This window comes from Acanthochromis polyacanthus, chromosome 2, assembly GCF_021347895.1.
Source record: "Acanthochromis polyacanthus isolate Apoly-LR-REF ecotype Palm Island chromosome 2, KAUST_Apoly_ChrSc, whole genome shotgun sequence".
NCBI classification, from domain to species: domain Eukaryota; kingdom Metazoa; phylum Chordata; class Actinopteri; family Pomacentridae; genus Acanthochromis; species Acanthochromis polyacanthus.
In genome coordinates, this window is record NC_067114.1 from 29,049,699 (window position 1) to 29,121,787 (window position 72,089).

Sequence of the window (72,089 nt, forward strand, 5' to 3'; positions counted from 1 at the left end):
ACCAAAACAGATGTAAATAAGGACTAGGAGAAACTTTGAGGGAGAGAACAAAAAGGAAAAAAAATGACCAAAATGACAAAAAAAGACCTAAAGGAGACAAAAAAAATAGGCAAAAAAGACCAAAAAGAGCAATAAAGAAAACAGAAAATGCCCACATGGAAATAAAACAGACAAAGGCACCTAAAAAGGAAGAGTTGTGGCTGATTTAGAGCTAAATTCAGAGGAAAGACTCCTACAAACAGCCGGAGGCAACAAACTCAACTTCAGCTCCTACTAGTCAAAACCAACAACTTCAAAATATTTTTAATGAGCAAAACATTATGAAAAAAATCACATTAAACTGACTCCAGAGTAAATATCCCCTTCACCATGAAACACTAGCGTCTTTGTGAAGAAGCTTTGATCATCATCGGCTAAAGAATCCCCACAAAGACGACGTCGGTGTGAGCTGATTTCAAACAGTAATCCTGGGGAGGAGGACTTCCTTCTCCACACAGTGGTTCGCCTCAACATCTGTGCCACCCTGCAGACACACAACAAAGTCAGCTCAGAAGAAGCAACAGCACAACGAAGCTACACATGCTACAGTTTTATACCTCATCAGAGATTAGACGATGTTGTTCTAACACCAATCCAGCTGTTGGTTACAACCACAGCTACCAATGCATCCCTACTGATATGTTTACTGCAGGATTTCTACCTTCTTCCAGTTGAGCAGAGTCTGAGTGCCCAAACATGTGAGGGTCAGGCAGACACTGAGCTGGAGGGCAGCCAGGATGTTTAATGTGTGAGACGTTATCTGACAGACCACAAATAAAGAAAGAAGTCAGTTTGACTCAAAGAGGATTTAGTCTTTTAAACTGCTAAAGTTTCAAAGCCTTTTATTTGATCTCAATATTTGGTTTGAATTGCCAAAAATACGCCATGAACAAGAGCAAGAAACTGAAAAAACAGAGAGAATATTCAAATTTCCAATTTACCACCAGTCCTTGAACGCATCAGGGAAATTGTCCCTCATAATGTTGTGGCCTGCACTGTAAAAAATGCTCCTCTCAAAACAAGAAAAAAAAATCTATTTCAAAGAACTTTTACCTTGAAATAAGTGAAAAAATCTGCCAATAGAACAAGTGAAAAATGGCTTGGTAAGATTTCTTGAAACAAGATATGATATTTAAAACATGGAGAGCTTAAAATTAGCTGGGAAAACTTATTTTAAGCTGTATTTTGCCAGGATTGTCAGGCTTAGGTGTCTTAACCCTCCTGTTGTCCTCATTTACCGAACCAAAAATATTGTTTCCTGGTCTGAAAAAGCCCAAAAATTCATCAAAAATTTCCCCAAATTTATAAAAAAAAATTGCAAAATCTATAGGAAGAAAATTCCTTAAAAGTTTCACAAAAAAAATGTTTTTTTTAAAATTCCCAAATTTGTCAAGAAATAAAAATTTTAAAAACATGAAAACTGTAAATATGTTTTAAAAAATGAATGAAAATCTCCCTGCAAAATAAATCCTAAAAAATATCTAAAGTTATTACATATATATAAGTAAAACTTCTAATATTTTCTTTAAGAACATTCAGAAAAAAATTGTTTTTTTCTGAATGTTCTTAAAGAAAATTTTTTTTCAACATTTCTTTTTTTCCCATCAAAAAATGTTCAAAAATTTCCCCCAAAATTTTGAAACTGGGGAAGTTTTCACTGTGAAAATTATAATTTTTTTCCCCCCACATTTCCGATCTTAAAATCGGGTCAATTTGACCTACAGGATGACACGAGGTAAACAAGATAATTTCAAGATTGTTTGACTTAAGATATTTCAGATGCGCTGTCTTAAAAAAAGTTCCTCCATTTTGCTGAAATGTCACTTTTATCTCAAATCAAGTGGAATGAGACATTCTGACTAAAAATAAGACAAATAGACTTGGTAAGATTTTGAGTTTTTGCAGTGTGGTATGGTGTATGTCATGAAAGCAGTGTTTTCCTTTAAAAGTCTGCTTACCGCCACATATCTGCAGTCACGGTTGGAACTATTCCAGCCACACCCCTTTTGGGCATTTGCCAGGTCCATATTATGCAACACAAAGCGAATAGCGGAATAGATAGAGCCGACGATGTTCATCAACACAGCGAAGCTCACCTGAGAAAAGACAGTCTGTTACTAATGTGACTGTCTCCAACGCTGCAGCTGCTCGTTCAGTTTTAGCCGCTACTTACCGAGCAACGAGACGGGCAGCAGCTGGCGAAGATGGACACAAGTAGTCCAAATTCGATGTACTGAAGGGAGACAGCGAAGAGATCATCAACATGGAACCATAAAACACTGGATGTCACTTGTCTGTTTTCTACAACTAGAAATGCTGCCATGAATTATTCCTCCTGCTTTCACACTCTACTTTTATCACTCCGATGGCATTATTTTACCCAAGTGCCCGGACCGGTCCAGCGGCCAAGATATGTGCCTGGTCTGTCTGGACTGAGTGCCATGTTCAACAGGCCCACTATGGTCTGCACGCTCTGTAAAAGAGTCACAGCAGTCACACCGTGTTCCACTTGGACAAAACAAGTTGTTTTAAAATGAGATGATCTCACCCCTAAAGCTACGATCTCAAAGGACCGCATCGACTCTCTGTTCACCGAGCTTCCCTCTGGTCTGGTAACAAGAGCGTCCAGGATCCGACGCAGAAACGTGCTCCTCATTTCAGTCATCGCTGCACTGAAGGTAACAGAAAGCAGATTTTAGGACAGATAGAGCACGAATGAATGATGCAAAATGACCACTGACAGACACACAACACCCACAAAAACATCATACACAACTGCAAATTCTTACAATACATGCAAAACAGTCACATAAAACAACAAAAAAATGACTACAGAGATATAAAATTACCACAAATAGACTCAAGACAACCCTGAATAGTTGCAAAACAACCACAAATTGACAGAAAATATGACGGACTGACACATAACGACCACAAAAACATTAGACACAGCTTCAAATATTCACAAAACACAAAAAAGGCTACTGAAACATCCTCAAAGGGATGCAAACTGACCACGAATAGACACAAAACAACCTCAGATAATTTCAAAATGAAGACAACCACAAAACATGAGACACAAATACAAATACTAACGAAACAAACAAAAAAAATGGCTGAATAGATAAAGTGTTAAAGAGATATAAAATGGCCACAAAATGTCAACAACTACTACAGGCAGGCACACAACAACAAAATATTAGAAACGAATACAAATCGGCATGAAACAAACTAAGAAAAAGACGCAAAATAACCTTAAAGAGATGCAAAATGACCACAAAGAGACACAAATTACTCCAGACTGACACACAAAGCAACCACAAAAACAAAGAGACAGAAATAGAAACCACAATCATGACAATAGCTAGATATAAGCACACAAAACAAACAAAAAGTGATGCAAAAACAACGTGGAAGAGACACAAAATGACCAAAAACGATCTTGGAGATACAAAATAGCAACACAGAAAGGCAAAATGACCACACAGAGTCTAAAAGTGATTACAAGAAGATGAAACAGCTACAATTACACAGAAAACAACCAGAAAGAGACACAAAACACAATTCCACCACCAGGCGCTTTATGGAGGTGTCTGATGTCTTTGATTAACTGATCTTTCAGCAGCAGGTGTAGCATTACTGTAATAAAAGTAAGAATTAAGCAGGTCAGCCATTCACAGACAGGTTTTGTCATTTGAGAGGACAAAGTTCAGATAATTCTTAGAAAGTTCTGCTCTTCTTTGTGTCTTTTTTTTGACTCAAATAAAAGGACGTGACCCAATAAAGACTCTCAAAAACAAGGAAGTGTTTTTTTTCCTCACAAGTCAACCAGTAATACACACATAAAAACAGTTTGAAAATATGGAAAATAACATATAAAAATGCAATGAATATAAAGAGGGTTAACTTTACGAAAGAGTCCGAGCACCTTCTATCCATTCCTGATTGTTCCGAGCAGGAAAACTTTAACTAAACATTCAACTCACTCAGTTCAGAGCTCAAGTAGAAGAAAGAAACGAGCAGATTAATTAACTGTAAACGTGTTTTCCGTGCGGAGAACGTACCTGATGGTCACCTTTCCTCAGATTCCCTCAGCTCTGACAGTCTGCCTCACTGATGGTGAGTTCAGGCAGCAGCGAAGTCAGAACACCTGTCCAGCACCTCTTCAAAATAAAGGTACCAAAGGCATCCTTACATTAATATGCACAAAAATAAATAATCAAAAGCAGCATCAGAATGTGAATGTATATAGTACATCCTGAGTAAGTGTAACCTAAAGAAGCGGAGGAAATATATTTCAAAAGACCGTTACAACTTCGCATAACACAACAAAAAATCCTGCAAAAAATTAATGAATATATTTAATTAAATTTTAAAAAATGAAAGAAGAAGCTGTGAAAATCTGGCAGCAAGAGTGCAAGGAAAAAATAAAATAAAATAAATATGTAAAAAAATGTTACAATACTGTGACACTGGAAACTTATAAACACACTGTAAAATAACATGTAGTAGTATCTATATTTATAAAAATGTTTGTTTTTTCATGCGGAAATCTGTGTGGTTTTATTCTGTTTTTAATTTATTTATTGATTTGTTTGTTTAGGTCAACATGTAAATAATACGTTTCTTTCTGTGTTTTTACCAGATATTATTTATAATTTAACAAAACAGGGAAAATCTGGAAAATAACAGTTAAAAAAAATTCCATCCTTAACATACAGAATTATATAGAATAGCAAATAGCTGTCCAATGGCAATAATCTTAACTGATTTGAATACATAAATCATACTATAATGTTATTGTCAAACTAATTATCATTTATAATAAGATAACATTTTGTTGTAGATTTTATTTACTGTCACAGACACATCATCGTTGACCTACCTTACACACAGATTTTTCCATTTTTGCTCGGATGTAGAGAAGATATTAAGCTTTTCTAAATATTTTTCCCATTTCCTTTATTGAATCCCCTCCATACATCACTCAGCAGTTCTACTAAACTTGATGGCTTTCTGACACTAAACTTTTTGAAGAACAGTCCACAGATTCTCGATGGAGTTTAATTTGGAACTTCCTCTGGCTTAAACGTAGCCTAATTTCCCCACATCTGCACTATTTTTGATGTCATCGACTTGTTGAAACACCCAACTGTGTTCAAGACCAAACCTTCTGGATGATGATTTTCGGCTTTCCTGGACTATCTGGAGATAATCATCCGTCATTATTCCATTTGCTTAGCGTAAAGCAGCAGTTCCAGAGCATACCGCCATGCTTGATGGTATATTCTTGGGGTTAAAGCCTCAGCTTCTCTCCTGCAAACATATTTCTGGTCACTGTGGCCAAATAGTTCCGTTTTTGTTTCATCCAACCACAAGGTGCCACTTCCTTCTCGCATGGCGTCCTCTCAGCCCATGGCAACGTGAAGTGCAGTAGACTGAGGACACTGACACCTGTATTCCATCGCAAACCTGCTTTTTGGTGATTCTTGGTTGACTGTTAACGATCCTGATCAACTGCTAGGACATGCGCATGGTGTACGCTTCCATCTGAAAGTTCAGGGTCACTTAGAAATGTCCTTATTTTTAAAAGAAAAGCAGTTTTTTTCAACCTTAAATAAATGATAAATCCAGTGCAGACATTGTTAATGTGGTAAATGAAGATTCTAGGAGTAAACAGCTGATTTTTAATGGAATATCTCCATAGGGGTACAGAGGAACATTTCCAGCAACCATCACTCCTGTGTTCTAATGCTACATTGTGTTAGCTAATGGTGCTGAAAGGTTCATTGATGATTAGAAAACCCTTGTGCAGTTATTTTAGCACATGGATAAAAGTGGGAGTTTCTATCGAAAACATAAAATTGCCCGGATGACCCCAAACTATTGAACAGTTGTGTATATTTATATGCTTTATAGTTTCACAGGACGGGGTCATGTGAGGTTTGAAGACTTTAAAAATTAATTTCGTCAATGACACCTTTCCTTTTTCCCTGTTTTCAAACATAGAGACAGATACTAAACAAGATGGAGCAGTGGTTGTGGTGTTGACCTTGTGCCCAACCATAACCACCAGGTCTATGTTTGACACTCTTTCTTTAACAACCAGCAGGGGGCAACTCTTTACAAAAAGAAATTAGATTGGTCCTACTTCTCACTTGATTTGTTATCTTAGAAAACATTTTCCTATTGAGTTTATGGTTTCAGTTTATGGAGTTTAAAATCTCCTTCAATAAAGCACGATGTTTGTTGTGGTCCCATTTGCGACAAAAAAGATTTTCAAAAAGCAGTGTAGGCTTTATGGTGTGGCTACTTTGGGACAGACAAGTAAGTAATTAATGTAACAACAGGAAAATGCAACTTAAATCAAGCTTTATTCTGCATGGGCTCAGCAAATCTGATAAAAACTGACTGAAATGTATTCAGGTTTCGATTTCAATGATGACATAATCGACCTAAAATGAGCCACACATGGAAACAAATAACCTGTAGTCGGTTTCTTTGACATTCAGGGAACTGCATATCATGAAAATTCACACTGCTTTAGCTGGTTTCAGGTCATGTCCACACTGTACAGGCCGCAATCACCTGGATAAGTTCTGGTTAAAGTCTGAATCCAACTGTTTTTTCTTTTTTCTATACATGTTTTCTGCCTCTGTTAAGTTCCACAGACATATTTGTTAAAATCACCACTTCAAGTTACTCATTTAAAAGCTATAAATTACTGACTTCAGTACCCAAGTTAAACAAAAGTTTAAATGTGTGCATTTTGGCAGGTGTCAGGGGAAAAATCCCCTGACACCTGCCAAAATGCACACACTTAACTGAACAAATATAGAAAGCAAATGAAAACTCCTTGAAATTAATTGCAATTTTGCAGAAAAGAGTGATTAAATAGCAAAATAAATTCAAGTATGACTGCAGGAGATCTCTTCAGCTTTCTTCTCCTGTTCTTCTTCTGGAACAAAGATCCTCCCATCAGGCTGCTTCCTCCATGACAGCTTCAGGTCTTCACTCAGGCTGAGGTCCTTCAGTTTCTGACTCATCTAAGAAACACAGACATTCTAGATCAGGGGTGTCCAACATGAGGCCCGTGGGCCAAAACCGGTCCTCCAGAGGGTCCAACATGAGGCCCGAGGGCCAAAACCGGTCCTCCAGAGGGTCCAATCTGGCCCTCAAAGTGGAAAACTTCCAGAGAAGACATTAACTGCAGATTGTAAACTAGATGAGCCCCCAGTAGAGGGCAGAACCACGCCCCTGCATGATACTCTGTATCAATTTTGATCATCGTACGTATATCCCTTCCTACTTGATCTGCTGACCTCTAACTCCACAACTGAGCAGGGGACCTTAGACTGATCTTCAGTGCCAAGTTTGATTATCCTGACTTCAGCACTTGCAGAGATATCTGACCGGACATAGCCACCCACCCACATACATACATACTTACCCAGCCAGCCAGATACCGAAGCGAATGCAGTAACCCCGCTGACGTACGTCAGGCGTGGTTAATTAGTAAAACTATAAATTTAAAATGATTTCTAGACCATGACAAGTTGTTTTGATCATAAAGTAAAATACTAGATTGTTCATTGTTTTTTTTTGTCGTTTTTGTGTCTCATTTTTGTAATATTTTGTCTCATTTTTGTTGTTTTTTTGTCTGACTTTTGTCATTTGTCTCATGTTTTTGTTCCTCGTTTTTGTGGTTTTATTTTTCCTTGTTGTCGCACTTGTGTTTTTGTCTTGTTTTTGTCATTCTGTTTCTTGCTTTTGTCATTTTTTGTCTTGTTTGTGTCATTTGTATAATTTTTGTCTCATTTTGTCGTTCATTTTTTGTCGCTTTGTAACTTTTTTGTTTAATTTTTAGTCTCTTTTTAGTTTTGTTTCATGTCGTCTGTCTCATGTTTTGTCTTTTTTCTTGCTTCTGTCGTTTTGTTGTTCATTTTTGTCATTTTTTGTTTTGCTTTATTCGTTGTTTTGTGCATTGTTTTTGTCGTTTTGTGTTTTTTATCCTGCTTATGTTGTTTGTCTATTTTTTTCACTTTTTTGTCTTATCTGTTGTCTCTTTTTTGTTTTGTTTCGTGTCGTGCGTCTCATATTTTGTCTTTTTTTCACTTTTGTCATTTTGTTGCTCATTTTGGTTATTTTGTGTTTCATTGTTGTCTCACTTGGGTTTTTTGTCCTATTTTTTTCATTCTGTTTCTTGCGTTTGTCATTTTTTGTCTTGCTTGTGTCACTTGTATCATTCTTTTGTCTCTTTTGTCATTTGTCGATTTTTTTTTTGGTCAAAAATCTGCACTTAATGTCTTCTCTGTAATTTTTACACTTTGAGGGCCGGATTGGACCCTCTGGAGGACCACTTTTGTCCCGCGGGGCGCATGTTGGACACCCCTGTTGTAAACTCATCGCTGTTACCTCCAGTAAAATGGCCTCTGCTGCATCCTCCAGGCTCCCAGAGGAATCCTTCTGAGTTGCTCTGATCTTCACCACCTGCTTCCTCACCGGATCTCCTGGTGTTTTAGGAGGAAATGAAAATTTGCTTTCGTTAACAAAACTGTCCCTGATGTGCTGCATTCACACACAATCTAATGAAATGTCTCAGAACCTTAGCTCAAAGCTTACCAAGGTAACACACAAAGAATAATGTGCGTGAACATATGCTGGCTTCCCATTTGCCTTGATGTGCCAGACTACAGGGAGAATTAACACCACCAGTTCTTTGAGGGTTCCACTGTCTGAAGGACATGGGTGTCCCATCTGACCACTTCCACTGTCCTCTGTAGAGACCAATCCAACACTGCTGGCCCTCTGTCATCGTCCAGATCTGATCGTTCTCAGCTTGGCTCCTCACACTGGCCAGGTCGGTGTAGTGCTGCCTGCAGTAGCTCTGAGCGTCTAGCCATGTCTTTAACTCCCTCACAAAGACAAAGCTGGAGGCTGTTGTTCCTGGAAACAGGATTCAGCAAAAGATGTTAGACGTCTAAAAAATGTAACTTTGAAAACTTGTTAGTTTCATAAGTGAGTCAATCTACAATTGAGGACCTTTTGAAGTCCATGGGATATATTTTGCATACATTTTTATTAAAAGTAAAAAAAAATGTTTTTATGTTCATTATGATCATGTCTTTACAAATTCCATAATTATTTATTATGGAAACAGTCACTTATTAATAAAAAATATTATAGACAGTTTTTGTTATGTTAATGTTATAGTTCTGGATTGTATTCGTATATATTTATATACAATCCAGGCCAAAAGATGGGAAGCCAGATCAAATTTTTGCAAAAAAAAAAATGTAATCATGGCTCCACTGGTACAGCAGGTGTCTGTACCTACGGGGGGTGGGGGTGGGTGGGGACCAGGCGTAAACTAACCGTGAAGTCACTCGTTGGTTTCAACGCCGAGAAAATGAAGCCCGGATTTTGCTACTTCCTGGTCACCGTTTTGGATTTTTTGGAGCCAGTGACATAAAAAGCGTCATCAAACAGACTGGACCGGAGAGCAACTAGGGGCAGGATTGGCTGAAGACTCTCTTATCCCGCCCACATTTTACCACAGAGGTTTCTGTTGCTGTCTATCAAGTATAGCCACGCCCCCTGGCTCCGCCAACTTTAACGATTTATTTAAAATTCAGTATTGATTTATTTTAAGATCGGCCACCTGATCTCTCATTTTGACCATGAAAACTAACGGGAAAAAAATCCTGAGCTGTAGAACATCAGTCTATCAAATTTTATTTTTTCCAAAAATGAATTGGGGTCTATGGAGAAAAAGCTTTTTGGAGCCAACCCTAGCGGACGGCGTGATATTGCAAGTTTTTGACACTTCCGGGTTGGCTTCAATTCTGGAGCCAGATGCTACGTCCACTTTATATACAGTCTATGGTGGGGACGCTGTGCCCACGCGGTGTCGCTCCGCACTGACACCTGCTGGCTCTTCAAATCATTACAGATAAAATTAAAATTTAATGAAATAATTTTTTAATTAATAGTAATAATAATAACAGTAAAAGAGCCAGCAAAAATGGTTGTCATCATTTTTCCCAGAACAGAATAGTGCAAAAAGAATAAAGTGACTGGTAAATGGAGGTTATTTAATGGTTCATTAGTTCATTGTGGGGAAGAAATGCTCTATAACTAGCCTGTACATGCTCAGATCTGCCTGAAACTTTACATCTGTGAACACACTCCAATCCTGATCACATCCATGGGTCAATATACACTCTCAGTCACAGCACCACCTGGTGGATGGACAGGAAGAGCCCTATAACTAGTCTGAACATGGTCCAATCTGCCTAAAATTTTACATGCGTGATCAGAGTCCAGCCCTCATCACATCCATAGGATGACATACACTCTTAGTCACAGCACCACCTGGTGGACATGCATGGATTCGCCGATCAGCAAGGATGCGAGGACCCGTCCAATGCTGCTTGCAGCTTTCATTATTATTAGAATGTGTTTTTCTTACCTGTGGAGCAGACAAACTGTCTTTCACCACTGCAAGGATGGTCCATCCAGAAGCCATTCTCCCACAGAGCTACACAGTCATAGTCCACCCGGTTGGCTTCTCCATACGGCCACATCCTGAACTCTTTCTCTCCTTCAGCATAGTAACTGTCGTCTTCCAGTGACCACTTCCAGGGAGTCATCTCATGATGCAGTCCGATCCATACGTGACCAGAAAGCCATGTTATTGCAACGTCCACCACAGCATCCATCTCTTCCTGGTTCTCAGCTGTGGCCAGGTCGGTGTACTTCTCCCTGCAGTAGCTCTGAGATTCAGACCAGGTCTTGGCCTTTTCAACAAGGAAGTATTTACGGGGAACACAGGCAGGCAGGAAACACAGTCCTGTAGAATTGAATAAAATTAAAATAAATTAATAAATTAAAATGGGGACGACACGAGGGTTAACTGCAGTTTTAAATGCGGAGGTATTATGTTGATTTTTTTTTTATTCTACTCATGACATGTTTTCTACAGATAAAGAACATCACAGTTTTACATGGTGGATTTCCACTGGAGGTTTGTTAACTTGTTTTCTCAAATCCGTTGACCTCAAAAACAAACATTTTTGATACTAACCTGATAAGACCGTGACGATGACAGTTCTCCCCTCCATGGCAACGACTGAGCCGCCTCCTTTCACTCTTCTTTCATTACACTGGAAGATAAATGATAAAAGCATAATTTGTGGCATTTATCTATTTTTTCCTCACTTGCCATAACTGAATGTCTTATGAATAATACATTGATATCAAGCAAATATTGGCTGAGCTGTTAGAATCAGGTTTTTACTCAGTAGACATGAGTAAAAAATATAGCAAAATGGAAATCAGGAAATGGAAAATGAAGCCATCCTTTCTGGGGTAAGATTCAAATAATAACAAAAATCAGTTTTGTTCTTGTTGTAAAAGACTAAAACTGTTGATTTAACTCTTACAGGCACACTGTAAAAAACACTCATAAAGTCAAACCATGACAGTAAAAATCTGTAAACTCTTCAACAGTTTGACACGGTTTATTGAACACTGAATCACCAAAAATAAGTTAATCAGCAGAAAACTGTATAATAAAAAAATGTTCTCTTGAAAAAATTACAGTTGCAGTTATTAATGGAAACATGCCGTAAAATACTGTAATTTTTAGTTATTTCTCAAAAAGAATTCCAGTGTTCACAGCTTCTACTGATAATGGAAACACACTGTAATATTTATAACAAGCAATGTGGCGATTTTCGCATTAATTCATGTAAAAAATACAGTTTGGATCTGTCAATTTGATGAACAGATACACCCCCTGTTAAAAGTTTTCAGACGGGTTCTAATTTATTTGAATGAGAAAGTGTCTCAAAACTTTCGACAGGGGGTGTATGTGCTTTAATATTTATGACCGCTATAACTGGAATGTTTGCTAAAAATACACATATTAAAAGTTAAATACAAAAACTGTTGTGCAGATAATGGAGAAATGCTGTGATATTTATAGCGGGTTGCACAAACTTTATTTTATAGGTGTTTTCATGTAAATTTTCATGTAAAACTAAAATTTCTTCAAAGTTTAAAACTTTTTTTTTACAGTAAAATATGGAATGAAGCACATTTTTTCACCTTAAAATCAACAATATCGAGATGCTTCTTTACCGTAAACGAAGAAAATGTTTTACCGTGATTTTATGGTAGTGTTCTGACAACCACAGATGCCGGAATTTAACCGTAAAAATAACATTTTTTTTTTTTACAGTGCAGGAAAACCATACAACTAAACATTGTTTTTCAAGTGATTAAATGTTTGTCAGAGAACAATGCACATGTACAGGGCAGACATCATGTTCATGTGAGAAGATTTGCTGAAACAATGAGTTTTAACAGATAGTCTGAATGTTTATGATGCCAGACACAACAACACACAGGATTTCATCATTAATGCACTTGTCCACCTTCTCTGCAGAGCCTCATCTCATCAAAGTTTAACATTTTCATCATATAAGTAAATAAAATCCATGTTTCCAACATTCTTTCCAATAAATGTTGTCTTACCTTTGATGTGAGAGAGAAGCAGCCAGCAGACAGAGCTACGATAACGTTCCGATGTGGAGAGATCTTCTGAAGGTTACTATGCTAGCCTTAAACTTAAATGGGTGTTTATCGTCATGGTTCTTTTCTAGTTTGCATTCAATGCAAAAATATTATTCATATTGTGCTGCAGAGAAGAAGGGAATATTCAAAATAAGAGCCGGTCGTTGCCCAGCCCATTTCTCCCAGACATAACTGAGCTGAGTTTAACATCAATGTGAGGTTTTATGCAGCTTCTGATACTTCTTGAATCCAACTCTAAATATCATTCCTCTCATCTGAACTGAAAATGATCTTTATCTTCTCACTGCTCCTGTGTTGAGTCACGTTAGTCACTTTAAAAGAGATGAATTCTCATGAAACCACTTGTTTGACCTTTTATATTGTTAATGATTTGACATCACTTTGTAAAAATCTGTTTTCACTTTGGCAAGAAATAATCTCTTTTTTTTTTGTAAATTATCGTCAAAGAAGCAAATTTGCAATGACAATGATTCAATGTTAAAAGACAATTAAGGGAAAGTCGTCCAGGGGAAGTGGATACTTTTCACAGGCACAATAGGTCAAAATTTATTCCATCTACAAATGAGGAGATGATTCATTCCAGATGCTTTTAGTGACTATTGATTTTGCTCCTGGCTCCTGTTTCTAAAGGTCAAAGGTTCTTTATTGTCATATCATTCAACATTTGCACATGAAACAATACGAAATTGGACCCTGGTCCCGGTTTCAGCCATAAGACAATATGAAAAAACAATATAAGAATAAAGAGACACACTAATATATACAAACCTACAACATAAATATATGTGTATGTGTATATATGTTGTAGCCTGCAGAACAAATGAACCCAATCTGTGGGTCACCGATTTCCAGATGATATATTCTGGTTGAAGTGATTTACTTGAAGTGGAAATTAAGAGGCTGACATCTTTTAAGGCTGGAAGAAATTGTGCTGTGTGTCAAGAAATGAAATAAAATTTATGGCTTTCTCTGTCTCGGTTGCAAATTTAGGTTTTGCAAATCATCCACAAAAGCAAAGATGTTTACATATGGAAATTCTTGAACTAAGGCAAGGAAAGTAAAGAATCGCTCTGCTTCGCCGTCTTCGCACATTCCCTTAAACCCTGCAGTCATTTACTCTTAAACCCTGGTCGTGTTTCTATTTTGTTTTACACCGTACAGCATGTGTGTACATACAGGGACTGTTTTCTCATTTTCCTTTATTACAACACATCCACCTGTCACTGCATTCATGTTGTTTCACCGAAACATTACATCTGTGATGTTTTTTTTTAAAGATATTTGATTCATTTCATACTAAAGTCATACCTGATATGCAGGTTTTACTGTATAACCAGACTTTTAAAACTCCACAAATAAACCATACCAAATTGTTATCAGCAAACTCCTCCTCTTCTACGGCTCACTGCAATTGTGAACTTAAATGGGTGTTTATCGTCATGGCTCTTTTCGCTAGTTTGCATTCAATGCAAAAATATTATTTACATTGTGCTACTCAGAGGAAATAGACCTTTATACTGGTACTGTTCACATGCAGATATTAATAATTACCAGCATTAAACACCTAGTGTGTAGGATTTAGTGGCATCTATCAAGTCTCCTGCACATAATTCAATGGAAAAACGTGAGACATTCTGTGGAAGCATTGTTTGGTTGATGTGCTCTGGGGCTACTGCAGAAACATGACACTGCAGCGTGATAGGCTCTGTGGAAACGGACCACCCTGTCTAAATATGCAGAGCTCAGTCTAAGCAAACAAAAACACCATTCATAATGACAATTCATGATGCGGTGAACTGCACAATCATAGCAAATTGCACAAGTTGAGTTGAGTTGAGTTGTCAAGAATCAATCCACTGGACTTAAGAAAGTTCCGTGAAGACATTTCACTTCTCATCCAAGAGGCTTCTTCAGTTCTGGTAGTGGTTGGTGTTGCCTCAGCTTTTAAACCTCTGACACTCACAACGACCATCATTGAGTAGTCAGACAAGTCTTGGTCGTTGGAATAATAGCCCTGAACACACCAGAAGAGCAACCTGGTGCATGCACTTAAATACGAGGAATGCTCAGATCTCTACATTGGGGAAACCAAACAGTCGCTTAACAAGCGCATATGGCTCAACACAGGAGAGCCAGTTCCTCAGGACAGGATTTGGCAGTCTTCCTTCACCTTAAGGAAGAAGGAGACTCGTTTCAGGACACCAGTGTTCAGATTTTGGACAGGGAGGACAGATGGTTTGAGAGAGGAGTGAAAGAAGCTGGCCATGTCAAAGTAGAGAACACATACACCTGTCATTGCATTCATGTTGTTTCACCAAAGCATTGTAACATTTCAACATCTCTGATGATTTTCCAGATGTTTGACTCATTTAATACTAATGTCATACCCAATAAGCATATTTTTAACCATTTGATGGGCAACATGGGTCAAAAGTGGCCCAAATCCAATGGAAAATGGCTATCTCCTGACCCATGCTGTGCATCAAAGGGTTAAAACTCCATGAATAAATCATACCAAACTGTTATCAGCGAATACCACCTCCTTGATGAGGAATTTTCAAGCATGTTTAGGCCCTCAAAAATGCGACTGTTTTGGGCGAAAAAGAATTATTTGCGTTCCTAATAAAATCTTCACGGCTATTTCAGAATAGATTTCTGAGTTTACGAGATGTATATGAATGCATCATGAAGTCAGTTGTTGAGTCTCCTCGGTTTACCGTACAACACTAACTAGACGCGCAACCGGTTTTGATAGCGCGTTTACAGACCCAAACTGTTCTTTGGCCTCAATAAAACTGTGAGGCTCGGTTGTTGCAAAAACAGCTCCACTAAACACCCTTAGTAGAAAACCATCTCCCCCGACACGTATTTTCAAGATACTAATACAGATTTCAAACTTTATCATATTTCTTAGTGAAGTCCGCATGGTAATTTCCCGAGAAAAAACGACTTCCGTCCGTTGAGCGAGAAAGGCGGAACCAGCGGCCCTACGGAGGGAACAAAGGACGGCTGAGTGAGTATGTTTACCTTGTTTCAAACAAAATTACTTACAGAGGCATTTTTAATGTTGTAACTAAGGCAGACACTGCTTTACGTGTATTTGGTGTGCCCTTTTAAAAAAAAAAAATTTAGCTACTGAGGCTCGCTGGGTTCCTCCATGTGCTGAGCAGCAGCGGACTTATTGTCTGTTAGCCGTTAGCTTTAACTCTTAGGTTTATTCAAACGTCCTGAGTGTTCGTTTCTTTTCAAAAGTGTCAGCCGAGGTCGTATAAACACACAGTAGTGTTTGTGTGCGTGTTTGGAACTGAATTGCTCCAAAACAGACAGAATTAGATTGTCGGCTATGATATAAATATCAGATAAATGGTCTCTTTGTGTTAGCTAGGAGGTCAGGCCTGCTAAGCTAATGCTAGCTTCTTATAAGCCGAGTCAGCCGTTGTTGTTATTCGGAGTGCTCAGTTTCTTTTTGCATTTTTTTCCTCTACCAAACGACTGCATTGGAATAAATGAGCTGACTTGTTTTGTTTCTCCTCCAGCTGAACCAATATGTGCATCGTCTGCTCTCCGTAGCCCAGTCTCCAGCCGCGATGTCGAGTAAGTAAATATACCTCTGGGTCAATCTATGACTGAGACCTTTGAAGTCCATGGGATATATCTTGCATACATTTTTATTAAAAGTATAGAAACTAGTGTTTTTTTATGTACATTATGATCATTATCTTTACAAATTCCATAATTATCTATCATGGAAACAATCACTTATTAATAATAAAAAAAAAGGCTGCATATCACTAAAATGACACCTAAAGAACCGTCTGAATTTAATAACAACCACCTTCTAATGAGCTAAACAATAATAAAATGAGCTGATTAAGAAATAGTTTGGATTGTGTTCTTTTTTTATTAAGTTGAGATAATCATAACAGATATTTCTTTTCTGGCAATGTATCAAATTTTTAATGGAAAATAATAAATTAAATCACTTTCATCTAAGTTCCCCATTACAAAAAACACCTCAAGGCAGTGTGTTAATTCCAGATCACATGACCTGCTCATTTTGTTTCTTTTTTTGGTAATTGTCAGTGTATTTTGTGGGCATTTTAAGTCCTTTTGTGGTCATTTTGTGATAATTTCTTCTGTTTTTGTGGTCATTTTGTGCATTTTTTGACTGTTTTCAGTCTGTTTGAGATAATTTTAGCTGTTTTTGTGGTCATTTTGTGCATTTTGTGACTGTTTTCAGTCTGTTTGAGATAATTTTAGCTGTTTTTGTGGTCATTTTGTATGTCTCTGGTCATTTTGCAATTTTTTGTAATTATTTTGTGTCATCATTTTGTGTCTTTATATGATAATTATGCCTCACTGAGTCATTTTGTCCTGTTCTGTGGTCATTTTGTGACATTTTTTGTCATTTTGTGAATTTTTGTGGTTGTGGTAGATGCGAGGCATCAATTAGTAACATCTCCTGTGATTTTTTTTTTTTTTTGATTCTGAGTTTTGGCATCTCAAAGTCAATGTTTTTCCAGTGTGGTGGTTTTGGGTGGGACAGAAGGAAAATGCTTTGTTTTTATGGATCTTCTAGCCTAGAGTCTGGCTTTGTGGGCCTTTTGAGCATCAACTGGGAAAACATCCAATTTTCATAGAGTCAAAGAGAATCACCTGGTCAAAGTGTAGACCGTCTCTGCTGCTCTCTTTGGTTCTTGATAGTTCTGTTTGTTGATGTGGCCGTAACAGTAAACAAACACACCACGTGCTGCACCACTTTGCTGTTTCCATTACAGTCGAGACTGAGTTGTTAAAAGTTTTGGCCTGCTGTGTTGTGTTCCTAAGTGGTTCTGTAAACAATGATGCTTTTCTGATAACAAAATGAAGACAGACTGAGAGGCTGCTCAGTAAAACACATTAATGAAAGCATTAGAATCACCTCTAGTGGTGTGTCTACTGTCTACACTGAGTAGAGCAGGTTTGAACTTTCCACCAGCACCTACTCGGCTCGACTCCAGGGTTCTCACCAGCGCATTTCAGCGTAACGGTCCGTTACGCTGTCGTAACGGACCGTTACGCTGTCAGTTTAAAAGATTACGCTGTGATTAGGGCCGCTACGCTGTTGTTTTGACAGATAACGCCATGTGCATTTGTTTTTATCAACTGTGTGCCTATCTAGGTTCATTTATGTCTCTCCACCTCAGCTGTACTTTCCTGTCGATTGACCCGTTCCCGTCTAAAATTAAGAGTCGCTTCCAATCTCGGGGTTACAAATAGCATGTCTTGGTTGTTTCCGCGAGATTTAATGAAGGCTATTGCGCGTGCACGTGTGGGAGGACCTGCCGTTGCGCTGTAAAAAAATCCTGGTTAGAACCCTGGTAGTACCAGCTACTATTTTAGTACCTACTCAGCCGGGGTTCCCAACGAGCTGAGAGGAGCCGATAATGTGACGTCTACAGAGTGGAGGCCTCTGATTGGACAGGGAGTGATGACACACAAGAGCGACTCCTTCACAAAAACCAAACCTGCCATTTAAAAATAAATTGGCAATAGCGACGGTGGGCTTTGCTCTTCATGGAACTTGGGAAAGTTTGAATCTGACAAAAAGCCACAGACCGAGCTGCAGGTGTACCATCACCTCCATGTCCTCCATTGTTGTGTTGCCTTTGTGTCACACATTAATGACGTTAAGGGACTTTCGGGCCACCGTGCTTTGACGACTCCATGATGAGGTGGTATTTAGTTGTGATGAAAACAACCTAAACCGAATGGAGTAGGTGCTAGAGGAAAGATCAGTCAGTAAACATTCATTGCAGTTGTGTGTGTGAGGCTTAAATCATACAGACAATATGGGTAAAAATAGTCCATTAAACCAGAGATGTTGATGTACTAGCTGACTAACGGTAATGTTTTTTCTGTTTTCTACAGAGCGCCCTTCCTACGCTCCTCCCCCTCCCCCTGCCCCAACTACAGTAAGTGTCCGACTCTCAGCTCCGGTCTTAGCCGTTGTCGTTTAGTGGCCATGGGCCGTCTTATTTCTCTACACACTCTCTTTCTTGCTCTCCTTTAATTTCTTCCTCTCTGTCTGAACACACCGAGGTTACCACAGATCTTGTTCAGCTCTCCATCATCGCTTTCACTCCTGCTTTTTCCTGTCATGCCACCACTTGTTTGAGGTCTTGCACAGATGGGCGATTAAACGTTACTGCTGAGGGGGACCAAGTTTGTTTGAAATCTGATTTAAGGGCTTCTTGACGTGAAATTTTACACGTGCAGCTAGAGAGTCAAGATGCTTGTCTTAACGCTTTTCATTTCCTTACATTCGGCAGCAGGGCACAACATTGTGTAAAGCTGAAATGTAGTGGTGCAGAGACATGGGTAAATGAATGCAGCTTTTGCTCAGTAAGGAGTAATATGAAGTGGATTTCCATGCAGCATTCACATGTTGTGCACTCATTCTGAATGCCAGCCTGCCGGCCAGTTGCCTTTTTTGCCTTGCATGATGAGGTCATGGAAAACAAACAAGCCAAAAAAAAATATCAACATATATTTTCATGTATTCCCTTCCTTTACTTCACTTATTTCTGTTTATCCCTCTTCCTCCTCTTGTTTGTGAGCCATTTCTCATTCGTGTTTTGTCTCATTTGTCTTCCATCAGCAAATGCCTTCCACCCCAGGGTTTGTGGGCTACAACCCTTACAGCCATCTGGCCTACAACAACCTCCGGCTGGGAGGGAGCTCCGGAGGCTCCAGCAGGGTAATGAATTGATGGAGGGATTTGGAAAAAACAACAGAAAAGTGTATGGGGTTCAGGATGGTAGTAGTAAGAAGATTTCTGGACTCAGTGTAGGGACTCGGGTGTTAGAATTGGAACGATAGGATTATGAGAAAAGAAATGGAAAATTGAACTGTAACAAGATTTTTTTTTTTCCCACTTTTTAAATGGGTGATGAGGAACTATGATGCAAGCAGACAATGACTAAAGCCTTAAAGAGACAGCAGCATCTTAGTACGGGCATTTATAGAGCTTCATTTGCATTAATTTGAGTTTCAGATCAGACGAGGGGACTGTTCTCTGTTTTTGCACTTGCGTCTCATTTACTGCGTCTCTTTGTTTTTGCACCGGCCCCCATTGTTTTCCCAGGCATATAATGAAATCAGCCACAGCTGGGCTCTGTGCATGACGCTAACAGCTCTGTTTTTGGCCAATAAGTTGTTCTTGGACAACTCGATACTATTAATGAACCAATTAATAGTATGCAGTAGTAATTAATTCATTATTTTTGTCTTTTAAGCATCAACAAGTAGATTAAATGTGGTAAAAAATGACCTCCAGTGTCAGATTTAAAGTGTATGATTCTTGGACAGGGGTGTCAAGTTCAGGTTCCACATTCAGCCCAATTTGATCTCAAGTGGGCCGGAGCAGTTAAATGACAGCATAATAACCTGTAAATAACCACAACTCCACATGGTTCCTTTGTTTTAGTGCAAAAAGGTACAATCTGAAAATGTTCACATTTAAGGAATTATCTTTTTATAAAAAATTATGAACAACCTAAAACTTCTAAACAAAAATAATTTCAGTTTCATCAACATTCAGCCTCAGTTCATCATTTCCACATTAAAACTTCCAGATCAGAGTGTCTACAAAGGAACACATTTAGTCACAGCTATCTGGAACTGAGCGGTATAGTATTTATTTTATGATCAAAAAAAGACCAAAAACAGGAAAAAATATTACAAAGATGAGACCAAAACAGCAAAAGCGAGAAACAAAATTAGACGACACATAAAGAGACAAAAAATAGGAAGGGACAAACAACACAAGCCAGAAACTTGTCATGGTCTAGAAGTGATTTTAAATTCATAGTTTTACTAATTTACAATCTGCAGTTAATGTCTTCTCTGTAATTTTTACACTTTGATTGGACCCTCTGGAGGACCACTTTTGTCCCGCAGGCTGCATGATTGACACCCCTGTTCTAGAGCATCATTTTTGTGGGAGGGGTAGAGATGCACATCGACTCTAATAGGGCAGCAACTAACGACGTGTCGACTAATCGTCTGAGCACGATACGTCATCAAAAGCGGAAGAGAGCCCGCAATGCAACAGAAACAAGAACAATCCGAGATTTCTGACCTCCGCCAAGGGAAGATGATACGAAGTTGGAAAATCTAAATCCGGATCCAGATCCTTAACCGGATCAACACCAAATTTGAATGGAGTCTTCCCTGGGCCAAGATCCACCTCTGGTGAAAATTTCATGAAGATCCGACAAGTAGTTTCCGAGAAATCCTGTCCACAGACACGCACACAGACAGACAAATAAATAAACGGACCCGATCGCATGACCTCCTTGGCGGAGGTAATCAGCGTCCGACCGGAGCGCGGAACACGGACGGACATCGGCGCTGCATCGTGCATGTATTATGTATGCACGGCGGATGTCCGCGTTTAGATACAGCTGTATAGTAAACTCTGACATCCGTGTTTACGATAGATCGCGGATGTCCGCTCTGCATCGTGCATACATAATACATGTACGATGCAGCGCTGATGTCCGTCTGTGTTCCGCGCTCCGGTCGGACGCTGATTTCTGTTTCATTGCACGCTCACTTCTGCTTTTGATGACGTATCGTGCTCAGATAATTAGTCGACGCGTCGTTAGCTGCAGCCCTCGACTCTAAACAGGCGCAGTTTCCCTTTCAACTGTTTGATTTTTTTTTTCTTTAAAATGCCTCTCTGTAAAGCCATGGAAGTGTTGGCCTCTAAAATTGTATATCTGTCGATGCAAATAAATGAGCTGAAACACAAAAACACTTTTATCCCGTTTGTGGAAAACATTAAGGAATGCTTTAGTGTTCCTGACTGCGTTTACGTACTGTCATGTTCACGTGTACGCCTCCTGTTTTACCTTCTTCCTCCCTCGTCTCCATCCCTTCCCTTCCATTCCCGCATTAATACTTTCCTCTTCTCCTTTGTTTCCTCCTTCTCTCTTCTTTCCACAGAACTCCACGGGCATCACCGTCCCGAAGCCTCCCAAGCCTCCAGACAAGCCGCTGATGCCATACATGCGGTACAGCCGGAAGGTAAGCAGGAAGGTAAGACACCCATCCACGGTGTCTGCTTTTACTGCTTGTCCTCCCATCCCCTGAAAAGTTGGCAGGGGTTTGAGGGTGGGAAACAGCCAAGCCATGACGCCTCACCACCACCTCAACCACCTAGTGGAGACTCTCCACGCTCTTATTCTGTTGGCTCACAGTAGCCTCCTGTGTTCGTCAACGCTAAAGAGAAATTAGAACGTCTCTTTGTTTCCTTCGCAAGGACGTTACGCTCTTGCCTCTTTATTTCCCACTTTAACCCTCCTGTTGTCCTCATCTACGGGCGCCAAAAAATATTGTTTCCTTGCCTGAAAAAACTCCAAAAATTCAGCAAAAAAATCCCCAAATTTCTTAAAATTTTCAAAACGTACAGGAAGAAAATTCTTATAATCCCTTAAGTTTTATTTTAAGAAACATACACCAAATTTGGTAAGAAAGTTCTTGTAAATATTTTCAAAAAATGAGTAAAAATCTTCCCAAAAAAATCCTGAAAATATCTAAAGTGATTCCATATATAGCAGTAAAACTTCTAATATTCTCATAAGAACATTCACCTAAAAATCAACCAAAATCCAGCGAATTTCGCTGGATTTTGGTTGATTTTTTTAGGTGAATGTTCTTATGCATTTTTCAAAGATTTCCCAAAAATGTGGACATCACAAGTTTAACTGTGAAAATCTATATTTTTTCCCCACATTTTCAAACTTTAAAACGGGTCAGTTTCGACCCGCAGGACGACACGAGGGTTAAAAGCTCATCTCTGCCCTGCTTTTCTCCGGTTTCTGAGCTCTTATTTTAACCTTGAATGCTGCTCAAAGACTAAATCTGCTCTGGCATACAGCTGTAGGTTCTGTCATTAGAAACGCACCATCCCATTTCATCGAGCCTTTTTGCTTGTAAATCTTCCTCACTTTAACGCTTCCATTCGGATACATGCATCATCTTGGGAGCTGTTTCTTTCCTCTGCGCTTTTCCTCCTTTATTTCCCTCGCTGTCTTGTAGAAAGCTCACAGCCGGCTGGGGTCGGCCCGCTGTCAATTAATGCTGCTGTGTTTGTGGGTAAGGTGTGGGACCAAGTGAAAGCATCCAACCCGGACCTCAAGCTGTGGGAGATTGGAAAGATTATCGGAGGGATGTGGAGGGACCTGACCGACGAAGAGAAGCAGGACTACCTGAACGAGTACGAAGCCGAGAAGGTGAGCTCCTCCTGGAAGGAATCGAGACAAAAAGAGAGATTTCTAGTCGAGCAGCTTGAGAGCAAAGTGTCAGCCAGAACATCTCTGGAGGCTTCACCCGACACATTAGATCTGTGTTGATTGTAGATATTTGTCTTGTTCTGACATGACACATACCAGCTGCTGTGAGAACCGAACACCATGCAGTGATGAAAAGGATCGTCTTAACCGATTCAGGCTCAAAACTCTTTAAATTTGCGTGCGGTTACAGGATTGATATTTTGTATTTGCTAATTTTAAATCATAGGACCTTGAATAAGAGCGAGTTCCTGCTTGGAATTTAAGCCAGCACTTGTGGAGAGTTAAAACATGACCGTCTTCTATACGATTGGTTGTGCTGTGCAGGTCCTTTGGCGATGTATTCACACCAATGTGCTTTATTTTATCAGTGTTTCAGCACCATAAATATTATTCAGTGCTTCCCTTATTGTTAATTAGTTTTTTCCTAGTTAGTGCAGTTTGACATGTAGTTTGAAATTCAGCATATTACAGTGACTGAAAGTTTAATTTAGGTATAAAGCACGTATGGATCACAAGTTTACTTCAGTTTATATTTTTTTTCAGTGCAGACATTAAAAATATGACATTATTGATCTCAATACATTAGCTGTCATGTATAAAGCAGATTATAATAATCTTCCAAATTGTATTCAAAATATGTTCGGACACAGAAAGAGCTGTGATAATCTTAGGGGTTCTTGTATTTTAAAAAAACAAAATAGGGTAAGAACAAATAAAAACGTAAATGTATCTCAGTACTAGGAGTTACCAAGTGGAATAAACTTGACGAGGGAACAAAAACATGCAAGACTTTGAAAACATTTAAAAAGCAGTTGAAAAGATTAACTCTTGAAAAATATCAATCCCAGGAATAATAAACTAAAAGTAACTAAAATGATTTTGAATGGACTCCTTATCTTGTCAGTGATAACGGTGAATATTAGTTTTTGTTTTTTTCCTTTTTCCTTCTACGAAATGTAGAAACTTTTCGTTTTGGTTGAAAAAGGTTAGGCAAAATAAGTTTTGACTTCAGCCTAAACCCTTCGGTCAGACGACCATGATGATGATGATCATATTGACGATGATAATTTATGAGGACAACGATGATGATGGAGATCCCATCATAAGCACACAATTGTTACAATGTTGACTTTTTCCTTGCTGACCGAATAAACTACTACTACTACTACAAATATATTCCATCAGTGTGTGTTTGATGTGTTGAATGTTTTTTCTGCAGTCTCTGGTCTGAAAACTTTCATGGAGCTCGTGATGTTTCATGCTACATTAGAACTGGTTCTTTTTAACTGGGTTTAATTTATTTTCAATATTATGAAGGCTTGTTTTTTCCCCTTTATGGGGGGGTAGCTTATCTAAAGTCTCACTTAAATGCGTGATCTTCATCATACCGTGATGCAGTTGAACCTAAAAAGTCATGGGCCGCTAACGGAGACTGCTAAAGAAGAACTGAAAATGTCGAATAAAAAAGCAAATAAAACAACAGATAAATTAGTAACAGTCAGAAGAAACAGGACTCTGATGGATGGAAATGAGGAGCTCAGGCACCTCATAATGTACCAATAATGAGGTTTAATAATTAAAAGATGTTTCGGTGTGTTTTCCCGTTGACAGGTAGAAGTATCATCTTCTTTAATTTCTATTTCCTCTCTCCCCCTCATAGATTGAGTACAATGACTCTTTGAAGGCCTACCACAACTCACCGGCCTACCTGGCCTACGTCAACGCTAAAAACCGTGCCGAGGCGGCGATGGAGGAGGAGAGCAGGCAGAGGCAAAGCCGTATGGACAAAGGAGAGCCGTACATGAGCATCCAGCCCGCTGAAGACCCTGATGGCAAGTTTACGTTAAAATGGCACCGGTTAAAGTATCTGAGCTGTTAAATAACGGCATCAGAATGTGACTACAGGAGCTATAAAACACTGAAGTACTGCCTTTGTTGTGTTTGCTTTAGTTTAGTACATCTATAAAAAGATAAACCTCTTCAGAGCAGGTGTAGAAGTTCCTACCTAGTCTGCTCTAACGTCTTTTTTCCCTCTACCCAGACTATGATGATGGTTTCTCAGTGAAGCACACAGCAGCCGCTCGCTTCCAGAGGAACCACCGGCTGATCAGCGACATCCTCAGTGAGATTGTGGTGCCTGACGTCCGCTCGGTGGTCACCACGGCCCGCATGCAGGTCCTCAAGAGGCAGGTCCAGTCTCTTATGGTGCACCAGGTAGGCTGGCAGGACGGGATGTGAACTGGTGCCTGGAAAGAGTTCTGTTGGTGCTGAATGGTGGAGATGCAGTCATGCTTCACTTGTGTCTCCTGGTGATTTCAGAGGAAGCTGGAGGCAGAGCTCCTGCAGATCGAGGATCGCCACCAGGACAAGAAAAGACGTTTTCTGGAGACCACCGACTCATTCAACACCGAGCTGAAGCGGGTACAGTAATATTTATTTACAGAGACGCCTGAAGATAAGCATCCACTTCAGATAATGTTCAACAGATTTATGGACCTGGGCAAAAAGAGCTTTAAAACTATGAACAAAAGGAGCATTTCACTCTTTTCTTTCGATGAATTTGTGAGCCTGTGTCTTGCTGCCCTCTTGTAAATGGAGAGTTTTGTAGAAACCGTTGCTTCCTGTGTCTCCAGCTGTGCAGTCAGAAGGTTGAGGTGGACATGGAGAAGCTGGCAGCAGATATGGCTGCAGCTGAGGAGGCAGCGAGGCGTCGGGCCGAAGAGAGGGAGCGCGAGGCGGCCGAGCAGGCGGAGAAAGCAGCTCAGCAACAGCAGCAACAACAGGAGGCCGCTGCTAACAAAAGTGCAGAGCAGAGCGGCGCTAACGCTAGCAGCACGGCTAACCCCACCTCAGGGACCAAGGAGGAGGACAAGACCACACCAATGGAGACAGGTACCAGCACCACTCTGATTTAATGTCCGACGTGTTTAGAACTGCTGTTTGGCTTTAATTGAGATCTTATATGTACTTTAAGTCAAGAATTCCCACTTTAAAACGGTGGTTGATGCTTTTATAATGATGTGACGATCGGCGTATGTGAATCCGTCTGTGAAACATTACTGAAGAACGGAGTAACGGATTTGGATGAAATTTTCAGGGAAGGCCAGAAAAACGTCTGAAGTAGAACCAGATTCAGCTTATTTCTCACCTCAAATGCTTTCAGAAATACTTTCTGCTGAACTGTTTTTTTTAAATAAAAGATAAAGTTTGTGGCCGAGTCGCCATGTTTGTCAGCGTCTAGCTTTTTTCTTGCCCTGTTCCAGCTTTCTGTCCACTGCAGCTCTAGTAGAACACCAGCTGTAGATTTATCTGCTGCTGAATGCCCCCAGTATGCTCACTATTCCCACTCTTGTCCCTCTAAAGTGAATCTCTGTCGTCATTCCTCTCCAGATGAGGCGGCGCCTGCAGAGCCTCCCTCCGACTCTCAGTCTGCTCCACCTCCTCCGTCCGATCCGCCCTCCTCTGCCTCTGATAAAGCGACGCCTCCTCCTGAGCCCCCCAGGGAGAGCAGCACCCCGGGCAGCAGCGCCCCCAGTGAAGACAGCAGCAGCAGCAACAGCATGCCGCCTCCACCTTCAGACAGCAGCACCCCTACGGCAGCAGCAGCCCCTCCAGACCCTCCTGTGGGCTCAGAGGCCTCCTCCACTACTACACCTAACGTGGCTGCAGCGCCTCCCCCTGCCTCAGAAGAAGCGGCACCTCCTCCACCACAGCTACTACCCCCCAGCCAGAGCAGCCAGCAGTACGACATGTAATAGTTAGAGCCTCAGTGGTAGCTGTAGAAGTGCTCCCTGTGCTGCAGCTCTCCACCTCTGGATGGCGCCGTAGTGCTGTAGTTGTGCAGCAGGTGCAGATGAACTTGTGCGGTGGCTCTGTGGTGAAAACAATTGGGACTGAGAAGCGTCAAATGGCCGAGGGTCAGTAGGTGGTTAGCAAATACAGGAGTGATGTGGGGTTTCAGCATCCAGCTTCTTGAACGTGTTTTTCCTTTAGCGTTAGTCGGCACGCCTGAGCGACTTACCTGGAAAGAAACACCAAAGAACTAACATCTGACAGCGCTGCAGGCATCATTCAAACCATTTCTTCTTTCTAGTCCTGTCACTTGATGGGTTTTTGTAGTATAAAATAGATACTGACACGCAGGACGCTGTAGGATGGTTTCTGGTCAGCAGGAGCCCCACTGACTCACATCCAGGTATCTGACTCCACACCTGACGTCACTGCATGCTTTACAACATCCACATTCTGATCCTCACATAGAGCTCCAGCATTTTCACCACATTAGAAATAATGGACAAGCTAAGAAGTTCAAAATAATTCCACATGTGACGATCGTCTAAAAATAATGAGACTTTCCAAAGCTGAAGTCTGAAAATATCTCCTTTAAAGCTGTTAAGTTCAGGGTGATGACAGAGGAAAGCAGCTAACGCTCACATCTGCAATCAAGCCTGACATTATCCATACCCCTGGTAAAATTTGACTTAAAGTTAATCTTATTCAACCAGCAACTTTTTTTTGATTGGAAATGACAATAAGATGATGTACAAGAGGCATCGTTGTGGAAAAAGTAGTTTCTCGGCTTTTATTGACATTTAAAAGCAACTTTAAGTTAAAATTTCAGGGTTGGAACGAGATGATAACGTGGTATTTTTTCACTGTTTTATCAGAGCGTCATTAAATAGTTTCAGCTTTAAGTCATGAAGAGATTTTAGAGTTGATCATCCACATAGTTCAGATGAAAACCTCGGATAACTCTGTGTGTGCGGCTGATATTCTGGAATGAGAAAACACGTTCCTCAGTCCTGATCTCCTTAAATCAGCCTTTCTGTGTTTTTGACCACTGACTCGAAGGTTTTCTGACGTGAATCGTGTCCAATAACGACTTCTTCTGGTTCTAAAGGGCCACCTCGCATGAAAGGACCTCGACCTCCTCCTCTATTGTGTAAAACCTCAGAGTTTTCTAGTTCATCAGTTTGTGTGTTTTACGAAACAACTACTGTTGCTTTGTGTTTTTAGAAACCTAGCGGAACCTTTTAGACGGATATAATCCGGTCCAGCCCTGCTATTAAACCTGTAATCCTGAATCAGACGCTGTTTCTAAAGCACCTTCAGTCTGACTGCTCTCCTGCCTGTGGAAATGATGGGAATCCTAGCGGGAGAGGCCACCTTTTAATTCATTTTTTAATCCCCATTCTGCATGCTAATACTAACCACAGTCCTGCTAGAGTTTGAGGAAATGCGGGACAGAACACACGAGATTCATAAGAAAGTTAAAAGAAATAAACGGCTCGTGTTCAAGGTGCTTTTTAAAATCTGCAGATGATGAAATGACTTGCATTGAATAGAAAAAGTCCACGTTTGTTCCCCTGTATTCATCATGTTTATGTAGAAAGAACTGACTCCATCTCAGCTAGAGGTTCTGATCTGTACGCTTCTTTACCAGTCTGCTGTTGTGTTGTTTTAAAACTACGTTCCTCCTTTAGACTGCATATTCCTGCTGACACCACAACCATTTAACTTCACCAGAGAAATGCACCGGCTGCCCTCATCCAGAGGAGCCTCACTTATGCATTTAAAGGACTGTTTTCTTACTTGAATTGGACTGTTTTTAGTAATATGCCTGTTTTTTTGCATCTTTCTTTTGTACTGTCTGAACTTATCTATCCAAATAAAAGTGATTTCTCAGTCTGTGGGTGGCTGGGTTGAGTTTTTTTCTGCTGCAGCAGCAGCTAGTATTGTATCTGGGCTGTATAGATGTATTTTAGATAATAATTTGGTCCTGGTTTCAGAAATGGGCTTTTATTTTGTAGTAGTTCACTTAAGGTAATAAGAGCAGAAAAGGTTCGGAAACATGATTCTGTTTCAGCTCTCAGACTCTTAGGTTGTGTCCTGTTCTCACTGCTAGAAAAGTGTCTCCACACTATGCAACTTAAAACATAATTATTAAGAAACAGTAATAGAAATTCAGATTTACTGTATTTGAACACAAAGTACAGACATTTTCCTGATGGTAGCTGCTAATGTGGAACACTAAATGTTCAAAAACTGTCGCCTGATTTATGTTTAGACGTAGTAGGAACTGAAATTACATCTGTGGTTTATGGACAAAATATGTTCATAGTTTACACTTTCTACATCCAATGAAAACTTGACTTCATGCTAAAAATCACTGATAATGAAAATAAATGACAGTAGACTCAGTTTAATGATGAACTGGTGCTGATTTTCAGTCAACATGTTAATAAATACTCGTTTTGTCAGATTTTCCTTAATATACATATTTTTTCTCTCAAATATCAGTAAAATATAGATTTTTTTTAGCTGATTTAATTGCAATGAAATAATTTTACAGTCAAATGTAATAAATTTTTTTTTATAAAAATAGTCATATTTCTGGAAATGATTCACAATTTGTGCCCTGTTTTAAATAGTTAACATGTAAATGAATAAGATTTTTATTTTTTTGTGATTTTACTAGATATTATATGTAATTTAATAAAACAGGGAAAATCTTTAAAAACTGTTTTGGAAAAATTTATATACACAATTTTATTTTGTCAGTATTTCAATATTAGAATATTTCAATATTTGAAGAGTTCATTTGCAAAAATAGGTAACTCCGTTTTCAGAAAACTCTTTTTTTTATCATTTACTTGAGATAATAACACTAATGTATTTTTTCTCTATTTTGTCATGTATTTTCTACTGAGTCAAATTCACTCAACTTCAGTTTGATATTATCTCATGTAAACAATAAAAAACAAAATTCTGAAAATTTATCAAAATGGAGTTATCTGGTTTTGCAAATGAACTCTTCATCTATAATTATATAATTAAGTATATAAGTAGAATTATACATAATTATATTAAGTAAATATTTTTAAATTATATATACATACATTATTATATTGGTAGAGTGAATATATTGGTAGAAGGATGCTGAGTTTCCCACTGCCAGGCAGGAGGCCTAGAGGAAGACCAAAGAGGAGGTTTATGGATGTGGTTAAAGAGGACATGAAGGTAGTTGGTGTGAGAGAGGAGGATGCAGCAGACAGGGTTAGATGGAGGCAATTGATTCACTGTGGCGACCCCTGAAGGGAAAAGCCGAAAGGAAAAGACATATATATAATAAATATATATATTTGTCAAAATGACCACAAACAAACTGATAATGACCAAAAATGATCCAGTGAGACAAAAAAATATCAGAGAAAGAGACAAAATGACGAGAGACACACAAAATAACTACAAAAATTGCGAAATGGCATAAAAAACATGATTTTTAAAAAAACTTTTAATAAAAAATATATGTAAGATCTATCTCATGGACTTTAAAAGTCCCTCAGTTATAGACTGACCTCCATAAACGCGCCAAGCTGCCATGTTTGTTCACATTACGCATCTCTCCTCAGAGTTCAGACCAAGTGGCCAAGCAGTTCTGAGCTGAACAGAAGTTGTTGAAGTCGAGCCAACAGGCTGAGATTAAGACTTGGCTCCTTTCTGACAGTCCGGGCTGACGCGCACGGATGGGCGTCACCGGCGCTGCTGGCGGTGGGAGGAGAAGCTCACCGGAGCGCATCAGACGCGCGCACGGCCAGACTCGGTAATAACCTGTTCACCATGCTGGACCGCGGGCTCGGCTGCCTCCCGGTCGCCCTGTTGCTGCTCCCGCCGCTGCTGCTGCGCGGTCCGGGGCGCGTCGTGGAAGTCGCGGTGGCGGCGGAGTACTCCTCCTCCAAGACCGACCTGGACTACGAGTTCGGAGACTACCGGGGGAAGTGGTGCATCGACGACCACGGGTTCGTGTACGGCATCGGAGAGGTGTACTACCCCAGCCCATCGGCGTGTCCGTGCACGTGCACCGTCGACGGCCCGGTGTGCATCCGACCCAAGTGTCCGCGCATCCACCCCCGGTGCACGCGGATCAGGTATAAGGCGTGCTGCCCGGTGTGTGAGGCTATGGCCAGAGTCTGTGTCTACGGGGGCAAAACGTACAGACCGCTAGAGGAGTTCAGGGTGAGAAACATCCAAACTTCTACATCTCTCCATCCTCCCCCCACCCACCTCCATCCACCAGTCCACAGCTCCTCCCGGTAATGAGGCAGCTGCGCGGGGATCGTGCGTCATTTCACTTTTACGCACAAAACCCACCTAGAAAAACAGCAGGAAATTATTCTAACACTTTCTTTGAACGAACTCTTGACCGTATTTTGTGTTGATTTGGCTGAATGACCCTGATGTTACTCCATGTTATTCCATGTAAACAATTCATAGAACATGATGAGGTTCTGGTAGATTATGGAGAATACTATAGACTAGTTGCATGTCATTCTTGCAGGATTATCCAAAAAGCTTCTCACTTTACCATGCTGCCTTCAGGTACCCATCAAGTCCAGAGCATACAGTAGACTACACAGTTCACTTGTCTGCATCACTTATGTTGTTTTACTTCAAGGGTTCTATGAAAAAATATGCAAACTATTACTCGGGTGTCTTGCAAAACTGATTCAAACCAGTATGATGCCTCAGTTAAAGCTTAAAGCTGCTTTATTTTTAGTATTAAAAATGGGGGAAAATGGCTGTGTGTATATGAAAGGGCTTGCTTACCTCCCCTTATGTCCAGTTTATCCCAGCTCCATTATTTGCAGAAGTATTTTAGCCTTTTCTCTGGTTTAAAGCTCCTCCTTCAGATCAGACTCACGCCTCTCATGAAGACAGCTGTTTGCTCCACAGCAGCTTTTTAAGAAAATGTCATCGTTGTGTTTTACAATTCCCTCATGGTGAAAATCTATTCATGCAAGCTGCACTAATTTTTTTAATTACCAGAGAGTTTCTACATCAGAATTCCGTTCCCAACACAGTGGCAAAATCATAAATTAGGACATAAAAACAACCCAATGTGGTGTACAACTGGCAAATGAAAACAAAACTGTTTTCCTCTGATAGCACCGCATGATGACGTATTTGTCCGCACCGCTCACCAACTAGTTCCAACGTAACGATGAAACGCCGTAAGTCGAGGACGTCGTAAACCGAGGACTCCCTGTGGAATGGAAAACATGGCTGTGTCATGTAAAAGTGGTTCTTCATAGTAACCAACTCTCAGCTGGCTTTGGTTTCCCTCAGCTCTACGGTGCATTTTCACCTCTTACAGCTTTGTTGATTTTACGGTGCAGTTTCACAGCATTTTGGGTCACTCTCACAGCTGTAATCAGTGGTACAGCTAGTGTTCTGTTTAAAGTGTTTTACACCAAGCGGCCAACAAATCCGCTAAAACGGGCCTAAAGTCATGTCACAGCAGCATGGTGTCACTGGTAGTTGTCTATGTGCAGCCAAGAGCTCAGTAGGACGGGTATTACCTGGTTTTATTGTTTTATCTACTGTAAGTAATGGTGCAGCCAAGCAGTCTATTCACGCTAGAATCAGATCAGCTGTGGTATACAGGCCTAGGTCCCAGATAAGAAACTATGGGTGAATCAATGTTGAATCTATGTTGAGACCTAACATCGAAATTATACAGAAAGCGCAAGGTTGATAAAATGTTGAGTCAACGTTTGCTTTTCAACCATAAATCACACTTTACCCAGATAGCAAAAGATGTTAAATCAATGTTGAATTAGGGTTAAGAAGGTTGAATTGTGGTTACGGTTGAAGACTGATGGTTGGATCAACGTTGATTCAACAACATTTTGTCAACATTGAAGTTTGTGTTTAAAAGATGCCGTTGAATCTATGTTGTATTTTGGTTTAATTAAAATGTTTGACAGGTCAATGTTTAATTAATGTTGAATCTATGTTTGCAAACATGTAATCTATGTAAGCAAACGTTGACTCAACATTTTATCAACCTTGCACTTTCTGTATAATTTCGACGTTAGGTCTCAACATAGATTCAACATTGATTCACCCATAGTTTGCTATCTGGGATACATCTTCACCACATGAGACAATGATTACCACATGCAACAACTTGAAGTCACTGTTCTTTAAACTGATTGTGCGTTTCAGTTGTCCAGATGTGAGCGATGTCGCTGTGAGGCCAACAGAGAGGTGTACTGCAGCATTTCAGACTGCCCGGCCCCACACTGCGTCAACCCCACCTACGAACCCAACCACTGCTGCCCCATCTGTAAGACTGGTAAGACTCACAGACAATCTCTGAGCTCCTCAAGCCTTTAAAAACGGTGTAGTATTTGCATCGTCTAGTGAATTCAAAAAGTGTTCAGACACCTTCACTACCTGCACACTGTATTGTGTTGTAGATACTTTGAATAGTCAAATTGACCTCCACAATAAAACTGTGGGAAGGCAGAGATCAGCATGAGGCTGTAAGACAACTTCCAGAGTTTTGAGTATTCCTAGGAGTGTTGTGGCCTCAGTAATTCTGAACTGCAGGAAGTTTGAGACAGCAAGATTCACTCATTGTGTGACAAAAGCTAAACTGAACTCCAAGCACCATGTCTGTTAAATACAAGCCACTTCTCATAACTTGACAAAACCATCCCTCCAGTGAAGCATGGTGGCGGCAGCATCATGTGATGTGGCGCTTCAAAGTAGCACGGGCTTGGAGACAGAACAGAAGGATGGATGAATGCAGTCAAATACAGACGTCCATCGTCATATCGAGGTTTGCTTTTCGCAGTATCACTGTTTCACGGGATTTTGTGGAATATAGGTATTTTTATATATTTACTATTTTAATTATTTTTGCGGTAAAGTAAGCATTTTCTGGCCTAAAAAATCGAAAACATGTTGACCGTGGCATCATTCTCCTGCATCTCCCGTGTGTAGCAGCATTCAGCGTTTCAGCTGGTTCATTTCACATCGACGTCTGATCGCGAGTAAGTGTTGCTCTGCGTTGTTGTGCTTTTGTGAAAGTTTTGTAAGAAATGTAACTTGTTTCAAGCCCTACGATTTCGATCACGCGTTCTGCGCCTTCTAAGGCTTCCGGCACCAAACCCAAGCGCCAGAGAAAGATGCTTTCCATCATTAAATATAAAGTCGCTGCTTTGTGGATTTTCACCTATTGTAGGGGGTTCTGGAACTTAACCACCGCGATAGACGAGGGACCACTGTACACCGATCAGCCACAACATTCTGACCGCTGACGGGTGAAATGAATATCCTCGATCATCTTGCTTCTGGGAAACCTTGAGTCCTGACATTCATGTGGATGTTTGACGTGTACCACGCACCTAAACATTTCCAGTCAAGCAACCTCCCAGCAGCAGTCCTTGATCTTGATGCCAGTTTCCACCTTCAGGAGGATAATGCACATCGACACACCACAAAAACTGCTCAGGAGTGACCCGGGGAACACGACAGAACTATGTTGTTCACCCGGGTTCTACACTAATCATAGCCTAGCCGCGCTAGACCCAGGTCTGAAGACGCAAGGGTCTAGGAACTCTCGACAGGGAGGAAGGCGGGCTAAAAGGTTGTCTTTCAAATCACTCTGCAGCAATTGGGTAGGTATACAACCAATCAGTGCAACGAATAGGCTGACGTAGTTCCTAGAGCGCCGGAAATCAGAGGATGCGGTAGTTCGGTGAAGCCTTATTTATACAGTCAATGGGTGAAGCTCAAGTATATTACAGACATGTTAACAGAAAGATTATTCAGAGTCGGTGCTAATGGAGCTCAACGACTGTTGTCGTTTTTGTTGTCGACTCTGGCAGAGAATTAAATTCGTTGCCGTGGGTTGTCTAGCGCGGCTAGGCTAGTTGTTTCCGGTTGTTTCTGTCAGTATCGTCGCGCCTCTGTCGTCACGTAGTTACGCCCGCCTTCTGACTCTGCACTTCATGGTGATTTGTTGGCCAGTTTTAGGAGCATTCAGCCTCGAGGCTTACCGAGGGTAACTAGACCCTTGCGTCTTCAGAGCTGGGTCTAGGCTACACTAATCAGATTTAACTCTTATTGAGCATCTGTAGGATGGTCCAGGATCAGCCTGATCTAGGTAGGTCCCAGCCTAAAAGGAGACCAACAGAGCATTAGGCAGGTGGTCATGATAGTATGTCTGATTGGTGTGCAGGGAGGTCATTAACCTGCAGGTTGCAGAGACCTGAGACTGGAATGAAGGCTCAGCCAGAACAACACCTGAATGTCTTTAGGACGAGTCTCTGAGTGGCTGAAAGCCCACAAAGAAGTCTATGGAGGGACCTGAAGACTTCACCGAAGCTTCCCTCTCAGTATGATGGAGCTTTAGAGGATCTGTCATAAAGAATGGGATAAACTTCCAGCAGCAGGTGTGCAAAGCTTGTCGAGGTTTATCCAGGAAGAGCTGAAGCTGTAAATGCAGCCAGAGGGGCTTCTACAAAGGAGTGGATTATTGGTGTGAATACATTAGATTTCACATTATTAGTAACTGTAGTGCAGGTTTATCCACTAAAATAAAATCTACAACACAAATTGAGCATAAAGCAAAGCAGTCTGAATACTAGCTTTTATCCTGATATTTTGGGGGGTAATAATGTGTGAAATAATAAAGACATGAAAGCAAATGAAGTGGTTTGGAAACCAGTGTGAGATTTGAGTCTTTTCACTAGAATAGAATAGCCTTTAGGGTGTAAATGCAATAGCAGCACGAGTCTTTCAGGTGCCGAAGGAATGCGAGTGTCCAAGGTTGTTTGGTGGTCGATGTCGTCTAACACTAATTTTACCTTCCATATGTAACGTATTGTTCAGGTCAGAATGTGGTTTTTCAACTCTGTATCATAACCACATGTGCTGTCGTAGCCCATCCCACTGGCTTACCCACTAACACACACATTTAATGCTCTACGCATCATCAGGTGAAGCTGTCGTTGTGGCAGAGTGTGTTCATCCTGCAGATAGCGGAAGCAGCACTGGTTATGTCACCTCACACACCCTGCAGCTTACAGAGCCATCCCTGTTATGTCATGCGTGCTTTCGTTTCAAAGCCACTTTAAAACGTCGCTGGGATTGTGTGTGCGTTAGGCCTGGGATTATAATAACTTTGCTATTATATGCTGCTTTCTTTGAGGGATGAAACGGTCAGTGAACATTATCTGACCCCTGAACATGAGCGTACTATCTGCCCTCCAGCAGCTTTGCTCTTGCTGTTTTCTGGCAGTTGTAGTTCAGTCCTATTTTTACCGCTCCTCTGCTGGACAGACAGTGGGACAGATGGTTTGGTTTGTTGCGTCATTGTTTTTTTCCTCCTTTTTCCTCACCACTGCCAAATTCCCTCACGTCAGCTGTGTTTTATCGGTCGCGGTCAGATCTGGCATGATGGTCTGTACTTCCTGTGCTCCTGCTGACTGCTGTTGGTAATTGTTTTGCAGGTAGCTGCCAAATAAAGGAACCCCCATCTGTGAAAGAGGGATGCAAATGATATCAAAATAGGGCTGTTTACATTTTGTTCACCGGCATGCTTATCAATATATCTTGTTCCTCGCCATATATAAGAGGTCTAGAAGGACTTTTTTGGGAGGAGACCGTTTCATTTGACCTCACTTTAACATTAGTCTCTTTAGTTTCTCCATGAATCCTTTTGTCTATATCAATATCAAACATGTCCATTCAGGATTAACTTTAACCACATTTGAAAACTTGCATGTAAGCAGCATTGTTGATGAAGGAGAGAGACACTTTTTCCATAACTATTCTTTTTTTAAAGTTGCGTTTGATTACATTTTTGGCCACTTGAGGGCAGCAGAAAGTAACACAATTGCTTTTATCCTCATAATGTTGATATGATAATCAAACAGCTGCATATTTGCTGCGGATGCATTCAGAGAGTCTGGTATTAGAACAAAAATCCTTGGGTCAATCTATAATTGAGGGGCTTTTCAAATCCATGGGATATATCTTGCATACATTTTTATTAAAAGTGTAAAAAAAAAGAAAAGCAATGAGATACTCAGATGATCCTCGAAGTTTACTCAAAGATGCCCTATATAATTTCAATACATTTAAAGTATTCCTCCTCTGTATGGATAGAAAATTGTTATATTGCCAAATACTATCTGTAACCAAAGAGGCAAACTCTGATAGGCTTCTACTCCACATGTTTTATTATGAGAAGCTTCAAAAATAACAAATGAAATAGTGATAGAAATAATGCCTCTTCTGTATTAGAAAAAAACAACTGCTATATTAACAAAAAATATCTATATCTTTAGTTTCAGGTCAGTTTAGTGGCCCAATGAAAACCAGGACAAACAGGACAGGACATGTTCTGGGAAAACAGGAGGTTTGGTCACATGTTCTACTTGTTTACAGTCTTTATGCTAAGCTAAGCTTACTAGTTGTTGACTCCAGCTCCACCATGCAGACATGAGAGTGGCATCAATCTTTCTCATCCAACTTGTGAATAAACGTACTTCCCAAAATGTTGAACTCCTCCCTTTAGAAAAGGCAACGACATGGCAAGAAAGCACTTTAAGATGAATTTAAAAAACCGGCTTGAGGTAAGCAGGTGTTGTGTTGAAGCCAGTTTCCCTGTTTCCCCAACAGTTCCTAGCTAGAACCTAAGGCTTAACCCCAGCCACAGAGGACCGTGTCTTCCATAATTAAAATACTGTTTGAAGAGTTGAACACTTGCTAAACTCAACTGTTTTTTCCCGTTCCTTAAGGTCCCAACTGCTTTGCTGGGAACAGGGTGATCCCAGCGGGGGAGCGTGTCAACATTGATGAGCGGACGGTCTGCTACTGCACCTACCGGGACGGGACGTGGCACACCCACCCTCAGGCCACCTGTGAACAGCGCCCCCAGCCCAGCCCGACGGTCAACCCCCGCACGGAGCCCCCCGGGGACGAAAACACCCGAGGGAGAGGGGGACGACCGTATATTCCCAGGCTAGATGTGATACCATGAATGGGAGTGTTTTGTTTTTGTCTCATAGAGGCAGAGCTGCTCTTCAGGTACAGATAAACTCACAGTTCCATCAAAAGACAGTTTTCAGAGCACCGGACCACGACTAATGTGTTGTTGAGAATCATCCAGCTCACTTACCGATGCAGAACCAGTTCTGGTTCCCTAACATAAGTTACTGTTCTGGGCTGTTCTGAGCACTTCCACCCAAAGAAAACCTGTTGGAACCTAAAACATTTGTGTTCTTTGGGAAGTTCCAATGTCTGAATTTAGAGCTGTGATGCTGTCATCAGTGGGTGGTTTTTATTTAAAAGCCAACTTGTCTAAATCCACCAAACATCCCTAATTGGCTCATGAAGCTCAATATTTGCAAAACATACTAAAAACTCAAACAATATGATGGAAGTCCCTTGTTTCCGTAACGCTGGAGTCCCTCAAGAAATTGGTGAAAGTGGAAGTTGGTATGTGAGGTGGCACCCGGGTCCCAGAACGAAACTGGTAAAAAAAAAAAAAAAAAGAAAGCAGTCATTGACAGAAAAAGGCTTGTTTAGATGTTAACCAAGCTGAATTTTTTTAGTATTCAGAAAAAGAGATGTCACCCTCAGTGTAGTACATTTATTCAGAACAGCTCGGCCTTTTCAAAGGTTTGGACACACCTACTCATCTAATGTTTTTACTTTGTTTTTACTATTTCCTACATTGGAGAAAAGCGCCCCTACACGACCAGCATAGCTCCACTCTGATACACTTCAGTGTTCATTAACTTTCTCTGCATCTTACAAAGACATGGCAGATGCAACCAAATATCTCACTTGTAGATTCGAACCAAAGTCCAGCTTCTACTATCTGAAGTCTATTTCTTGTGGCTGTTGGTCCAAGCAGTTCTCTTCTTCATCTTGATCTCCTTCAGTCGTGGTTTCTCAGCAGCAGTTCAATCCTGAAGGTCAGATTCACACCTTCTCCTCCCAACAGCTGATGCTGAGATGTCTGTCACTTGAACTCTGGCAAGGCTCACCAGTTCACTGAAAGCCATTCCAAGATACAAGGTGCGGTCAAAAAGTTTCAAGACTGCACCCAGAAAGACCAAAAACCACACCAGATTTCGATTTGGCCCCCATCCCTATTGAAGTAGTTGTCTTGGGCAACATTAGCTTCCTCGCAGCATTCCTGCCACGTTTCTAGAGCTTGTAATGAGCAACAAGCATCATCTACAACGCACACAGTGACCCTACAACCTGAATTTTATTTTGGGAAAGAGGAAGAAGCCACAGGGAGCCAAATCTAGTTAGTAGGGCAGGTGGAGTGCGCTAATTGTTTTGTTTGGCCATGCATGATCACCATGCTGTGACCGGTGGCACAGCCCATTTGGAAGACTGAAATGCTAAGGCACCACGGTTCAGGTTCTTTTCACCAAATGTTGTTTCTCAGGATCTTAAAGTCGAACTCGACACGGCAGTCCCTGTGAATGCTGAAGAAAACATCGAATGTTCTTTTGGTGCACCTCTGACCTGCTGTGCATTGTCTGGTTTTGGAATCGCTGGCTCTTCCACTGTCAAAACTCCTGTTTCTAGTCTTGGTGGTCACCAATCACAGTTCTCTACATCGGCTGCTGACTGACACAGAATGTAATGTTTTCTTCTCTGCTTCAGCTTGAGGTCCATGGAAAATCCCAGATGCGACCTATCAGCTATCATGAGCATGATTAAAGCCTAAGCAGTGCCATATTTCAGATTGTTTGAACCAAATGTTCTCCATCAGAATCTTACGGTTGAAAACAGTCTGATCATAGGAGACGAATTCTTGGTGTACAACCCTCTGAATGTCAAAGTAAGCAACAAGCCTCTTTTGGTGCACTTTCATGCCTTCTGGGAGACTTCTGGCTGTTCCACTGCTAAAACTCCTGTGTGGTTTCTGGATCATAGCTGCAAACCCGAGTCTTGTTACCGGTGATGTTTCTTGATAAGGTTGTCTTAAAGCGGACTGCTCCAATATCAAATACGCCTTCTCATTTATAACATTTACTTCTCAGACATTCACGGTCTTATTGAAGCAAACAGCAGCTACTTTGAAGTATCTAAAATATCCAAAGTAGTTTAAATCAATCCACTGGACTTTAAGAAAGTTCCTTGAAGACGTTTCACCTCTCATCCAAGAGGCTTCTTCAGTTCTGGTGGTGGTTGGTGTTGCCTCAGCTTTTAAACCTCTGTGAGGTGTGTCCAGGGCTGTTATTCCAACAACCAACACCAAAACTCATCTGACTACTCAACAATGGTCGTTGTGAGTATCCCTGAACACACCACCAGAACTGAAGAAGCCTCTTGGATGAGAGGTGAAACGTCTTCAAGGAACTTTCTTAAAGTCCAGTGGATTGATTTAAACTACTTTGGATAACCATGACCTGGATGAATGAGAACCTACACACATATCTAAAATATCAAATGTATTTTTCTGATTATCACCTTTTTATTTATTTCATATTTCCTTGTGTTATTTCATAGTTTTATACTATGCTGTAGAAAACAGTGAAAATAAGGAAAAAACTTGCGAATGAATAGGTGTGTCCAAACTTTTGACTGGTGCTGTACAACAGTTGATTAAGTTCATGGCTTTGCCAACACTAATTTAATCAATTCACATAATTTTAAAGCAGCTTTATACACTGCTGTTTGTTAACAAACCATTCAACAACTCAACAATCTGATCAGATCAATCATACTGTTATATTATGATCAAGTTAAGAGCATCTTGTTAAGTATTTAGTCTTGTGTCTGATGGTATTTCTGTGACCTCCATAGTGTCAGTCTGGACAGGATTTAGACGGATGTTCATTAATTAAACACTGAGGTTTCCATCCAACTGTCTTTTGTTAAACCTGCAGACATTCTGACTTCATGGCTGGAGCTGAGGACACTCCTGCACACACATACGGTGTCGAGTGTTTCTTGGTGTTGTGGGTCTTTGTTAAAACCTGGTGTGGCCACATTTCTCTGCACACATATTCCCTCACTGTGCTTTAGGGAAATGTTTTTTTTCTTAATTCCTGCACATGGACAACTCTACAGTCTATCCACCTACCTCCCGCTGCTCCACAGGGGAACGTGGATGGAGTCGGACATGAAGGCGTCGGTGACAGAAGACGAACACATGTTGGATGCAGGTGGTTGCTTGCTTTCTCTCCACAGCCCTGCTGATCTCCGTCTGGAGGCAGAGCGAGGCCAGGGATGTCCCGGCAGACAGACAGAGCTGAGAGGAACTGTGAGAGCAGATAAACACATCCACACTCTACCTGGGCTGACAGATGGTGTATGTGTGCGTAGTGCATGCCAAGTAGCACGTCATCCTCGCTCTATACTGTACATGTGAGTCTTCTTTTGCTCCTGTTTGTGCCATGCCGCCTGCTGGGATTATTTTCTGACTTTTAAGTTATGATGCCAACACATGCTTCTAGCTAGAAATGCTCTCCATCACCGTTTTGTTCTACTCATGTCTGCTGTTTAAGAGTTCCTATGTGGTTGCTGTGCAGGGCAGTATTTAATAGTACTCAGGTTTAGAACAGTAAGTCTGAATGTTTACCTCAACACCCCCCCTCTAGTGTCCATGTTGTATCTCCAGAATACAGTGTGGTATCTGTGAAATAAAGCTAACAGATGATCCTACTTATTCCAGGTCTTGGTGTCTTTTCACCCATGTTGTGCATCAAAAGGTCAAAGCTGAGCACTTAGAGCAGGGGAAAGAGGTCAAACAGTAACAGTATGTTAGCTCATTCATTACAAAATAAGAATCAGACTTCATAACAGCAATTAGGCTTTTACTTTACGATTACTGCAACATCAGTACTGTTTCCTCTACATGAAGGTCAATGAAAGCACAGAGACGTGTGGTTTGATTAACAACAGTTTATTGAAAACAAACAGGTCCAGCTCAGGCTATGCTGCCGGCGTTGGAGGCGATCCTGGGCCACAGGTCAGCGCATTCTTTAGCAACCGGACCTGTGATGGCTGAACCTGCACATACAGACAAGGAAACAGAGGTTTAGTTTTTACACAGTCAAAATAGGAAATTACTTCATTTAAACTACAGAGTAAAAATGTGGTGTTAACTTCATTAGTGGATGCACAGTTTTCTTTGATCGATCACAACATTAACCGGCAAATTCCAGAACAGTCTTTGGTCGTATTGAGCAGGTCCCAGTTGTCTCATCCCTGATTGAGATCAGTCAGCCACAGAGTGTCGCTGCCGTCTCACCCACAGTGATGACTTCAATGTTCCCTTCTACGACAACTCACCCAGCCACTGAGCAGACAAAGCAAGTGCTTTTGGAAGGGGAAATTATTCCTGACACCATACCACCTCCTTCACCACCGAAGTAAGTCAAGATTTCAACAACTTTGCTACGAAAGCTTCAAGAATAAAAGACCTACAGATGTGTGCTTGGGGTAACTACAGAGCAACACAAACCTAATATTATCTGGGAAGATGACGCTGCTGGACACAAGCACGACTGATGAACTTGGTGTAGCATAAAAAACAAACTCGCCTTTCATTTCTCCTTTGTTGTTCACTATGACACCTGCGTTGTCTTCAAAGTAGAGAAACACGCCGTCTTTTCGCCGATACGACTTCCGCTGCCGTATCACCACCGCAGGATGCACTGTGGAGAGACGGAGCGGGGTTTGTTCAAGCTGGAATTAATTAGCTCGCTGTAAGTTAATGAATCGTTTCTACTGTATTGTTAGTAATGTGGTTGCAGTGTCAGTGAGGGTTTCTCCTGCTCAGAATGAGCCTCTGAAGGGAGCGTCTACACTTTACAGTAAGCATGACTGGTCTGAGTCTGTGACCTCATCACAGGAATCTTATGCATTTTTCTCTTTTCAGACAACTTAATAGGCTTGAGTAAATTGAGAAATATGGCATAAGACACTAATGAATACTGAATTCAATGTGTTTTTGCAACAGCTGGTGACATTATTTCAAGATGTGTCTGCATCTATGTTCACAGTTCCAGCTGTGGAAGTTGTTAGAAATGACTCATAAATACAGAGACTCAGAGAACACTGCTATCATAAATCACAACGCACACCTGGACACCTATGACCTGACTTTAATCTGTCCAAGTGTCAGAGAAAGAAATTAGAAAGATAAACTCTACTTTGGTGTAGATATGAGCAGCAAACTTCAATGACGTTTTCAGACTGGTGCATTTTTTAAATAAACAGGAGAAACACAGTTACTTCCTTGAAGCACTGCCGTCAGAGTTTATTACTAGAGTTAAACTGCATGAACTTCTTTACGGTGCAGTAACTTGCAGATGGACTAGTTCTCATCACTTACCCTTCTTCCTGAGCTCTGGCTTGCCTTTCTTCACTGTGGCCATGACCATGTCACCCACTCCTGCAGCAGGCAGACGGTTCAGACGTCCCTTGATGCCCTTGACAGAGATGATGTACAGGTTCTTGGCACCTGGAGGACGGAGGGAGAAAAGAACATTTAAAACCAAAGGACACTGTGAGAGGAACAAGGTAACTTTTTCTGCTGTCCTCCTGCTCTGCTTAAAGGCACTTTGTCAGCGTGTCTCATCCCTGATTGAGATCAGTCAGCCACAGAGTGTCGCTGCCGTCTCACCCACAGTGATGACATCAGTATTCCCTTCTACGACAACTCACCCAGCCACTGAGCAGACAAAGCAAGTGCTTTTGGAAGGGGGGGGAGCACCGAGGTACAATGTGCAGCATTAATGAAATCCATTACTATAAAACTGTGTATCTGCTATGGACTACAACCACATTCTCTATTATGAAGAGAAACTATTTAGGAAATGGCTGGTGAGTCTTGAGGTGGTTCAAACCTGGAGTCTGGTGCATTTGATTCAGAAAGAGAGAAACGATCTCTTTTTTTTCTTTGCACAATTGAAACGCGTCTGCATGGCACCAGATCAGATCCAGATTCACTGATCATTTATAAAAGATTCTAAACAATATCGCTAGTTTCTGTTACTCTTTCAAACTTCTGCTAAAATCGTCTTTGTAAAACCTCAAAACACACCAAGGCTCAACTGTCAGCTTTTTCAGCAGCCCAAGCAAACTGCACAGGCTGGCAAAATGGACTCTTAAGTTTGTTTAAACCAGAATGAACAGGACAAGTGTGAACATGCGTTGTAACAAACAGATGACTAAATTTCCATGTATAATTTTTCTTAACTTGCAGGTTTGCATCATCTCTCCTCATGCACATCTGAAATATAACAATAGAGAAAAGTAACTGAGGCATACCTGTGTTGTCAGCACAGTTGATAACCGCTCCCACTGGGAGACCCAGCGAGATGCGGAACTTGGCTCCAGATGAACCACCACGTCCTGCAAGTAGAGAGAAACACATTTATTAGAATCACTTCAGCCTGAGATCAGCCATTCTTCAGTTACCTTAGAGAAACAGATAATAAAATGTGCAATCTCTGTATTTATCGAGCAGGTTACAGCTAATGCTCTGCTTCATTTATCACTGACAACTGAACAAATATTCACTAAACTGAACACTGAATGTCCTGCAGCAGGCTCAGCTTTTACCAGGAGTTTAAACAACATATGACAGACATATGTTAGGGGTGATTCTAACAATACAGTAGAAGAACTTACAACTAACACACCAAATGATGAAACCAGACTTTTTCAGCACATTAAATATTCTAAACTGTTAGTTGATTAATTCAACAATTAAATTTTACTGGCCTGCCACATTACAGGTGGCCAGTTCTAGTGCACTGCTCTTTGACAAAATAAAACTTAAGACAGTTTGACAGCTTAGGAGGTATTTATCTGAACGGCAGGCTTAATACAAACTCCAAATAAAACTGCTATCAAGTATAAGGATCTGTCACAACACCAGGTCTCAAAACACTGCCGAACTGACAGAAAACAGAACAGCAGACCGCTTTAGTAATTAGAACAAGTCCATCAAATTTACAGCATGCTAGCCTTATAAAGATTAATTCTAATCATGTGCTAACGTTGTGTACTACTAGTGGCAGACAGCCAAAGGTACTTTAAATCCCACACATATTTTCTACTCTGTTTTACTGTTGTAAATGTGTTTACTTTACATTTAAGCTCATAACAGCATTAGCCACAAGTCATGCTACCGGCTCTGCTTAGCTTGGTCAGCTAGTATTAGCTAGCTCTGGAAAAGGCATTTGACTGAGACAATTAGTAGCACGGAGCTATTATTTAAAGTAACCTACAGTTACGACATTAATCATATTTTTTGATTTAATGTGTTTTAGATTCATAGTGAGCAGCACAAGCAGATTTCCACTCTTTATCTTTGCTCGCTTAGTGGCGCTAGCTGAAACATGGCTTCCACTGCTAGCCACCGAAAATGCTATCGCTCAAAAATACAACTGTTTTAATAAATTTAAAACTAATCACACGAATGTATTGTTTTTGCCTTTCTATTACACACGGAGAACATTTTAAGTTGTGTCGAGTCCTTAAATTCGGCAGATGAAGGTGGATTTCATTCGGCGGTTTTCATACCTCTCTTAGACATGGCTGCAGTAGGGAAAGAGGAAGAAGCAGAAAGGAATTGTGGGATATAAAGTTGAACAGAAGTTCATCCGGGTCATGGCGCCGAGCCGTGCTGCCTTCAGGGCCCGTCGGAAAGAACGCACACATGTGAAGATCGCTTCTGCCACTGTATTTTTTTTATATAAAGAATAGAATAGAATGCTTTAATTGTCATTATACGCACACAATTTATAACGACATTAATGGCAACTCTTGTGGTTAATAAATAAATAAGTCTGTTAAAAATAAGACAATAAATGTGGAAATATGAAGAGGAATAAATAAAAGACTATATATATAGTATATATAGTATATATATATATATATATATATATATATATATGTAAATAAAAAGGAAATTTTTGTTTTCCTTCTCCCTATTCTCTTTTTTCCCTTTTATTTTTCCATTTTATTATTGTCTTTTCCATTTTGCATTTGCTTTTTCCATTATGCATTTGCTTTTACTTGAGGGACTGAGCTGTCAATCAAATGCCTCTGAGTGGGGCTTTCTGTCAGGAAAAAGCAAATGCAAAACGGAAAAAGCAAATTACTACTCTGTTTCAGTTGTTTCACGTTTCTTTTTTGTCATTTTGCATCTGTAGAAGTTTTGTGTCTCTTTGTGTGTCTATTTGTTGTAGTTTTGTGTTTCTTTGTGCTCATTTTACATCTCTGATTGTTATGTTGCCTCATTATTTTACCTCTCATTATAAATGTTTTGTGTCTTTATATTTATTTTCTATCTGCTTGTGGTTGTCTTGAATCACTCTGTAGTCATATTACATCTGTGCTCATTTCGTAGTAGTCTCTAGTAGTAGTAGTAGTTGTCTGTGTACCTTTATTGTAGTTTTATGACTGTTCTCTGTAAACTCTGGACTTGTTAATGATTGTTTAGGTTTTGTTTGCAGTGTTTTTATTGTTGCTTTGATTGCTTCTCTTTGTTTGTCTCTCCATAGGAGTCCTCTGTCACTTCGGAAATGTCATTAATCTTTTTGTTGTTGTTTTGTGAGTCTTTATAACTGCTTTGTGTCTAATTGTAGGTTTTTTTTTGCCGCTCTTTGTGGTTAATTTGCCTGTTGTAGTTATTGTTTTATGTCTGATTGTAGTTGTGTTGCAACTCTGTGTAATGATTTAGTCTGTCATTGTCGTTGTTTTGTGTCTAATTGTAGTTTTGTATTTCTTTTGGTCATTTTGCCTCTTATTGTAGTCATTTTGTGTCTGACTGTTGTTAATTTATGTCTCTTTGTAGTTGGTTTGTGTCTCATCGTAGATGAGACCACGTATTAAACTATGACGTTTGTCGTCCATTTTCAGACAAAAAAGGACGTTTTTATCCATTTTCGGACGACATACCACACAATGACGTTTTTTGTCCATTTTCGGATGACACACAAAGCTATGACGTTTTTGTTCATTTTCTGACAAAAAAAATACGTTTTTTGTCCATTTTCGGACGACATACTAAACTATACATTATTTCATCATATGGCATGTTTTTACGATATGTTGAAAAAATGGCATTTTTTTCGACATGCTATACTATGGCGTATTTTTTGGACAAAATTCATGATGATTGTTTTTTCAAAGAAAACTGCTCTATAGTGTTTTTCACGGCCTACTTTACATTATTTCATCATATGGCATGTTTTTAGGATATGTTGAAAAAATGTCTTTTTTTTGACATACTATACTATGACGTTTTTTTGGACAAAACTGATGATGTTCTTTTTCAAAGAAAACTGCTCTATAGTGGCCTCTTGAAGGACAAGGAGGCAATTGCAAACAGGTGGAAACAGCACTATAAGGACCTCTTAAACAGAGACACCACTCCTGAGATGGAGGCCCTTGACCAACTCCCTCAACAGCCCATAAAGAAAAGCATGGGAGAACCACCTAGCCTGAATTAAGTACAGGACGCCATCAGGAAGATGAGAAACAACAAGGCTGCTGGACCTGACGGCATCCCAGCAGAAGTCAGGCATATGGGTTCTGTAAAGCGTCTTGAGACAATTTGACTGTAATTGACGCTATATAAATAAAATTGAATTGAATTGAATTGAAGTCCTGAAGAAAGGCGGTCCTGATCTTCTGAAGCACATCCATGCCCTGTTTCTGAAAATATGGGAAGAAGAAGAAATCCCTGCACAGCTTAGGGATGCCTTGATTGTCTCCATCTTTAAAAAGGGGGACAAGGCTGACTGCGGGAATTACCGTGGCATTTCTCTTCTGTCCACCGTAGGGAAAGCCCTTGCTCGGTTCTTCACCAATAGACTCACCCCCCTGTCAGAGAGCATTCTTCCTGAGTCCCAGAGTGGATTTCGCCCAAACAGAGGCACCACAGATATGATTTTCATGGCTCGCCAACTGCAAGAAAAATGCTGGGAACAAAATCTACCATTATACATGGCCTTCATAGACCTCACCAAAGCCTTCAACTCAGTAAATCGTCAGGCCCTTTGGCTGGTTCTGGCAAAGATTGGCTGCCCAGAAAAATACATCCGGGTGCTGAGACTGCTGCATGACAATATGTCTGCCACGGTACTCAGTGGCAGTGGAGACAAAACAGAACCCTTTAGAGTTGACACGGGAGTCAAACAGGGATGTGTCATCGCTCCAACACTATTCTCCATCTACGTTGCAGCTATCCTCCATCTTACAAGCCAACGCCTGTCCCAGTGAGTCAAAATCATGTACAGAACCAACGGCCAACTTTTCAACATCAACCGATTCAGAGTTAAAGGTCAAACCACCATCATATTCATCATAGAGATGCAGTATGCAGACAACAATGCTCTCGTAGCCCTCTCAGAAGAGGACCTTCAGTGTATCCTGTCTGCTTTTGCCAAAGCATACAAACAGCTTGGTCTGGCCGTCAATATAAAAAAAGACACAAATAGTCCACCACCAAACTGCAGCACACCTGCCATATCTCCAAACATCTCCATCGACAACATCCGACTGGAAAATGTGGACCACTTCCCATACCTTGTCAGCCTCCTTCATCAAAGGCTGTCATCAATGATGAAATACAACACCGCCTCAGCAGTGCCAGAGGGGCTTTCTCAAGACTAAGGAGGAGAGTCTTTGAGAACCATGATCTCCAAGCGAATACCAAAATCCTGGTCTATAAAGCAGTGGTGCTCCCTACTCTCCTGTATGGATCAGAAGCCTGGACTACATACAGCAGGCACCTGAAGGCACTTGAGATACACCATCAGAGATGCCTCTGAAAAATTCTCAGGATTAGCTGGGAGGACAGACGCACCAACATCGGTGTCCTGGAGGAGGCTAACATCCCCATCATCATGGCCACCATTGCCCAAAACCAGCTCAGATGGATTGGCCATGTTGTCCAAATGCCTGACTCTCGCCTCTCAAAACAAGTCCTGTACTCCCAGCTAGCTGAAGGGAAGCGGGCTCCGGGAGGCCAGAAGAAGAGATTCAAGGACAATATAAAAACAAACCTAAAGAAGTGCCACATAGACCTGAAAGCTTGGGAAGATATGGCAACCGACAGGGCGACCTGGAGAAACCTTGTCCGTGAGGGTGCCACACAGTACAACGCTGACCTCCATCATGCTGCACAAGACAAACACAGACTCAGGAAGGAGAGAGCAACCAAACAGGCCCAACCCAAACCCACCACTACTACATTCCTCTGTCCACATTGCGGCAGAATAATTGGGTCCAGAATCAGCCTTTATGCCCACCTGAAGACCCACAAGGACCAAGAGGGAGGACAGTCATACTCGACTACGAGTGACCGCCGGTGATGACTTTACATTATTTCATCATATGGCATGTTTTAGAACATGTTGAAAAAAATGCCATTTTTTGTCCATTTTGGACATAATATACTATGACATTTTTGGATGTTTTCCGACAAAAAAATGGCATTTTTTTGTTCATTGTCGGACAACAGAGTGAACTATGACGTTTTTAGTCCATTTTTGGACGACATACTAAACTATGATGTTTCTTGTCCATTTACGGCTAACATACAAAGCTATGACGTTTTTTTTCCATTCTACGACAAAAATTATGTTTTATTGTCCATTTTTAAATGACATACGAAACTATGACGTTTTTTGTCCATTTTCGGACGACATACTAAACTATGATGTTTTTTGTCCATTTCCAGACGACATATTAAACTATGACGTTTTTTGTCCATTTTCGGACGACATACTAAACTATGATGTTTCTTGTCCATTTACGGCTAACATACAAAGCTATGACGTTTTTTTTCCATTCTACGACAAAAATTATGTTTTATTGTCCATTTTTAAATGACATACGAAACTATGACGTTTTTGTCCATTTTCGGACGACATACGAAACTATGACGTTTTTTGTCCATTTTCGGACGACATACTAAACTATGATGTTTTTTGTCCATTTCCAGACGACATATTAAACCATGACGTTTTTGTCCATCTTTAAATGACATACAAAACTATGATTTTTTTGTCCATTTTCGGACAACATCCCAAACTATGACGTTTTTTTTTCCATTTTGGGACGACATACTAAACTATGACGTTTTTCTCCATTTTCAGACGACATACAAAACTATGACGTTTTTTGTCCATTTTCGGACGACATACTAAACTATGATGTTTTTTGTCCATTTTCACATGACATACTAAACAATGATGTTTTTGTCCATTTTCGGACGACATACTGAACTACAACATTTATTGTCCAGTTTCGGAGGACATACTAAACTACGATGTTTTTTGTCCATTTTCGGACGACATACTAAACTATGACATTTTTTGTCCATTTTCGGACGACATACTAAAGTATGATGTTTTTGTCCATTTTCAGACGACATACAAAACTATGATGTTTTTTGTCCATTTCCGGATGACATACTAAACTATGATGTTTTTTGTCCCTTTTCGGACAACATCCCAAACTATGACGTTTTTTGTCCATTTTCGGACGACATATTAAACTATGATGTTTTTTTAATCCATTTTCGGACCACATACTAAATTATGACGTTTTTTGTCCATTTTCGGAAGACATACTAAACTATGACGTTTTTTTGTCCGTTTTCGGAAGACATACTAAACTATGATGTTTTTTGTCCATTTTCACACGACATACTAAACTATAACTTTTTTCCATTTTCGAACAACATACTAAACTATGATGTTTTGTCCATTTTTTGTCCAAACTATGACTTTTTTTTTCCATTTTGGAACGGCATACTAAACTATGACGTTTTTCTGCATTTTCGGACGACATACTAAACTATGACGTTTTTTGTCCATTTTCACACGACATACTAAACTATGACGTTTTTCTCCATTTTCAGACGACATACAAAACTATGACGTTTTTTGTCCATTTTCGGACGACATACTAAACTATGATGTTTTTTGTCCATTTTCACATGACATACTAAACAATGATGTTTTTGTCTATTTTCGGACGACATACTGAACTACAACATTTATTGTCCAGTTTCGGAGGACATACTAAACTACGACGTTTTTTGTCCATTTTCGGACGACATACTAAACTATGACATTTTTTGTCCATTTTCGGACGACATACTAAAGTATGATGTTTTTGTCCATTTTCAGACGACATACAAAACTATGATGTTTTTTGTCCATTTCCGGATGACATACTAAACTATGATGTTTTTTGTCCCTTTTCGGACAACATCCCAAACTATGACGTTTTTTGTCCATTTTCGGACGACATATTAAACTATGATGTTTTTTTAATCCATTTTCGGACCACATACTAAATTATGACGTTTTTTGTCCATTTTCGGAAGACATACTAAACTATGACGTTTTTTTGTCCGTTTTCGGAAGACATACTAAACTATGATGTTTTTTGTCCATTTTCACACGACATACTAAACTATAACTTTTTTCCATTTTCGAACAACATACTAAACTATGATGTTTTGTCCATTTTTTGTCCAAACTATGACTTTTTTTTTCCATTTTGGAACGGCATACTAAACTATGACGTTTTTCTGCATTTTCGGACGACATACTAAACTATGACGTTTTTTGTCCATTTTCACACGACATACTAAACTATGATGTTTTTTTGTCCATTTTCGGACGACATACTAAACTATGACATTTTTTGTCTATTTTCGGACGACATACTAAAGTATGATGTTTTTGTCCATTTTCAGACGACATACAAAACTATGATGTTTTTTGTCCATTTCCGGACGACATACTAAACTATGATGTTTTTGTCCATTTTCGGACAACATCCCAAACTATGACGTTTTTTGTCCATTTTCGGACGACATATTAAACTATGATGTTTTTTTAATCCATTTTCGGACCACATACTAAATGATGACGTTTTTTGTCCATTTTCGGAAGACATACTAAACTATGACGTTTTTTGTCCATTTTCGGAAGACATACTAAATTATGATGTTTTTTGTCCATTTTCAGACGACATACTAAACTATGACTTTTTGTTCCGTTTTCGAACAACATACTAAACTATGATGTTTTTTGTCCATTTTCAGACGACATACTAAACGATAACTTTTTTCCATTTTCGAACAACATACTAAACTATGATGTTTTGTCCATTTTTTGTCCAAACTATGACTTTTTTTTTCGATTTTGGAACGGCATACTAAACTATGACGTTTTTCTGCATTTTCGGACGACATACTAAACTATGACGTTTTTTGTCCATTTTCACACGACATACTAAACTATGATGTTTTTTGTCCATTTTCGGACGACATACTAAACTATGACTTTTTTTCCATTTTCGGACAACATATTAAACTATGACGTTTTTGTCCATGTCCGGACGACATATTAAACCATGACGTTTTTGTCCATCTTTAAATGACATACAAAACTATGATTTTTTTGTCCGTTTTCGGACAACATCCCAAACTATGACCTTTTTTTTTCCATTTTGGGACGACATACTAAACTATGACGTTTTTCTCCATTTTCAGACGACATACAAAACTATGACGTTTTTTGTCCATTTTCGGACGACATACTAAACTATGATGTTTTTTGTCCATTTTCACACGACATACTAAATTATGACGTTTTTTGTCCATTTTCGGATGACGTCCCAAACTATGACGTTTTTTTTCCCCATTTTCGGACAACATGCTAAGCTATGACGTTTTTAACCATTTCCGGACGACATAACAAACTATGATATTTTTTTCCGTTTTCGGACGACACACTAAACTATGACGTTTTTTGTCCATTTTCACACGACATACTAAACTATGATGTTTTTTTGTCCATTTTCGGACGACATACTAAACTATGACATTTTTTGTCTATTTTCGGACGACATACTAAAGTATGATGTTTTTGTCCATTTTCAGACGACATACAAACTATGATGTTTTTTGTCCATTTCCGGACGACATACTAAACTATGATGTTTTTTGTCCATTTTCGGACAACATCCCAAACTATGACGTTTTTTGTCCATTTTCGGACGACATATTAAACTATGATGTTTTTTTAATCCATTTTCGGACCACATACTAAATGATGACGTTTTTTGTCCATTTTCGGAAGACATACTAAACTATGACGTTTTTTGTCCATTTTCGGAAGACATACTAAATTATGATGTTTTTTGTCCATTTTCAGACGACATACTAAACTATGACTTTTTGTTCCGTTTTCGAACAACATACTAAACTATGATGTTTTTTGTCCATTTTCAGACGACATACTAAACGATAACTTTTTTTCCATTTTCGAACAACATACTAAACTATGATGTTTTGTCCATTTACGGCTAACATACAAAGCTATGACGTTTTTTTTCCATTCTACGACAAAAATTATGTTTTATTGTCCATTTTTAAATGACATACGAAACTATGACGTTTTTTGTCCATTTTCGGACGACATACGAAACTATGACGTTTTTTGTCCATTTTCGGACGACATACTAAACTATGATGTTTTTTGTCCATTTCCAGACGACATATTAAACCATGACGTTTTTGTCCATCTTTAAATGACATACAAAACTATGATTTTATTGTCCATTTTCGGACAACATCCCAAACTATGACGTTTTTTTTTCCATTTTGGGACGACATACTAAACTATGACGTTTTTCTCCATTTTCAGACGACATACAAAACTATGACGTTTTTTGTCCATTTTCGGACGACATACTAAACTATGATGTTTTTTGTCCATTTTCACATGACATACTAAACAATGATGTTTTTGTCCATTTTCGGACGACATACTGAACTACAACATTTATTGTCCAGTTTCGGAGGACATACTAAACTACGATGTTTTTTGTCCATTTTCGGACGACATACTAAACTATGACATTTTTTGTCCATTTTCGGACGACATACTAAAGTATGATGTTTTTGTCCATTTTCAGACGACATACAAAACTATGATGTTTTTTGTCCATTTCCGGATGACATACTAAACTATGATGTTTTTTGTCCCTTTTCGGACAACATCCCAAACTATGACGTTTTTTGTCCATTTTCGGACGACATATTAAACTATGATGTTTTTTTAATCCATTTTCGGACCACATACTAAATTATGACGTTTTTTGTCCATTTTCGGAAGACATACTAAACTATGACGTTTTTTTGTCCGTTTTCGGAAGACATACTAAACTATGATGTTTTTTGTCCATTTTCACACGACATACTAAACTATAACTTTTTTCCATTTTCGAACAACATACTAAACTATGATGTTTTGTCCATTTTTTGTCCAAACTATGACTTTTTTTTTCCATTTTGGAACGGCATACTAAACTATGACGTTTTTCTGCATTTTCGGACGACATACTAAACTATGACGTTTTTTGTCCATTTTCACACGACATACTAAACTATGATGTTTTTTTGTCCATTTTCGGACGACATACTAAACTATGACATTTTTTGTCTATTTTCGGACGACATACTAAAGTATGATGTTTTTGTCCATTTTCAGACGACATACAAAACTATGATGTTTTTTGTCCATTTCCGGACGACATACTAAACTATGATGTTTTTTGTCCATTTTCGGACAACATCCCAAACTATGACGTTTTTTGTCCATTTTCGGACGACATATTAAACTATGATGTTTTTTTAATCCATTTTCGGACCACATACTAAATGATGACGTTTTTTGTCCATTTTCGGAAGACATACTAAACTATGACGTTTTTTGTCCATTTTCGGAAGACATACTAAATTATGATGTTTTTTGTCCATTTTCAGACGACATACTAAACTATGACTTTTTGTTCCGTTTTCGAACAACATACTAAACTATGATGTTTTTTGTCCATTTTCAGACGACATACTAAACGATAACTTTTTTTCCATTTTCGAACAACATACTAAACTATGATGTTTTGTCCATTTTTTGTCCAAACTATGACTTTTTTTTCGATTTTGGAACGGCATACTAAACTATGACGTTTTTCTGCATTTTCGGACGACATACTAAACTATGACGTTTTTTGTCCATTTTCACACGACATACTAAACTGTGATGTTTTTTTGTCCATTTTCGGACGACATACTAAACTATGACTTTTTTTCCATTTTCGGACAACATACTAAACTATGACGTTTTTGTCCATGTCCGGACGACATATTAAACCATGACGTTTTTGTCCATCTTTAAATGACATACAAAACTATGATTTTTTTGTCCATTTTCGGACAACATCCCAAACTATGACCTTTTTTTTTCCATTTTGGGACGACATACTAAACTATGACGTTTTTCTCCATTTTCAGACGGCATACAAAACTATGACGTTTTTTGTCCATTTTCGGACGACATACTAAACTATGATGTTTTTTGTCCATTTTCACACGACATACTAAATTATGACGTTTTTTGTCCATTTTCGGATGACGTCCCAAACGATGACGTTTTTTTTCCCCATTTTCGGACAACATGCTAAGCTATGACGTTTTTAACCATTTCCGGACGACATAACAAACTATGATGTTTTTTTCCGTTTTCGGACGACACACTAAACTATGACTTTTTTTGTCCATTTTCAGACAACATACGAAACTATGATGTTTTATGTCCATTTTCGGATGACATACTACACTATGACATTTTTTGTCCATTTTCGGACAACATACTAAACTATGATGATTTTTTTATCCATTTTCAGGACACATACTAAATTATGACGTTTTTTGCCCATTTTCGGACGAGACACCAAACTATGCAGTTTTTTGTCCATTTTTGGACGACATCCCAAACTATGACGTTTTTTTTCCATTTTTGGATGACATACTAAAATATGACGTTTTTTGTCCATTTCGGACGACATACTAAACTATGACGTTTTTTGTCCATTTTCGGATGACATCCCAAACTATGATGTTTTTTGTCCAGTTTCAGACGACATAGCAAACTATGACGTGTTTTGTCCCTTTTCGGATGACATACTAAACTATGACGCTTTTTGTCCATTTTCGGATGACATCCCAAACTATGATGTTTTTTGTCCAGTTTCAGACGACATACTAAACTATGATGTTTTTTGTCCATTTTTGGACGACATACTAAAGTTCGACGTTTTGTCCATTTTTAAATGACATACCAAACATAACGTTTTTTGTCCATTTTCAGACGACATAATAAACTCTGACATTTTTTGACCATTTTGGAACGGCATACCAAACTACGACTTATTTGTCCATTTTCGGACGATATACCAAACTATGACGTTTTTTTCTGTTTTTGACATACTAAACCATGACGTTTTTGTCCATTTTTTAATGGCATACGAAACTATGATGTTTTTTGTCCATTTTCAGACGACATACTAAACTATGACGCTTTTTGTCCATTTTTGGACGACATACTAAACTATGACTTTTTTGTCCCTTTTCGGACAACATACTAAACTGTGACGCTTTTTGTCCATTTTCAGATGACATACCAAACTATGATGTTTTTGTCAATTTTCGGACGACATACCAAACTATGATGTTTTTTGTCCATTTTCGAACGACATACTAAACTATGACGTTTTTTGTCCATTTTCGGACGACATACCAAACTATGACATTTTTTGTCCATTTTCGGACGACGTACCAAACTATGACGTTTTTTGACCATTTTCGGACGACATACTAAACTATGATGTTTTTTGTCCATTTTTGGTTGACATAGCCATCTATGACGTGTTTTGTCCCTTTTCGGATGACACACTAAACTATGATGCTTTTTGTCCATTTTTGGACGACATATCAAACTATGACGTTTTTTGTCCATTTTCGGACGACATACTAAACTATGACTTTTTTGTCCCTTTTCGGATGACATATTAAACTATGACTTTTTTTAAATCCATTTTCGGACCACATACTAAATTATGACGTTTTTGTCCATTTTCGGACGGCATACTAAACTATGACGTTTTTGTCCATTTTCAGACGACATACTAAACTATGATGTTTTTTGTCCATTTTCACACGACATACTAAACTATGACGTTTTTTTTCCCCCATTTTCGGACAATATGCTAAGCTATTACGTTTTTAACCATTTCCGGACGACATAACAAACTATGACGTTTTTTGTCCATTTTCGGACGACATACCAAACTATGATGTTTTTTTCCGTTTTCGGACGACACACTAAACTATGACTTTTTTTGTCCATTTTCAGACAACATACGAAACTATGATGTTTTATGTCCATTTTCGGATGACATACTAGACTATGACATTTTTTGTCCATTTTCGGACAACATACTAAACTATGATGATTTTTTTCATCCATTTTCAGGACACATACTAAATTATGACGTTTTTTGCCCATTTTCGGACGACACACCAAACTATGCAGTTTTTTGTCCATTTTTGGACGACATCCCAAACTATGACGTTTTTTTTCCATTTTTGGATGACATACTAAACTATGATGTTTTTTGAATATTTCTGGTCGACATACTAAACTATGATGTTTTTTGTCCATTTCCGGATGACATACTGAACCATGACCTTTTTTGTCCATTTTTAAATGACATACGAAACTATGATGTTTTTTGTCCATTTTCGGATGACATACTAAACTATGACTTTTTTGTCCATTTTTGGACGACATCCCAAAATGTGACCTTTTTTTTCCATTTTCAGACGACATACGAAACTATGACGTTTTTTGTCTATTTTTGTACGATATACTAAACTATGCCGTTTTTCTTCCATTTTTGGACAACATCCCAAACTATGATGTTTTTTTTTTTCTATTTTCAGATGACATACTAAACTATGACATCTTTGTCCATTTTCGGCTGACATCCTATGCTATGAAGTTTGAGTCTATTCTGCGACAAGAATTATGTTTTTATGGTCCATTTTCTATTTGTATTTTTATTTTTTGGCCTTTTATGGGCTTTTTGTTGATAGGCATTTTGAAACAGATGTGGGAGAAAAGTCAGAGGAGGACATGCAACAAAGGGCTAAGAGCGGGAATCGAACCTGGGCCACTTCGTCTGGACCAGCCTCTTTACATGGTCGCCCACTTAACCCATTGAGCTATAGAGGTGGGTCCTTTTTGTTCTTTTTCAGATGACATGCTAAACTCTGACGTTTTCGTCCACTTTTAAATGACATACGAAACTATGATATTTCTTGTCCATTTTGGAACGACATACTAAACTATGACGTTTTTTTTCCCCATTTTCGGACAACATGCTAAGCTATGACGTTTTTAACCATTTCCGGACGACATAACAAACTATGACGTTTTTTGTCCATTTTCGGACGACATACCAAACTATGATGTTTTTTTCCGTTTTCGGACGACACACTAAACTATGACTTTTTTTGTCCATTTTCAGACAACATACGAAACTATGATGTTTTATGTCCATTTTCGGATGACATACTAGACTATGACATTTTTTGTCCATTTTCGGACAACATACTAAACTATGATGATTTTTTTCATCCATTTTCAGGACACATACTAAATTATGACGTTTTTTGCCCATTTTCGGACGACACACCAAACTATGCAGTTTTTTGTCCATTTTTGGACGACATCCCAAACTATGACGTTTTTTTTCCATTTTTGGATGACATACTAAACTATGATGTTTTTTGAATATTTCTGGTCGACATACTAAACTATGATGTTTTTTGTCCATTTCCGGATGACATACTGAACCATGACCTTTTTTGTCCATTTTTAAATGACATACGAAACTATGATGTTTTTTGTCCATTTTCGGATGACATACTAAACTATGACTTTTTTGTCCATTTTTGGACGACATCCCAAAATGTGACCTTTTTTTTCCATTTTCAGACGACATACGAAACTATGACGTTTTTTGTCTATTTTTGTACGATATACTAAACTATGCCGTTTTTCTTCCATTTTTGGACAACATCCCAAACTATGATGTTTTTTTTTTCTATTTTCAGATGACATACTAAACTATGACATCTTTGTCCATTTTCGGCTGACATCCTATGCTATGAAGTTTGAGTCTATTCTGCGACAAGAATTATGTTTTATGGTCCATTTTCTATTTGTATTTTTATTTTTTGGCCTTTTATGGGCTTTTTGTTGATAGGCATTTTGAAACAGATGTGGGAGAAAAGTCAGAGGAGGACATGCAACAAAGGGCTAAGAGCGGGAATCGAACCTGGGCCACTTCGTCTGGACCAGCCTCTTTACATGGTCGCCCACTTAACCCATTGAGCTATAGAGGTGGGTCCTTTTTGTTCTTTTTCAGATGACATGCTAAACTCTGACGTTTTCGTCCACTTTTAAATGACATACGAAACTATGATATTTCTTGTCCATTTTGGAACGACATACTAAACTATGACGTTTTTTTTCCCCATTTTCGGACAACATGCTAAGCTATGACGTTTTTAACCATTTCCGGACGACATAACAAACTATGACGTTTTTGTCCATTTTCGGACGACATACCAAACTATGATGTTTTTTTCCGTTTTCGGACGACACACTAAACTATGACTTTTTTTGTCCATTTTCAGACAACATACGAAACTATGATGTTTTATGTCCATTTTCGGATGACATACTAGACTATGACATTTTTTGTCCATTTTCGGACAACATACTAAACTATGATGATTTTTTTCATCCATTTTCAGGACACATACTAAATTATGACGTTTTTTGCCCATTTTCGGACGACACACCAAACTATGCAGTTTTTTGTCCATTTTTGGACGACATCCCAAACTATGACGTTTTTTTTCCATTTTTGGATGACATACTAAACTATGATGTTTTTTGAATATTTCTGGTCGACATACTAAACTATGATGTTTTTTGTCCATTTCCGGATGACATACTGAACCATGACCTTTTTTGTCCATTTTTAAATGACATACGAAACTATGATGTTTTTTGTCCATTTTCGGATGACATACTAAACTATGACTTTTTTGTCCATTTTTGGACGACATCCCAAAATGTGACCTTTTTTTCCATTTTCAGACGACATACGAAACTATGACGTTTTTTGTCTATTTTTGTACGATATACTAAACTATGCCGTTTTTCTTCCATTTTTGGACAACATCCCAAACTATGATGTTTTTTTTTTTCTATTTTCAGATGACATACTAAACTATGACATCTTTGTCCATTTTCGGCTGACATCCTATGCTATGAAGTTTGAGTCTATTCTGCGACAAGAATTATGTTTTTATGGTCCATTTTCTATTTGTATTTTTATTTTTTGGCCTTTTGTGGGCTTTTTGTTGATAGGCATTTTGAAACAGATGTGGGAGAAAAGTCAGAGGAGGACATGCAACAAAGGGCTAAGAGCGGGAATCGAACCTGGGCCACTTCGTCTGGACCAGCCTCTTTACATGGTCGCCCACTTAACCCATTGAGCTATAGAGGTGGGTCCTTTTTGTTCTTTTTCAGATGACATGCTAAACTCTGACGTTTTCGTCCACTTTTAAATGACATACGAAACTATGATATTTCTTGTCCATTTTGGAACGACATACTAAACTATGACGTTTTTTGACCATTTTGGGCAGACATACTAAACTATGACATTTTTTGACCATTTTGGAACGGCATACCAAACTACGACTTTTTTGTCCATTTTCGGACGATATACCAAACTATGACGTTTTTTTCTGTTTTTGACATACTAAACCATGACGTTTTTGTCCATTTTTTAATGGCATACGAAACTATGATGTTTTTTGTCCATTTTCAGACGACATACTAAACTATGACTTTTTTGTCCCTTTTCGGACAACATACTAAACTGTGACGCTTTTTGTCCATTTTCAGATGACATACCAAACTATGATGTTTTTGTCAATTTTCGGACGACATACCAAACTATGATGTTTTTTGTCCATTTTCGAACGACATACTAAACTATGACGTTTTTTGTCCATTTTCGGACGACATACTGAACTGTGACGCTTTTCGTCCATTTTTGGACGACATACTGAACTTCAGCATTTTTTTGTCCAGTCATTGGCAAAGTGAAGGAGATATGGGAGACAGCATGCAACAATGGGCCAAGAACAAGAATCGAACCTGGGCCGCTTCATCAGGAACAGTCACTTTACACGGATTGCATGCTGAACCTGTTGAGCTATACGGGCACAGCTTTCTTGACCATTTTTGGACGACATACTAAACTATGATGTTTTTGTCCCTTTTCGGAAAACATACTAAACTGTGACGTTTTTTGTCCATTTTCGGATGACATATTAAACTATGACGTTTTTTTTAATCCATTTTCGGACCACATACTAAATTATGACGTTTTTGTCCATTTTCGGACGGCATACTAAACTATGACGTTTTTGTCCATTTTCAGACGACATACTAAACTATGATGTTTTTTGTCCATTTTCGGACGTCATACTAAACTATACCGTTTTTTGTCCATTTTCGGACGACATACTAAACTATGATGTTTTTTGTCCATTTTCACACGACATACTAAATTATGACGTTTTTTGTCCATTTTCGGATGACGTCCCAAACTATGATGTTTTTTTTCCCCATTTTCGGACAACATGCTAAGCTATGACGTTTTTAACCATTTCCGGACGACATAACAAACTATGACGTTTTTGTCCATTTTCGGACGACATACCAAACTATGATGTTTTTTTCCGTTTTCGGACGAATCTATGACGTTTTTTTGTCCATTTTCAGACAACATACGAAACTATGATGTTTTATGTCCATTTTCGGATGACATACTAGACTATGACATTTTTTGTCCATTTTCGGACAACATACTAAACTATGATGATTTTTTTTATCCATTTTCAGGACACGTACTAAATTATAACGTTTTTTGCCCATTTTCGGACGACACACCAAACTATGCAGTTTTTTGTCCATTTTTGGATGACATACTAAAATATGACGTTTTTTGTCCATTTCGGACGACATACTAAACTATGATGTTTTTTGTCCATTTTCGGATGACATCCCAAACTATGATGTTTTTTGTCCAGTTTCAGACGACATCCCAAACTATGACGTTTTTTTTCCATTTTTGGATGACATACTAAACTATGATGTTTTTTGAATATTTCTGGTCGACATACTAAACTATGATGTTTTTTGTCCATTTTCGGATGACATACTAAACTATGACTTTTTTGTCCATTTTTGGACGACATCCCAAACTGTGACCTTTTTTTTCCATTTTCGTACGACATACCAAACTATGACGTTTTTTGTCCATTTTCGGACGACACACTAACAATGACGTTTTTTGTCCTTTTTCGGACGACATACTAAACTATGATGGTTTTTTTGTCCATTTTCAGACGACATACGAAACTATGATGTTTTTTGTCTATTTTTGTACGATATACTAAACTATGCCGTTTTTCTTCCATTTTTGGACAACATCCCAAACTATGATGTTTTTTTTTTTCTATTTTCAGATGACATACTAAACTATGACATCTTTGTCCATTTTCAGCTGACATCCTATGCTATGAAGTTTGAGTCTATTCTGCGACAAGAATTATGTTTTTTTGGTCCATTTTCTATTTGTATTGTTATTTTTTGGCCTTTTATCGGCTTTTTGTTGATAGGCATTTTGAAACAGATGTGGGAGAAAAGTCAGAGGAGGACATGCAACAAAGGGCCAAGAGCGGGAGTCGAACCTGGGCCACTTCATCTGGACCAGCCTCTTTACATGGTCGCCCACTTAACCCATTGAGCTATAGAGGTGGGTCCTTTTTGTTCTTTTTCAGATGACATGCTAAACTCTGACGTTTTCGTCCACTTTTAAATGCCATACGAAACTATGACATTTCTTGTCCATTTTGGAACGACATACTAAACTATGACGTTTTTTGACCATTTTGGGCAGACATACTAAACTATGACGCTTTTTGACCATTTTGGGACGACATGCTAAAATATGACGTTTTTTGTCCATTTCGGACGACATACTAAACTATGACGTTTTTTTGTCCATTTTCGGATGACATCCCAAACTATGATGTTTTTTGTCCAGTTTCAGACGACATAGCAAACTATGACGTGTTTTGTCCCTTTTCGGATGACATACTAAACTATGACGCTTTTTGTCCATTTTCGGATGACATCCCAAACTATGATGTTTTTTGTCCAGTTTCAGACGACATACTAAACTATGATGTTTTTTGTCCATTTTTGGACGACATACTAAAGTTCGACGTTTTTGTCCATTTTTAAATGACATACCAAACATAACGTTTTTTTGTCCATTTTCAGACAACATAATAAACTCTGACATTTTTTGACCATTTTGGAACGGCATACCAAACTACGACTTTTTTGTCCATTTTCGGACGATATACCAAACTATGACGTTTTTTTCTGTTTTCGGACGACATACTAAACCATGACGTTTTTGTCCATTTTTAAATGGCATACGAAACTATGATGTTTTTTGTCCATTTTCAGACGACATACTAAACGATGACGCTTTTTGTCCATTTTTGGACGACATACTAAACTATGACTTTTTTGTCCCTTTTCGGACAACATACTAAACTGTGACGCTTTTTGTCCATTTTCAGATGACATACCAAACTATGATGTTTTTGTCAATTTTCGGACGACATACCAAACTATGATGTTTTTTGTCCATTTTCGAACGACATACTAAACTATGACGTCTTTTGTCCATTTTCGGACGACATACCAAACTATGACGTTTTTTGTCCATTTTCGGACGATATACTAAACTATGATGTTTTTTGTCCATTTTTGGTTGACATAGCCATCTATGACGTGTTTTGTCCCTTTTCGGATGACACACTAAACTATGATGCTTTTTGTCCATTTTCGGACGATATACCAAACTATGACGTTTTTTTCTGTTTTCGGACGACATACTAAACCATGACGTTTTTGTCCATTTTCGAACGACATACTAAACTATGACGTTTTTTGTCCATTTTCGGACGACATACCAAACTATGACGTTTTTTGTCCATTTTCGGATGACGTACCAAACTATGACGTTTTTTGACCATTTTCGGACGACATACTAAACTATGATGTTTTTTGTCCATTTTTGGTTGACATAGCCATCTATGACGTGTTTTGTCCCTTTTCGGATGACACACTAAACTATGATGCTTTTTGTCCATTTTCGGATGACATCCCAAACTATGATGTTTTTTGTCCATTTTTGGACGACATATCAAACTATGAAGTTTTTTGTCCATTTTCGGACGACATACTAAACTATGACTTTTTTGTCCCTTTTCGGAAAACATACTAAACTGTGATGCTTTTTGTCCATTTTCAGACGACATACTAAACTATGACGTTTTTTGTCCATTTTCGGATGACATATTAAACTATGACGTTTTTTTTTATCCATTTTTGGACCACATACTAAATTATGACGCTTTTGTCCATTTTCGGACGGCATACTAAACTATGACGTTTTTGTCCATTTTCAGACGACATAAGAAACCAGGACGTTTTTGTCCATTTTTAAAGTGACACACCAAACAAAACGTCTTCTGTCCATTTTCAGACGACATACTGAACTGTGACGCTTTTCGTCCATTTTTGGACGACATACTGAACTTCAGCATTTTTTTGTCCAGTCATTGGCAAAGTGAAGGAGATATGGGAGACAGCATGCAACAATGGGCCAAGAACAGGAATCGAACCTGGGCCGCTTCATCAGGAACAGTCACTTTACATGGATTGCATGCTTAACCTGTTGAGCTATACGGGCACAGCTTTCTTGACCATTTTTGGACGACATACTAAACTATGATGTTTTTTGTCCAGTTTCAGACGACATACTAAACTATGAAGTTTTTTGTCCATTTTTGGACGACATACTAAACTACGACATTTTTTGTCCATTTTCGGATGACATACTAAAGTATGACGTTTTTTGACCATTTTCATACGACATACTAAACTATGACATTTTTTGTCCATTTTCGGACGACATACCAAACTATGACATTTTTGTCCATTTTCAGACAACATACTAAACTATGACGTTTTTTGACCATTTTTGGACGACATCCCAAACTATGATGTTTTTTGTCCATTTCCGGATGACATACTAAACTATGATGTCATTGTCCGTTTTCGGATGACATACTAAACTATGACTTTTTGTCCATTTTTGGACGACATACTAAACTATGACGTTTTTTTTACATTTTCGGACGACATACTAAATTACGACTTTTTTGTCCATTTTCAGACGACATACTAAACCACGACGTTTTTTTATTCATTTTCGGACGACATACTAAACTATGATGTTTTTTTGTCCATTTTTAAAAGACATACTAAACCATGATGTTTTTTGTCCCTTTTCGTTTGACATTCTAAACTGCGACGTTTTTTTGGCCATTTCAGACGACATATTAAACTTTGACATTTTTTTTCCTATTTTCGGCTGATTTACGAAGCTGTGATGTTTTTGTCCATTCTGTGACAAACGTGACGTTTTTTTTATACTATAGTTTCTTGGTTTTTCATTGATAGGCATAGTGAAGGAGTTGTGGGAGTAGACATGCAACAAAGAGCCTTGAGTGGGAATTGAACCTGAGCTGCTTCGTTGGTACCACCACCTTTACATGGTTCACCTGCTTAACCTGTTAAGCTATACAGGCGCCCCTTTTTTGGTCATTTTGGAACGACATACTTAACTATGACTTTTTTTGTCCATTTTCAGATGACATACTAAACTATGACTTTTTTTCCCATTTTCGGACGAAATAATAAACTACGATGCTTTTTGTCCATTTCTGGATGACATACTGAACTATGACATCATTGCCTGTTTTCGGCTGACATACTGGGCTCTGATGTTTTTTTGTATTATTATTTTTTGGCCTTTCATTGGCTTTTTGAAAGAGATGTGGGAGGACACGCACCAATGGGCCTTGAGTGGGAATTGAACCTGGGCTGCTTCGTCAGTACCAGCCCCTTTCCGTGGGTCACCTGCTTAACCTGTTGAGCTATACAGGCACCCCTCTATTGACATTTTTGGACAACATACTAAACTATGACGTTTTTTTGTCCATTTTCAGACGACATACTAAACTATGACTTTTTTTGGACGACATACTTAACTTTGACATTTTTTTGTTCTTTCATTCATAGGTAAAGTGAAGGACATGTGGGAGACAACATGCAGTGATGGGCTAAGAGCAGGATTTGAACCTGGGCCACTTCGTCAGGACCAGCCACTTCACATGGATCGCACACTTAACCTGTTGAGCTACACGGGCACAGCTTTTTTGACCGTTTTTGGACGACATACTAAACTATGACGTTTTCTGTCCATTTTCAGACGACATACTAAACTACGATGTTTTTTGTCCATTTTCGGACAACATTCCAAACTATGACGCTTTTGGTCCATTTTCAGATGACATAATGAACTTTGACATTTTTTGTTCAATTTCGGACGACATACTAAACTATGATGTCTTTTGTCCATTTTCGGACGACATACTATGACTTTTTTTGTCCATTTTCAGACGACATACTAAACTATGATGTCATTGTCTGACATACTCGGCTATGATGTTTTCTTTTGGCCTTTCACTTATAGGCATTTTGAAAGAGATGTGGGAGGACACGCAGCAAAGGGCCTTGAGTGGGAATCGAACCTGGGCTGTTTCATCAGTACTAGCCCCTTTACATGGGTCACCTGCTTAACCTGTTGAGCTATACAGGTACCCCGCTTGTGACAATTTTCAGACGACATACTAAACTATGACGTTTTTTGGACGACATACTAAAGTTTGACCTTTTTTTGTAATTTCATTCAGAGGCAAAGTGAAGGACATGTGGGAGACAACATGCAGTGATGGGTTGAGAGCAGGAATTGAACCTGGGCCACTTCATCAGGACCAGCCACTTTACATGGATCGCGCGCTTAACCTGTTGAGCTATACGGGCGCAGCTTTTTTGTCCATTTTCGTACGACCTACTAAACTATGACGTTTTTTGTCCATTTTCGGATGACATACCAAACTATGAAGTTTTTTGACCATTATCGGACGACATACCAAACTATGACATTTTTGTCCATTTTCAGACGACATACTAAACTATGACGTTTTTTGACCATTTTTGGACGACATCCCAAACTATGATGTTTTTTGTCCATTTCCGGATGACATACTAAACTATGATGTCATTGTCCGTTTTCGGATGACATACTAAACTATGACTTTTTTGTCCATTTTCGGACGACATACTAAACTATGATGTTTTTTTTACATTTTCGGACGACATACTAAATTACGACTTTTTTGTCCATTTTCGGACGACATACTAAACCACGACGTTTTTTTATTCATTTTCGGACGACATACTAAACTATGATGTTTTTTTGTCCATTTTTAAAAGACATACTAAACCATGATGTTTTTTGTCCCTTTTCGTTTGACATTCTAAACTGCGACGTTTTTTTGGCCATTTCAGACGACATATTAAACTTTGACGTTTTTGTCCCTTTTTAAATGACATGCTAAACTATGACGTTTATTATCCATTTTCGGATGACATATTAAACTATAACGCTTTTGGTCCATTTTCGGACGACATAATGAACTATGACGTTTTTATCTCCATTTTCAGATGACATAATGAACTTTGACATTTTTTGTTCAATTTCGGACGACATACTAAACTATGACGTTTTTTGTCCATTTTCGGACGACATACTAAACTATGACTTTTTTTTACATTTTCGGAGGACATACTAAACTATGACGTTTTTGTCCATTTTCAGACGACATACCAAACAAAACGTTTTTTGACTATTTTTGGACGACATAACAAATTATGACGTTTTTTGTCTATTTTGGGACGGCATACTAAACTATGACGTTTTTTGTCCATTTCCGGACGACATACTAAACTATGACGTTTTTTGTCCATTTCCGGACGACATACCAAATTATGACGTTTTTTGTCCATTTTGGGACGACATACTAAACTATGACGTTTTTTGTCCATTTCCGGACGACATACCAAATTATGACGTTTTTTGTCCATTTTCGGACGACATACTAAACTATGACGTTTTTGTCCATTTTTTAAATGACATATGAAACTATAATGTTTTTTGTCCATTTTTGGACGACATAATGAACGATGACGTTTTTTGGGAAGAAAAACGTTCTTCTCGCTGCAAGGTGAAAGTGCTAACCAACACCCCGTTGTGCAGCCCATGTTTTTGATCCTCAAATGAAAACACGATACATATCGGCTTTTTTTAAACTTCTGATTTAATTAATATTTTGCTTTTCTTTCCCTCCTCCATTTAATGTTAATGCATCACATTTACTGCTTTTATTTGTCACTATGAATGTATGACAAGATGGTATTTTAAAACATTTCTGCACTGCCTATGTATTATCTGAGATGTATTGAGACCTGATTGTCTTCTAAGGCAAAAATAAATAAATAAATGAAGCTGTGGTCCTGTTCATAAAACTTGTAGGGATGTAACCTTGGACACCAAGGTCACTGCTTCATAATGTGTTCTTTTTTAATACATTCTTTATGTAATCATGTAAATCTGGCATGTGATGCTGTTGATGACATACATTTACAAATACAGCAAACTAATTATTTCTGGCACACATTAATAGTTCTATATGTTTTGAAAAGACTTTAATTTACACTGCTGGATTCTTAAAAGAAGCTTTAATAGTTTTTTTTTTCTTTTTTGGCCACAGGATGGCAGCAGAAGCAACTGTAAAACCAACAGCTTGCACACACTGTCACTTTGGAAAAACTAATAGTTAATTAAATAAGCAGAGTTATCAGAGTATGTTGGTAAAGGAAGTACTCTCTGCATACTTCTGTGTTGTCCCAGCTCATTGTATTTGATACTGATAAAACTGGCATCAATTCAACAACATAAAGAACTGAACGGGCCCTTCTTCCACCAGTCCATTTTTTTTTCTTTTTTGTCAAACATCACGTCTCAGAGTGAAACTGAAAAACTAGTTCATGGATTTGTTGCTTCCAGTTTGGACTGTTGTAACTCCTTATTACGAAGATGTCTCAATAACTCTTTGAAAAACCTCCAGGGGATTCAAAATGCTGCCAAATCCAAAGTTGACAGGAAGCAGCTCCGAGCGTCATCGCATCTTAAAGAGCTTATTGTGCCACATTATCTCAACAGAGCATTTCTCTCTCAGGCTGCACATTTATTTAGAGCAGGAGAGTCAAACTCTTTCTAGTTCAGCTTCCACATTCAGCCCAGTTTGATTTCAAGTGGGTCGGACCAGTAAAATAGCAGCATAATAAGCTACAAATAAATAACCACAACTCCAAATGTCTCCTTTGTTTTATTGCAAAAAAAATACATTCTGAAAATATTCACATTTAAGGAATTATCTTTTGACAAAAAATCATGAACAACTTGAAATTTCTTACGAAAAATAAATTACATTTCAACAATATTATGCCTCAGTTTATCATTTCCACATTACAACTTCCAGATCACAGTGTTTAAAAAGGAACACAACATTTAGTCACCTGGACCTGAATGATATAGTATTTTACTTCATGATCAAAATGATGAAAGTCAGACAAAAAATGACAAAAAGCAATAAAAACAAGACAAAATATTACAAAAATGAGAAGCAAAAACAACAATACATAAAACTACAAAAGCAAGCGACAAAATGACAAATACGAGACAAACAACACAAAACAAGAGACAAAAAAATTGCCAAAAAAGTTACAAATCCGAGAAAAGAAATTACATAAATGACACCAGTGAGACAAAAAATAACAAAAGCGAGAAACAAAATGACAAAAACGTGAGACAAAAAAAAATTGACAAAAAAGACAAAAAAGTAACCAAGACAAGACCAAATATTCCAAAAATGAAACAAAAATGACAAAATGAAACGAAACAAAATATTTGATAAAAAGGTTACAAATCGACAAAAATGGACAAACAACAAAAACGAGACAAGAAATGACAAAGGTGAGAAACAAAACGACAAAAAATAAACAACACAAGCAATACAAAAGGAAACACAAAACGACAAAAACGAGAAAGAAAAAGACAAAAACATGAGACAAAATTCAGACAAAAAAAAGACAAAAAAACAACAAAACAAGACAAAATATTACAAAAATGAGATGCAAAAACAACAATACATAAAACTACAAAAGCAAGCGACAAAATGACAAATACGAGACAAACAACACAAAACAAGAGACAAAAAAATTGCCAAAAAAGTTACAAATCCGAGAAAAGAAATTACATAAATGACACCAGTGAGACAAAAAATAACAAAAGCGAGAAACAAAATGACAAAAACGTGAGACAAAAAAAAATTGACAAAAAAGACAAAAAAGTAACCAAGACAAGACAAAGTATTCCAAAAATGAAACAAAAATGACAAAATGAAACAAATCGTGGGATACAGTGGAGTAAAGCACGCCACCACTGGACTCTAGAGCAGGTGCCAGGAGAACCATACTTGTCGGACTGCATTGTGCCGAGTGTAAAGTTTGGCGGAGGGGGGATTATGGTGTGGGTTTTTTTTTCAGGAGCTGGGCTTGGGCCCTTAGTTCCAGTGAAAGGAACTCTGAATGCTTCAGCATACCAAGACATTCTGGACAATTCCATGCTCCCAACTTTGTGGGAACAGTTTGGAGCTGGCCCCTTCCTCTTCCAACATGACTGCGCACCAGTGCACAAAGCAAGGTCCATAAAGACATGGATGACAGAGTCTGGAGTGGATGAACTGGACTGGCCTGCACAGAGTTCTGACCTCAGCCCGATAGAACACCTTTGGGATGAATTAGAGCAGAGACTGAGAGCCAGGCCTTCTGGTCCAACATCAGTGTGTGACCTCACAAATGAGCTTCTGGAAGAATGGTCAAAAATTCCCATAAACACAGTCCTAAACCTTGTGGACAGCCTTCCCAGAAGAGTTGAAGCTGTTCTAGCTGCAAAGGGTGGACCGACGTCATACTGAACCCTCTGGATTAGGAATGGGATGTCACTTATTTTCATATGTGAGTCAAGGCAGGTGAGTGAATACTATGAATCTATCTATCTATCTGTCCGTCTGTCCCAAGCACTCATTTATAAATTAATTAATTTCCCTTCTGATTAAATTATTTCTCTACTTATTTATCTGTGTATTCATCTCTCGTCACTCAGTCTCGGAGTAATTTGTGAAACAGTCACGCAGTAATAATCTATTATTCATGTTGCGTCAGACGTTTTGAACCAAAAAGATATTGAATGCGGACGGGGTTACATTCTGAAGATGAATATTTACATGTGGGACTAAACCGGAGCGCCGAGAGAAAACTCCCGCTGACATCTGAAGAACCTCCACACAGCTGCATGTCCAGGAGGTCGCATCAAGTCCAACTGTTGTTTGGTGTGGAGCTCCTTCCCTCAGGACTCGCTGACACTCTGAGCCCCACTGCAGTCCTCTGAGGACTTCAGATATCACTGAACGGCTGCAGACTTCCTCCTCCTGCAGCTGCTTTAGAGGAGAAAGACAACGATGGAAAACAACATGACGAGAATCCGTGCAGAGAAAACTGAGAACTGGATCATGTTTTGATTCCAGAACTTTGTGGAGGTCATTTTACCCACAGTTACACACGGGTGTATTTGCTAATTTTCCCATTATAGTAAGATGATAGCATGTTACTGACTGCTATATAGCCTGATATAAACAGCAAAATATTGTTGTTTCCCAAGCTGACAGCTATTTGCAATATAATAAAAACATAAGGCATCAGCTACACATCAACCAACAGAATGTGAACTCATGTGCACGCAAAATAATCTGTTCATCCATTATCTATACACCGATTAGAGACACAGAAGGATTGTACAGTATTCAATCAATGGACACCACTCGTTCTTACAGTTTTTCTCTAATAATAAGACACTGTTCCTGAAAAGTAGCACACATTTCTCAAAACACTGTGCCCTATTGTCTTTATAAGAACACAATCCACAAAGCCCTGCACACTTGTGTCAAAATCGCACTTTATTGTCAAAATCTGAACTTTGTTTTCAAAATTAAGACACACGAAGTAAAACTAGGACACTGCACTGCTAAATACAAAACACTGCTCTCTCACTGTGTTTTCACATGAAGCGTAAAAAAATGATACAGTCCTCAAAAATGACAACTTGAACACAAATGCATCCTATAAATGA

General features: G+C 39.0%; 4 protein-coding genes across 9 annotated transcripts; 2 read left to right on the top strand and 2 right to left on the bottom strand.

Annotated features, from left to right (window-relative positions):
• Positions 1–287: 287 nt before the first annotated feature.
• Positions 288–30,449, bottom strand: LOC110970997 (macrophage mannose receptor 1-like). Its single transcript, XM_051960728.1, has 11 exons — positions 30,338–30,449; positions 11,126–11,204; positions 10,511–10,891; positions 8,662–8,985; positions 8,455–8,549; positions 2,588–7,085; positions 2,420–2,512; positions 2,213–2,272; positions 1,998–2,135; positions 701–799; positions 288–523 (listed from the first exon to the last, which is right to left on the bottom strand). Exons 1-6 carry the CDS (start codon positions 30,341–30,343, stop codon positions 6,948–6,950), a joined length of 1,023 nt encoding a protein of 340 aa, XP_051816688.1. The 5' UTR covers positions 30,344–30,449; the 3' UTR covers positions 288–523; positions 701–799; positions 1,998–2,135; positions 2,213–2,272; positions 2,420–2,512; positions 2,588–6,947.
• LOC110970996 (SWI/SNF-related matrix-associated actin-dependent regulator of chromatin subfamily E member 1-like) lies at positions 15,575–28,667 on the top strand. Of its 6 annotated transcripts, none has more exons than XM_022221313.2 (11): positions 15,575–15,652; positions 16,176–16,233; positions 18,550–18,593; positions 19,280–19,378; positions 21,631–21,723; positions 22,788–22,919; positions 24,640–24,811; positions 25,021–25,193; positions 25,299–25,400; positions 25,613–25,871; positions 26,370–28,667. In XM_022221313.2, the coding sequence occupies exons 2-11, from the start codon at positions 16,227–16,229 to the stop codon at positions 26,732–26,734; spliced, it is 1,446 nt and encodes a 481-aa protein (XP_022077005.2). In that variant the 5' UTR covers positions 15,575–15,652; positions 16,176–16,226; the 3' UTR covers positions 26,735–28,667. The 6 variants fall into 6 exon arrangements, with proteins under 6 accessions (XP_022077005.2, XP_022077007.2, XP_022077008.2 ...); XM_022221315.2 differs by having other exon boundaries at positions 21,631–21,711; XM_022221314.2 differs by having other exon boundaries at positions 15,619–15,656.
• A 104-nt stretch (positions 30,450–30,553) lies between the features above and the next one.
• si:dkey-283b1.7 (von Willebrand factor C domain-containing protein 2-like) lies at positions 30,554–41,471 on the top strand. Its single transcript, XM_022221319.2, has 3 exons — positions 30,554–30,995; positions 32,988–33,117; positions 37,577–41,471. Exons 1-3 carry the CDS (start codon positions 30,600–30,602, stop codon positions 37,816–37,818), a joined length of 768 nt encoding a protein of 255 aa, XP_022077011.1. The 5' UTR covers positions 30,554–30,599; the 3' UTR covers positions 37,819–41,471.
• Positions 41,472–41,696: 225 nt separating this feature from the next.
• On the bottom strand, positions 41,697–45,438 carry rpl23 (ribosomal protein L23). Its single transcript, XM_022221320.2, has 5 exons — positions 45,345–45,438; positions 44,085–44,168; positions 43,147–43,275; positions 42,353–42,466; positions 41,697–41,819 (listed from the first exon to the last, which is right to left on the bottom strand). Exons 1-5 carry the CDS (start codon positions 45,355–45,357, stop codon positions 41,737–41,739), a joined length of 423 nt encoding a protein of 140 aa, XP_022077012.1. The 5' UTR covers positions 45,358–45,438; the 3' UTR covers positions 41,697–41,736.
• Between the last annotated feature and the right edge of the window lie 26,651 nt (positions 45,439–72,089).

Bases quoted from the DNA above. Each gene is read 5' to 3' on its own strand.
- rpl23 (XM_022221320.2), bottom strand. The intron at 43,276-44,084 runs GTATGCCTCAGT...TCCGTCCTCCAG, and splicing joins CAACTGTGCTGACAACACAG to GTGCCAAGAACCTGTACATC. The intron at 41,820-42,352 runs GCGAGTTTGTTT...CTGTATGTGCAG, and splicing joins CAACAAAGGAGAAATGAAAG to GTTCAGCCATCACAGGTCCG.
- LOC110970997 (XM_051960728.1), bottom strand. The intron at 10,892-11,125 runs GTTAGTATCAAA...TCAATTCTACAG, and splicing joins CATCGTCACGGTCTTATCAG to GACTGTGTTTCCTGCCTGCC. The intron at 7,086-8,454 runs GTAACAGCGATG...TGTGTTTCTTAG, and splicing joins CAGAGGCCATTTTACTGGAG to ATGAGTCAGAAACTGAAGGA.
- LOC110970996 (XM_022221313.2), top strand. The intron at 24,812-25,020 runs GCAAGTTTACGT...CCCTCTACCCAG, and splicing joins GCCCGCTGAAGACCCTGATG to ACTATGATGATGGTTTCTCA. The intron at 25,194-25,298 runs GTAGGCTGGCAG...TGGTGATTTCAG, and splicing joins AGTCTCTTATGGTGCACCAG to AGGAAGCTGGAGGCAGAGCT.
- si:dkey-283b1.7 (XM_022221319.2), top strand. From the start codon at position 30,600: ATGCTGGACCGCGGGCTCGGCTGCCTCCCGGTCGCCCTGTTGCTGCTC. The intron at 30,996-32,987 runs GTGAGAAACATC...TGTGCGTTTCAG, and splicing joins GACCGCTAGAGGAGTTCAGG to TTGTCCAGATGTGAGCGATG. The intron at 33,118-37,576 runs GTAAGACTCACA...CCGTTCCTTAAG, and splicing joins CTGCCCCATCTGTAAGACTG to GTCCCAACTGCTTTGCTGGG.